Genomic DNA, 72089 nt, shown 5'->3' on the forward strand with positions numbered 1-72089 from the left:
CTATATGGACCTTAATTCGCCTCCTATATTAGTCAAATCAACTCTTCTCACAATTTATTACATGTTTTGATTATATTTTGTTTAATGAGATGAGTCAAAGTGAGATATTATGCCTAGTGGACTAATGTGCATTAAATGCGGGTTTATGAGAGAAAATTAGGGAATTTTGGCAAGATTTTAGAATCAAACTAGAATGGGACAAGGAAGAGAGATTGTAGGAGGTAAATCATCCTCATTTACTCCTCCCTCATTTGAATATTCTTCCATCAATCACACTAGCTTGGAGTACAAGCAACCAAGTCATGAAGATCAAAAGGCAGTCGAGAAAGTGATAGTCAAAGAGTTAGTTCATCTCAATTTTGGGAGCCGAGCCTCCCTAGATTTAAGGAAGTCATTGGAGACTTCAGTTGTATAAATAAAGAGTCCTAGAGCCTCATTAGTATTCAAATCCGTGTTGTAAAAAAGCACTAGTTATTTTGGAGCTCCAGACTTGTGGAAGACATTGCTATATAATTTTCTGTTTTGATAATGATAATGAGCTTTTTCATGATCTAGTACTGAGTTAACTTAGAGGATTGAAGCTCTTGGGTTAGGGCCCAACCCTAGCATCAAAGGCTCCTCTTCTTGTATCGATATGCTTAGATTAGTTTCATAGATTTATGGTTAAATTGTCCTTAGAAGTATTTCATTGCAAGTAGTGTAGATGTGATTAGTTTGTTTATTAGTTTGCTTCCATTTGTGATTTACTTCAGCATTAGGTTAGAAGGGATAAAAGGAGCATCACAAATATATGAGTGGGTGTCTTGGCCTCACCTCTTCCTTCAGGGATTGTGATTTGAGGAAAGAACCCCTTTGCAACCCCAAAAAGACAGATTTCTACTTTCTCATAGAATTTAGAGTTTACTGTCCTTGAACCAGCATTTGATCAGTTTACAAGTGTAGAATTTAATTATCATTTCTTCCATTTTAAGTCTTACAGTAGATCTCATCAATGAATTCATCTTATTTTGCAAATTTTCCTCACGCAGGAAGTTGACAACTAGCTCATTAAACTATGTTTTTCTAGCTCATTGAAATTCTTCTTGTTTACATGATTTTTGGGCAAATATAATTGTTTGATGCAGTGCAAGTGTTTCAGAAGTAGAGAAATATTTCATACCAAGCAACCTCCCTCCAACTTCATCCATCCATAACCATTCCTTTCTTTCACTAAGACCTTCACCAATTTCATCATTTTACATGGAAACTTCTCCAAGCATGTTGAGCAAATCCAACCATCTCCCAACATTGGTTTTGAGTTCTGAGTGGTCCTAGGCATTTTCTCACTCGAATCCATCCACCAAAAACCTTCCCTAGGCCTTCCATCACCTCCAGCACCCATCATTTTGCTCTCGCCTATATCTTGTAGAAATACAGGGAATCCTGTAGGTTTTCCTGTAGTGGTCTCTTTTGAGGCCGAATTGAGGGAAAACCTCTAGGAAGCCACAAAAGATCACCTAAGGGTCTACCAAACCTTCCAACCATCCACCAACATCCCTAAGACACCTGCCACATCACCAAAAGACATTAGCTTTCACACTTGTTTTTCCATAAAAGGAATAAAAAGAAAAAACAGATTTATTTCAGTCCTTTACATGCATGGTAGTGATGTTTGATGTTTTGAACATTCATGCTTAGGACAATAGCAGTTCATACATGTTAGCTTGACATTATTGTAAAGCATGGTTTCTCAACAATTAGTTAGGAAATTGTGTGTTTTTAGCATTGGATTTCAATCCTTTTCCTTATTGCAATAGAAAAGTTTTCTCCTAGAGTAGATTTCTCTTTCTTTCATCAATAATCAAGATTCTTCTGAATCCATAGAAGTCTGGCTTGACAACCCTAGTGGTCTCTCGCCACCTGAACAGTGAAAAAAGGTAGAACCATCACTTTTACTTGTGTATACAACACTGTCACCTCCAAGTTTGTACGAACCACGGGTTGATAAAGTAAAGATGGTAGCCCCAGGAGTTACATCATTCTTGCTGCAATACTGGTACTCATCAATAACCCCTAGAAATAATTTTTTAGTTTGATTAGTCATTTGCATCTATCTGCTACTTTTCCGAAAGTGGTTGTCGTGCTTTGAAAATTGGAGATTAAAGATGGAAGGACAGGTCCAGTCTAATTTGTTTTGGAGAAATTCCCATATTCTCTAAAAAAAACCCATTTCTTTCACAAACCCCATTTTAATATTTGTTTTTAAAACTATAGCCGCAGTGACCCATTTTTGACTCTAGCCGAAATCCATTTGTATTTCCAACTCTAGCTGTGTTTCCCCATTCCGCTTTGAAATATCTTAAAAAATATCCATAAAACGTACCGAAGGCCTTTTAAAAGGCTAGGACCCACAAAAATTTATCGCAATCGGCCCATTTTCCTTTGCAATACATATCCCCTCATCTCCCTTTTCCTTTTGCGATTTTGATAGCTTATATTGCAAAGTTTCCCGCCTACCACAATAAACTTATTCCCCTGTCGATTGCAATATCACAAATTCTCCCCTCATATCGCATATCGTAAATTCCCGTCGATTGCAATATCAAAAATTCTCCCCTCATATCACATATCACAAATTCCTCGTTGATTGTCATATCTAAGTCCCTTATCTTCTTGTCGATTGCAATAAGGTCCTCCCCACTGATCGCGATATTTCCACCTTCCTATGGTGACGTAAAATTATAAGTGTGGACACGAACGAATTCCTCTAGCTTGATGATGGGTCTAGCCACAATAGATACATTCTATGGAAGATTTCCTTAGGTTAGGATCAATCAAGAGGGACTACCTCTTGGTCCGCTTATCCTGCTTGATGATGTCCTTGCTTGCTTGCTCCAGCTATCTCTCGCTTCCTTCTTCAAGCTTTTGAAACTAGTAAACAACAACAGACAACAAACATGATAATAGACAAATTGAAATTCAACCTACTTAACAAGTCAAGAAAAATTAAGCCATGAATATATAATATTACAAAACATGTAGGAAATCAATTGATAGTTGCATATATTAATATCAAAGAGAGATTACAACCATTTGTCTTGATGTTGCAGTCCTCCTCTGACAAGACCAGGTTCCCACACACTTATGCTAGCATTCCATGATGGCCTTAATCAACAATATTTTTAAGGATCTTCCCTTTAGGCTTCACTCCAAACCAAATCACACTTTTCCCTCACACAACTAGATAGCTACAACTACTAATAGCTTGTTGTCTACTCCAAACCAAAATAGTATCAACACTCAACCAAAAACTAGCTTGTGCTTGGGAAGAAGGGAGGTTTATATAGGAAATATGGATGGGAGACGGATCCTCTTCTCATGGGAGAAGTACTTATCCCTTGAGGTAGTTCCATCATTATAGGGGAAAGGAGCCCAAACTTGCATCCTCCACCCCATCCAGCCAAACCATTTACTAGACTTCTGTTACAAAGCTTCGAGAGCTGGAATCTTTGGCTCTAATTTAAAAAACTTTCCATAACATGATCGGCGTGACTGAAACACAACTCAATCGCTCCAGTCGGCGTGAGGAGTAGTGCTAATCTCTGCACATTGGCGTGGGGGGAGACAAAGGCCATTAGCATCAGTCTTGTAAACTCGTCAAAAAAACGTTTCAATGGAAATGGTGCAAAAGGGAATTTATTTACTCATGAAGAGGGACACAATGGGAGTTCCTTCATCAAGGCAAAGCATGCGAGGTTCACTGTAGAGGTCCTTCAGGATCAAGGAAAGTGGAGTACAGGTACAGTGAAAAAATGTTGTGTAACACTTCCCGCCGATCACGATAAGGTCCTCCCTGTAGATCGCGATAAATCCTCCCCTCACTGATTGCGATATCGCAATCGGGGATCACACAAAACATAAATCCCTCCTCTCATGAATTCCCTTCCAACTTGCGAATGCGGTGGACATGAAAGGTTATGTATTAAGGTTTTGAGAAATTTTAGGTCTGACATATTCGAAAATCACCATAAAATCAGTGTTAAAGACCCTTTTCTCTTTCCGATGGTGATATACGAGTCTTGGTTCTAGATGCGATATTTTATGTGTCTCATGCTTTATTCAAGTTTTTGCATCTGGACAATCAGCAAGCACTATGAAACATGGTAAAAATTCCCTTTCATGTATTGTGATTGCGATAACAATAGGCTTGGATCAACGGCCTAGATTGAATCAACCTAGAACAATGGCCCAGATCAACGAACATTAAAATATCCATTTCGCTTCTGCTCAGTGGGACAACGAGGGTGTTTTTTGGCATATATCCAGCAGCATGGTCATCAAACAGAATGCAAAGAAAAGAGGATAGTGAAGGCACTTTCAAACATGTTTTAATCAAAAAACAACATGCCTACTAGTAGGACAAACAACATTGCTCATTTAAAGGCTCAGAAACAACACCGCAGGATTTGAAAGGTCGGATGTTCTGAATTTCCACAAATATAGTGCCAACATTACAAACAATTGCAATTTTTTCCTAAATTATTGTAACAGTTAGATAAATTATGTTTAGATGTGACTCCTATTTGTATTCAAACTCTGTTAAAACATAAAATCCCTATGAAAACTCTATTAGTTAGAATAAAAGCAGGAACAGGTCTCTAGAACAATGAATCGAATTTGTCCGAGGTGGCAAGATATGTAACGAGATATTTTCTCTATAAATAAGTAGATTTTCAACTCTGAGAAGGATGGATAGAGAATGTGGAGAACTAACCTTCTGTAATAATTTGATATTTTAATAGAAAATCTGCAACAACTCTTTTTTTGTACCTGCGATTCATGTCATGGATTTTATGAGTTTTTATCATATTGTTTCAAGTTTTACATAGTATCTCGATTACTTGGAAATATGTCGAACTTCTCCAGTTTCCTTCATTTACTGTGTATGACTGTGGGTGTTCATTTGTATAATTTTCAAAGCCATAGATGCCTTAGCTTCCATTAAATACTATTTTTGATCATAATTTGTTTTAATTTGACTCCATGCCCAATGGTGGTAGTCATCACATTTTTCTTCACCTACAAAATCACAAAAAGAGATCAGAGTTAGTCATCTGAATTTTGAGTTTATCACAATCATTTATAAATATTTTGAGAGAGCCCTCTCAGATTGGAAGGACTAACTTCCAGTCAAAAGTTGGTTTGAAATAGTTACACTTGGTTGAAGGTTGATACAACCCAACCCTTTCCAGCCCAGTGATAACATTTTGGTGCGTCTGTTGGGAGTCCGAAAGTTATATCATCATGGATGTTTCATTTAAAAAGTTGAGCTCTTGAAGGTAGCAAGAGATCAGATTGTTCGAGGCTGCATTTCTACCTTGGTGACTTCACTGGTACTCTCAACTTAAAGGTGGCTTCCAAAAAGATTCATACGAGGAGAAAATCATACCCCAATCCACCAAAAATAGTTGATGATCCAAAAAAAATTCTCAGAAAAGATGCTAGCTCATCAAAAACAGGTATGCCATTTCTCTTAAGATCTACTTCATTACCCTCTGGAGATATTCAAGATATTTAAGTTATTAGATTTGATGAAGAGTATAAGCCTATATTACTCAGATCTAAATCAAAAAATGATTTACCAAAACTAGAGTTAGATTCTATTTTCAAGTTTCCTAAAGAAGTTAAAGATAGGTTTTGGGACATTGCTACATCAGAATTGTCACTTGAACAAGAGTCTTTAGAAAAATTAAAAGAATTTGATCCTTTTGAACTTTTGTCAAGAAAATAAATTAGTTTCCCTTTACCTGAAAGAAGTAACTTTACTACGAAAACAAAATTCTTTGTCACTCAAGCCCCTTCGAGTACATATTCTTTCATCACTACCCCTACTAGTTTCATTTTTACCCCTCCTGTTGGAATTTCTGCTAGTACTTCTATTATGGCATACCCTACTAGATATGCTTATCTTCTTTTACCAGTTGTACTTCATGACTTACCTCAAGGGTACTCCACTATAATAAAATATTTTGGAATTGAAGAGGGAATAACTGAAGAACAACATGTTGATCAATTCAATGACTTTATAGACTTGGAAGAGGTAGATTATGAAGATGTTAAAATAAGGTTGTTAGAGTTTCATTGGTGAGGTGAAAAAATGGTTCAAATATTTAACCTCTGGAAGTTTACATGATTGGAATGAATTAGAAGAAAATTTCCTAAGGAAATGGGGAAGTAAAGTTAATCATGTACAAGCTTTTAATGAATATAACAATTTGAAGAAAACAAGCCATGAATCAGTACAGGTTTTTTCAAAAATATTCAAGAAAGTCTATAATTCCATTCCTTCTCACATTAAGCCTACCCTAGGAGATGCACAGTTAAATTATGTTGAGGCCTTTGATTATGAGTTTTCCATCCTATTAAGAGAGAAGGAGTCTGCTACCTTAGCTAACATGCAAAATGATGCTGTGAAAGTGGAAGTTAATATGGCTACAACAAAGAGGTCTAAAATTGGTAAAGGAAAAGTAAGAGAGGAATAACATCCTTCTACATCTTTTGATGTTAAATTTGATACCATCATGAAAAAAATGGAAAGGCTCGTGGATAGACTGACCCTTAGGAATAATCCTCCTACTGCATAACCCAAAACACAAGTTAGAAATCCAAATTTCATAAGGGTTCAAATTCAATAGAAGAAAAGAGAATAGATAAATCACCCTGACCAACAAGTTAGGCCTCCTTTCCATCAAAACATGGTAGATGATGAGGAAATGAAACCAGAGATCCGAGAAGATACCATTCATTGTTTAGATGAAGATGAAAAAGAAATGTATTTAACAAAAGAAGAACACGATGAGTCTAATAATGAATTGGGTGCTGATGAAATTGAGACACAATCAAAATACTTTGAAGGCTATCAACATGCTATTCTAGAGATGCAAAAGAAGTATAATCTGAGAAACATAAGTGTTCCTATAGTTGAAAATAAAAATCAACCTAAGAAATATGCTGCAAAGGTTACAGAACAAAAGAAAGAAACCCCTGGAAAGGAAGTTGAGAAGACACAACCAGTTTTCAACTTAGAGAATGAAATATCAATGATAAAGATTGTTGTCCCCTTTGGAGAAATAATAAGGGTTACATAATATAGAAAGAAAATTGTTAAAATGCTTAACACTGAAGTTGGATCATCTAATATTTTGAATTTGCAAGAAGATCATCCTACTGTATTCCTAGGGCCAAGAGAAGAAGATGAGAAAAATGAAGAGGTACCACCTTTCTATGTGAGTTTAAACATCCATGACATGACACTACATAATGCTATGTTAGATTCAGGGGCATCACACAATCTTATGCCTAAGGTCATCATGGAGAGATTGGGTTTAGATATAACCAGGCCATACAAAGACTTATTTTCTTTTGATTCAAAAAGGGTAAAATGTATAGGTCTAATCAAAGATGTGGTTGTTGGTTTGAGTCAAATTCCTGCTAAGACTATACTAATGGATATTATTGTGGCTGATATTCCACCAAAGTTTGGCATGTTGCTATCTAGATCATGGCTACCAAAGTCAAAGGAAACATTCAAATGGATATGACTTATGCTACTATCTTGGTTTTGGTGAACAAAGGAGATTATACAGAGAGTCTAGGATGGCATATATGGTTAGCAGCAAGGAAAAACCTCAAAAATTTCCAGTATATTCTGTGGAGACTGAATTGGGCTCATCTATACTTTTTAATAAAATCACCAACAACACAGAAAATCAACATGCGAAAAAGGAGTAGCAAGTTAAAGAAATTGATAGGAAAGGGTGGTGGCACATGAGCCTTGTTGGTGCTGTAGGAAGAGATGGATTTGGTGCAGGAATATGGATAATTAGGCCAGGAGATGAAAGTAATTTTTTCTCTTATAAACTCAATTTCGTTTTCACAAATAATATGGCATAGTATGAAGCATTGGTTTTGGGCTTAGAAGTCTTCAAGAATTTAGGTGCTAAGAAAATATTTGTTTTTGGTGATTCTGAATTGGTCATCAAACAATTTAACAACACCTATCAAACCAAGGATGTTAGAATGAGAGAATATAGAAATATGATTATTGAATTACTGGAAAATTTTGAAGAATATAATTTTACTATCAAGCCTAGAGAATAGAACAATGTTGCAGATTCTTTGGTTGTTTCTGTTGGACACCTAATCCTCAATGGGTTAGTGTGGAAGCTGAATGGACAAAAGGAGTCCAAGAGACCTTGGGATGTGAAACCCAATGGTCACATATTGTACTATAAATGTAAATCATTTGTTAATAAAAATTGTACTGTCATGTTTTATCTTTCCTATTTGTTGTTGTCCATGTGTGTTTAACATGGTATCAGAGCAGGCGAATTCTGGCCCTGCTAATATTTGAGTCACTATTTGCTTGTGGCCTTTTGTTGTGTTTCTCTCACCAGACCTATGCATTGACCATTAATGTTATGTGGGTCGTGAACTCTCGGTGATATTGTTGGTTGATTAATTCATGTGCTGGTGTTGAATTCGTTGTATATATTTGTGCTGGCATATGTATAATTTTTGGTGCATTGAATGAATACCACAATGTGTGCGTTAAAAGTCCTGGCACGTTGGCTCTGCCATCCCCGACATTCCTGACTCCGCAGGTCTCTATTTTTGGTCTCTGGCTGACCCGTCTGTCCATAAACGTTTGTTGTTCATAAACGTCTGCCAGAAGGCGACTGAGACCACCAAATGATTGACCAATCTTCCGGTTCTTCTCTTGTTGTTTCCATTTTCTGTGGATGTTCTCTTTCTGTTTCGATTTTCTGGGAATGTTCTCTTTCTGTTTCCATTTTCTGCGGACGTTCTCTCTCTTGGTTAAATGAAATGTCAGTCTGAATAGGCAATTACGTAAAAACGTATGCTGTCTGTAATCCTCTTACAAGGGCATCATTGCAACTTCCCAGAGTCAATGATAATGTTATCTGGAACATTAACATTGTGGCAGGGGAGGGCCACAGTGGAGAGACCTATAAAGTGATAGCTATAGTCTTGACGAGGAACGGTCAAAGAATAGAAATTTACGATTCGAGTTTGAAGTCATGGAGTACAGCGGGATAGTTGCCACATAACTTCCATTGGGTGGCTTTCCATTTTGAAATGCCTATTGTTTCTAAGGATACCTTGTTGCATTGATTCGAGCTAGCTCCTGAAATTAGTCTTTTATGCGTTTCTCTGACAAGTCTGCACCTTCTGTCTAGACTGCGCCCTCTGTCAGATGCATTTTTAAGTAAATGTTGAACGTTGTGGTATGAATGCTGAACGTTATGAACACTGTGCTGGAGTAGCTACAGGCGCAGCGTAGCAAAAGGAACAGCTTGGACATCGCTGGCATAAACAGATTTTGGAAATGATAACGGGTGGTATAGTCTGCCTGCGGTTCGAATCCTTGGACGGGTTCTTTTCAAAAACGCTGGTCTGAACGATATCATAACTGATGAATGAGGGATCAAGTGCTTCTGTGTGGTGATGTTTTGTTAATGGGTCTGATATGCGTGCCTGACTGTTCAGTATCATACCATTGTTTCCCTGCGACATCACGCCTCTCCACATAAGTTTACGTTGCTTTTTTAATACATTCCCTGCAGGTCATACCGTTGTTTGGTGATATGCTGCCATCCCACTCTCTGTTTAATTTCGCAGTCGCAATTACATTTTAGCCTGTATTATTTCTTCCAAGAAGAGCGGAATACCTCAGCGCATGATAGTTCGGGACTGTGGCATGAACATTTGCTTCGGGTGATGGAGAAATTTGATTGATGAGGCCAACGTTTGAAGTATTGAACCGTCACTGAAACAACACTGAAAATTCATTGAATCGGTGGCCCGTTGAATCAACTCAGAAGCATGGAGGGCGCTGCTGGACCTTACCATGGCCGATGGAGATAGTGTTACTAAAATCGTTTTCTGTTATATCTTGGTTCTCTCGATGGCTGTGTGGGATTGTTCCTCCTTGATGTCCCTCATATAACTAAAGCGAAAAAATGATTGTGATGTTGTGAATGGTACTGCTGTGAGAGGTTAAGATGTCTATCCGCCACTTGTGATTATTGTGAGAAGCGAATTTGTAGGAGCCACCATTTCCAAAGTCGTGTTTATTACGTGAGTGCTCCAGTTTGGTATTAAATTCAAAAAGACCGATTTGTTATTACATTAATAGTGGACCAAATTTCTTGTGTATGAAACTCCTGCCGATTTGCTGGGCAAGTTCGTCAATCCCGCAACATTTTTCTCTAGGCCGAGTCACCTAAACCCCGTGCCAAGTCTGAGACAAATTTGGGTGTGTGGACAGAGTTATCACCAGTTGGGAAGTAACGTGGGTGTTTGGGCCGAAGTGCCAGTGGCTTATAGGCTGTTTGTGGATGGACCAATGCCTCATATTGTTGGCTGTGTGTATCAGTTTGGAAGGCACCAGAAATCCTCATACACCAAGAATACCTCTGTGACTAATTGTTACGCTATCCACTGAGGCCGAGTATCCCATTTATTTGCTAAACAGGTTCACATAATAAATTAAGCTATCTGTCTTTAGAAGGGAAAGTCGAGCACTAGTTTGGGTCATCATAGTTCAAAGGAGTGGGCATTCGCTGATTCCATATCTGACATATTCTCTGTGGTAGACTATTTCGAGATCCGAGTTCAATTATAGTATGTGGTAGTCTCAAGGCCGAGTTAATTTTACTCAAAGGTTGAATTGTTGTCACAACAGTGGTTTTCAAGACTGAATTATTGCATAATATTAGAGGGCAGAATGTTTGTATCCGATTTATAAAATCAGTCTCACAATTATTATCTTCCTGGGCACAGATTGTCATTTTGTTGACTATATTCCTTGTTGTTGGAGCAGCATTCTGGGTCTGAAAGTCCTTGGTGGAATTTACTTTCATTTCTTCTCTTCATTGCTAGAAAGTGGCAAGATCAGAGAATATTAATTTGTACCCCAGTCAAAGCATATGAGTATTCAAGTCCTGCCCATGACATGGTGTTATAATTATTGAAGTTTTGATAGTCATCATTTCTGATTTGAAAGTGAAGGAGTACTTGAAGGATCCAAGCAAGTTTACAGTTGCTATTGCCCCAGTTGTGGTATTAAAACTCATTATAGTCTCTGTCTACATATATATGCATTGATTCCTTGATTCATTTGCTGCACATTTACAAAGGATTTTTCTGTGTCTTTGTACTGTGAGTGGGTGTTACTTTTACTCATTGGGTCATAGTTGTGATCAGTTTAAAAAAAAAAAAAAAAGGTGTAATTTTGACAATGGAAAATATGGCTCGAATTACTGAAATATTAGAGTTCTTAAAAACTCTGATACATTCCTCTAATCATGATACATTAAAAGTCAGCAAAGTTTCTCTCACAGACATTCAGGTCTGTCTACAAAATGCACAAGAGAAAATTGATTTTTTGCAGCTTGAAACTCAGCTACAGTAGGAAGAATTACAGCATTAGAGTCATCATTCTGAACCTGTTTCTGTTTAGAAGATTGAAATAGACTCCCATAAACAACAAGACAATAATGTTACAGTTCATTTAGATTTAGTACCCCATAAAGTAGCAGTTGTACATGCAGATGCAGAAACTCAGTCTGCGATTCCCAAGCCCATTATCAAACCTTGGGAACAGCTTGTCCACAACAAGCACAAAACTGGTCTTGGATATGACAAGGACTTGTCCTTTCATATTCTAGACTACGCCAAGCCCATTCAATTTCAGAGTGCTGGATTCATTCATGACAGTTCACCTCCAGCTGTTCCAGACTCTGCCTCTCTTCCACAGCAACAACAACAACAACAACAATAGATTGTGAAATGCCAACATTTTGATCGAGTTGGCCATTTGAAAGATCATTGTTTTGATCTTCATCCATGTAAGCACTGTCATAAAACCAACCATTCTTCACACAGATGCTTCAGAAATAAACATCCTGCAAGAACAAAGATTCATCTTGGATGGATCGCTTCTTGGCAATGGGCATCAACAATGAAGAAGATATTCCAAACACATGTCAGAACTTCTTCCAGGAATTGCATTAAGCATTCCAGAGTTGTTGGTCATCCTTAAACCATCACAAGTTCAATATATTCGATCGAAATTGAGAACACTTCCTCTAGAAGAAGACTCCAGCTTCTTGACAGTTTTGGAAGCGTTCCAGAAATTGCATTAAGCTTTCCAGAGTTGGTGGTCATCCTTAAACCACTGCCCTTTATACCAACATTTCAGAGAGCACATTCAGCCTTGTGCTGCCATGAATTTTTGCATATTTTGTATTGTAGCTCTCTTCTTGGACTCATACATAACCCTTCGGATTAAGGGGGGGAATGTTGGATACCTAATCCTCAATGGGTTAGTTTGGAATTCGAATGGACAAAAGGAGTCCAAGAGACCTTGGGATGTGAAACCCAACGGTCACATATTGTACTATAAATGTAAATCATTTGTTAATAAAAATTGTACTGTCATGTTTTATCCTTCCTATTTGTTGTTGTCCATGTGTGTTTAACAGTTTCAGTGAGTCTATTTACAATTCCAATTCATTCCAGTAATAGATATGAAGTTCAAATTAGGCATAGGCCTTATATACCTGGTAACATAACAAATTCGAAATTGTTTGATAATGATCAGCAAGTCAGAAATTTTATTGAATTGAAAGAAGAATCTGAATCTATTCAAGTCGACCAGCAAAACATCTTTGCTAAAAAAAAAAGCCAATACCGAAGTTGGTCTTCTAAAAAAAAATTGTATTCCAAAGTTTCTGATTCCTCTTGAGAAGTTATTTGACCAGAATGATGTGGCCAAAAACCCGAAGATAAAATCTGATGATGAGGAGGTTGAAATTTATAATCTTGGTACTCCAGAAAATCTAAATATTGTCAAGTTTTCCAAATTTCTTTCTCTTGAGGAAGAACAAAAATATCTAGATTTGATGAAGAAATATGTAGATATTTTTGCATGGATTTATTCTGATTTAAAAAGCTATGATCCAAATGTTATTCAACATACAATACTAATAAAAGAAAATGAAAAACCTTTCAAGCAAAAATTGAGAAGGATAAATCCATTTCTTTTGCCACTGATTGAAAAGGAGATAAAAAAATTTTTTAAAGAAAAGATCATAGTAGATTTGAGGTTTTCCAATTAGTTGTATAACCTGGTGCCTATGAGAAAGAAGAATGGGGAAATTAGGATATGCATTGATTTCAGGAACTTGAATAAAGATTCATTAAAATATAATTATTCACTTCCCAGAATGGATCATACTTTGCAAAACATTGTAGGATCACAAAGGATGTCAATGCTAGTTTCTCTCTTAGGCTATAATAAGATATTGGTACATCATGATGATCAAGAGAAGACAACTTTTACCACACCCTGGGAAACCTTTATGTATGCAAAGATGCCTTTTGGATTTATGAATACAGGGGAAAATTTTCAGAGAGCTATGGACATTGCATTTGAAGATGAGATAAATAGGTTTGTAGTGGTATATTTGGATTATATCACTGTGTTTTGTAAAAAAGAAGAAGAACATCTCAAGAACTTGGAGATAGTCTTTCAAAAATGCTGAAAATTCGGTATTTAAACCCAACTAAGAGTATTTTTGCTTTGACAAAGGGAAAGTTGTTAGGTCATATTATATCAAAGGAAGGAATTAAGATTGATCCAAGGGGATTCTGCTATCCATAAAATTGGTCTGCCTAGAAATAGAAAAGAAATCCAATATTTTTTAGGCAAAGTGAATTTTGTGAGAAGATTTGTTCCTAACTTTGCAAAAATTCTGAAACACATCACAAATATGATTAGGAAATATTGTGATATTAAATGGAGAGCAGATGCTAAACATTCATTTGAATAAATAAAAGAGGCTCTTACTTAGGCTCTAGTCCTCATAAATCCTAATTTTTCAAAGCATTTTATGGTTTTTACGTTTGCTTCAGAACACACAATTGCTGTATTATTGTTGCAGAAAATACATCAAGGTTATGAACAACCTATTTCATTTTTTAGTAGAACACTCAGAAATTCTGAATTGAAATATAGCATCATGGAGAAGCAAGCTTATTCTTTGGTGAAAAATCTTAAATATTTCAGGTTGTATGTCATTCATTCACACATCATTGCCTTCAAACCTAATGTTGTAGTAAAGGACATATTAACTCAAGTTGATCCAGATGGTAAAAGGAGTAAATGGATTGCTACCCTACTAGAGTATGATTTGGAAATCAGGCCTACAAAATTGGTAAAAGGAAAAGGATTGGCAAAGTTGATGACTCAATCAAATTTTGACTACCTAGATATTAATTTTGTAGCAGAAAATTCAAATACAATTGAAGATGAAGAGTTGATCCCTGTTGAAGAAAAGTTTACAATGTCAGATTGGTATAAAGATGTTATCTTTGTACTGCAAAATCATAGAGCTCCTCCTGAACTAAAAAAGTCAAAATCCATATTTGTTAAGTTGAAATCAGTGAGATATTGCATTTTGAATAAATGTTTGTATTGGAAAGATTCAAGTGGAATACTTCTTAACTGTCTATTGGAAGATGAAGCTGAAAAAGTGATTGAAGAGTTTCATAAAGGTGATTTTGGAGGACATCATTACTGGAGAGAAACAATGAATAAAATACTCAGAGTGGGATTTTATTGGCCTTCAATGTTCAAAGATGTATACAAAAAGGTTTTTTCTTGTCATGAATGTGAAATATTTGAAGGAATAAGGAAATTACTCTCATTTCCTTTGAAACCTGTTTTTGTGGAAGCCCCTTTCGAGTAGTGGGGGTTACATTTTAGTGGAGAAATACATACTACATCTTCAGGCCAATATTGGTGGATCTTAACAGCCACTAATTACTTCACAAAATGGATTGAAGAAATTCCCACACGAAAAGCTACAAATGCAATCATTATTCAATTTCTGGAAAATAACATCATGTCAGGATTTGGCTGCCCCATGAAGATCATCACTAACAATGCTCAGGATTTCAAATAAAAAAGGATGGTAAGTTTTTGTGACTAGTATAATATCACTCTTGGTCATTCTACAACTTATTACCCCCAATGTAATGGCTTAGCTAAATCTTCAAACAAAATCCTAGTTAGAATCATCAAAAACATATTGCAGGAAAATAAAAGATCATGGCATTTAAAGCTTAAATTTGTTCTATGGGCTTACATAATTTGTACTAAATGGTATATAGGGGTTTCTCCTTAAGAGTTAGTTTATGGAACTAAAGTTTTTTTTCCTAGTTCTCTTGTAGTTCTAGTCATGAAACTGTTGCAGGGACTAGAAGACGAACCAAATGATATCTAAAGGAGGATCAACCAACTATTTGCTCTGCAGGAAAAAAGGGAAGAAGTTTACAACAATCATCAACAATCTCAGAACATAATCAAAAATACTTTTGACAAAAATATCAAAGAAGAAAATTTTAGTCCTCAAGATGTACTTTTGAAGCAAGAAGCTAAGATTGAAGATAAAGGAAAACACGACAAGTTTGAGAATCTCTAGAAGGGGCCGTATAAGATTTCAACCTATCATGGGAATAATACATTTATATTGCAAGAGATGGATGGTCAACTATATGCGGGAGGACCTATTAATGACAGGTTTCTCAAACATTATATCTCTTGATCTAGTTGAAATAAATACCATTGTATATATTCCATTTTTCTGTTTTTCTCATTTGCAGGTGTGGATGATATATTTGACAAGTTTGAGCCCGAAGTGAAGGCCATAAAAACTTGGAAATTATGTCGTCAATTTTCAGTTTTCAATAAGGAAACTGGTCTTCTGGTTCTTTACTGCACCATAGGGGCGCAACATCCCCATTGGAGCCATTGTTATCCATGATAACCCCTAGAAATAATTTGTTAGTTTGATTAATCATTTGCATCTATCTGTTGCTTTTCCGAAAGAGGTTGTTGTGCTTTGCAAATTGGAGATTAAAGAAGGAAGGATAGGTCTAGTCTAATTTGTTTTGGAGAAATTCCCATATTCTCTAAAAAACCCCATTTCTTTCACAAACCCCATTTTACCCTTTGTTTTTTAAACTCTAGCCATGGTGACCCATTTTTAACTCTAGCCGAAATCCCTTTGTATTTCCAACTCTAGCTGTGTTTCCCCATTCCCCTTTGAAATATCTTAAAAACATTCATAAAACATACCGAAGGCCTTTTAAAAGGCTGGGACCTGCAAAAATTTATCGCTATCGGCCCATTTTCCTTTGCAATACATATCCTCTCATCTCCCTTTTCCTTTTGCAATTGCGATATCGCATATCGCAAAGTTTCCCACCCACCGAAATAAAGCTATTCCCTCGCCGATTGCAATATAGTAAATTTTCCACTGATATTGCATATCGCGAATTCCATACCGATTGTCATATCTAAGTCCCTTCTCTACCTATTGATTGCGATAAGGTCCTCCCTGCCAATCACGCTATTTCCACCTTCCTACCGATTACGATAAGGTCCTCCCCACCAATCGTGATAAATCCTCTACCCGCCGATTGCGATATCGCAATCAGGGATCACACAAAACATAACTCTATTCTCCGCTGAACTCCCTTCCGACTTGTGATTGTGATGGACCTGAAAGGTTATGTATTATGGTTTTGAGAAATTTCAGGTCTAGAATATTGGGAAATCACCATAAAATCAGTGTTAAATCCCCTTTTCTCTTTCCGATGGTGATATACGAGTCTTGGTTCCAGATGCAATATTTTATGTGTGTCATGCTTTATTGAAGTTTCGCGTCTGGAAAATTGGCAAGCACTATGAAACATGGTAAAAAGGCCCCCTCCTGTACTATGATTGTGATAACAACATGCCCAAATCAATGAAACAAATTGAATCAGCCCGGAACAATGACCCAAATCAATGAACATTAAAATATCCATTTCGCTTCTGCTCAATGGGACAATGCGGGTGTTTTTTGCCATATATCTAGCAGCATGGCCATCAAACAGAGTGCAGAGAAAAAAGGATAGCGAGACACATAGGGCAATGAAGGAACTTTCACACATGTTTCAATCAATGAATAACATGCCTACCATCGTGACAAACAACATTTCTCATTTAAAGGCCCAGAAACAGCACCGCAGGATTTGAAAGGCCAGATGTTCTGAATTTCCACAAATACAGTGCCAACATTACAAATAGTTGCAATTTTTTCCTAAATTATTGTAACAGTTAGATAAATTGTATTTAGATGTGACTCCTATTTGTATTCAAACTCTATTAAAATAGAAAAACCCTATGAAAAATCTATTAGTTAGAATAAAAGTAGGAACAGGTCTCTAGAACAATGAATCGAATTTGGCCCAGGTGGCAAGATATGTAAAGAGATATTTTCTCTATAAATAAGTAGATGTTTTACTCTGAGAAGGATGGATGGAGAATGTGAAGAGCTAGCCTTCTATAATATTTTGATCTTTTAATATAAAATCTACAGAAACTCTATTTTTGTACCTGAGATTCATGTCATGGCTTTTATGTGTTTTTATCATATTGTTTCAAGTTTTACATAGTATCTTGATTACTTGAAAATCTGTCATACTACTCCAATTTCCTTCATTTACTGTGTATGAATGTGGGCATTCATTTGTATCATTTTCAAAGCCATAGATGCCTCAACTTCCATTAAACATTGTTGTTGATCATAATTTGTTTTAATTTGACTCCATGCCCAATGTTGGCAGTCATCACACTTTTCTTCACCTACAAAATCACAAAAAGAGATCAGAGTTAGTCATCTGAATTTTGAGTTTATCACAGTCATTTATAAATATTTTGAGAGAGCCCTCCGTTATAGCACCATTTACCACCCTTGGTAGATTAGATGCTCTAAGATATGGCCTAGGGAAAACCTTCCCTTCCACACTTGGCCCAATTCTAAAAAACAATGTTTTAAATCCCATACGCTATTTTTCTCTGTATAAAAAGTGTGTATACGTGGGTCAGTCTATACTCAACCAATGTATATGTGTTAAAACATTAAAAAATATATAATCTCCTTAAATTTAGGTTGATTTTATGGGTTTTACCTGTTACTCACCTACTATAGCCCGTGACCCAACTGTTTCCCAACTAAAAAAGCTAATTTGGAGAAGTATAAATAAACCTCCATGGGAAGGCCTAAAGTATGAGAAAATATTAGATATTGATGTATAGTTGATTAGATCCCTAATCAAGTCTGAAGAAATCCCTATGCCTTCTGCACTTAGAATTCATAGGAAACCTCTGTTTCCTTCTTGAGATGTCCTTCATCCTTTCATGACATCCTTGTGTATACCTATGGAGGAGGATTACTGAGTCCTGGGTAGGACGGATCCAGAGGAAACTCATATTGTTACCCGTTTTGTAGAGATAGCAAAAAGTGACCCAATTTTGAAAAGGGGTGATGCAGAACACACGTGTTTTTTAGAGCATAGTTTTTGGCACTATAAATTTTTTTATGTACATTGCATTTTAGAATGGTAGTGTTTTTTATGCTGATTTAAAAACGTGGTAATTCTACACCAGGCCCTTTTTTAAAAGGATTTTTTATTTTTATTTTTATTTTCTAATGTATGAAATGTAAATAATTATTTTGTAAATTTAATAATTTTTGAAGTGGTCTTTTTCTTCATATTTTCTTGTTTTTATTTTAATTTTAATTTTTTTGTGGTGAGGTTTTTATTGTTTTGCATATTTAAAGAAGAAGGTCGATATTTTGAATTTTCGATATTCTACATATTTATACATCGTTAATTAATTTTTCAATCCACAAGAAATAATTGTTTCTAAAAAACAATATTTTTTAACAATGGACATAAAAATAGCCATTTTTAACATAAATATAACTAAAAAACTACACGTTTTGATAATTTTTTGCTACAATTGACATGCGAAAATCACAATTTTTATACGAAAATTTTAACTAAAAATGGTTAAATAATAGCTTTTTTTATGAATTTCATGTCAAAAAATAATAATAATCAATTTTTTTTCAAAAAATAATGATTAACTTAAAAATTAATGCGAAAATCACATATTACAAATATTGAACACATAACAACCTTAATTGAGTGTATATTCTTCTCATAAAATGTCAAAGTCAAAACATTACAAGTATAACTACTTAATAGTTACAAAAAATGAGCTTGATTTCCAAGCATAACTTAAATTTAATCAACAATGTCACGTAATCCAAACTCTTTGTCCTCTAGAGTTTCATTATTGTCTTCTTCCACAATATTTTCTGCTTCCTTTTGCTCATTTTGTTTTCTAATGGATCTTTGATGTCTGCAAATCCCCCAATGTATGTCTTTCCAAACATCCCATGTAATGGTGGTTGGGGTTCCTTTGCCTTTTTTGCCACACATGATTCACTAAAGTCCCCTTTCTTCAACCCAATTTCTTGCATTGCATCTAGAAGAAATTGAAGAGCATTAATTCTTTGCTGAATGAAATTTCACTGTAATGGATCTTTTTCAATTGCAATGCAATTTCTTCATTTTTGAAGGCAGTATGCTAGTGTTGTACCTAATTATCAAGCACAAAAAAATAATGAAGTAAATTAGTACAATGACATATTAATTAAAAAATAACATATTGAAATTCAATTCCATATAATAAAACTTACCTGAGCTAGAAAATAAATCCAGAAACCAATCTCCTTCATTTGAACATATGTCTACAATATAGTTAATCAATAATTGTGGTTTTTGATAAATGTTAACTATCTCTCCTTTTGCTTCTTTGTCTTCATATGTTAGTTTTCTCACAACAGCATCATAAGTCAGTATTTGGCTATGACTCTTTCCATCTACCCGATTAAAAATCATAGACATATAGCTATCATCTTTTGCCCAACTATAAATATGAATGAACTCACAATCATTTAGAAATAGTTGATCTTCACGGTTAAGAAGATTTGACTTTTCCCTATAACATGAAATAGTAAAAGTTCAATCAACTTGTACATAAATGAATTTTTCAACATTAATCAAATATACATTTTAAATGTCTTACCATGTAAGCTGCATCCTTGAATTTGTTTTCCCCTTGAAGCTTGACAATATCATTGCCAATTGTGTGTCTAAATGAAATGTCACAAATCTCCATAATGGTGACAATGTGACTTCTACAAATCCCGCAACCACTTTACTAAGAGCTTGATAAGTATAAGGGTCACTATCATAGTCAATGTTTGGAATATTGAAACCATGGGAAATATCTGCAAATAACTAGAGCATAATCCCTTTTAGGTATGAGTTTAGCAATGTCTTCACAGTTGCCTTGTATTACTTGATATTGAATAGTGTCTAGCCCATTCCAAATGAAATGAACAAATATATGTGTAAGTTATAAATTAAAAATAGTACACAGATGAATAAAAATGAATGTGTAAGTCAAGATACCTTTTTAAATGCAAGATAAAAAGCTTTTAATGTTGATGTAGAACTTGAATCTAGATAGTTGCGTACAACATCATCCCAACTATCTTCATTCAACAATTTAACCATTTGTTCTTGAATTTTCATGTAAACTTTGTGACTGCATAGATAAAGTAACAAAAAGTTAATATAATGATATGTATAACAAATACTACCAAGAACAACATGTTTTATTTAAAAGAAAATTATAATCTAGAAATAAATAAAAATAATTCAACAAACTTACTTTTGAAATTCCTCAGACATTTCCTCTAATGATAATTCCCCTGACCTCACACGAGATAATATTGTTTTGACAATTTTTTCATCTTTCACTCCTTGCATTTCTCTCCAAGGTGTGATAGTCATATCTTCTGGAAGCTGCTTCATTTCAGGAGCTGATTTACTGCTGCTACATATCAATGGCTTAGACTTTTTGACCTTCTGGTTTTTAATGCCAATGTTTTCCCATATGCTAAAAATCTCATCAATCAACTTCCAAACATCTCCAGTTCTAAATGCCAATTGGAAAATGTTATCAACACCTCTGAATAAATCACTAATAGTTTTGCTTTTTCCACCTTTTGAATTGCTTTTCTCTTCAATTTGATAGCCTATTTCCATACAACATTCCCTTCGGAAATCTGCAGTAACATTTATCCTATCCCCACCACATTTTTCTTGAAATTCACTATGAATAAATCTAACCCTTTGGATGAAAGTCATAGACATCCTATATTCATTATCTGAATTATGATCCCATGCCACTAACTTTGCTTCTGTATCTGATAAACCAGCATAAATAATACATTTCATTGTTTCAAAACATGGGTTATTAGGATATTCCTCCATCAATTATCTTTGAACTTCTACAAAATGGTTCCCCCCAAGCACATAGTAATTGTATTCAAAACATTTTGACTTATCAAATGCTTCTTTGTTGGGAACTTGAACTGGATCAACAAGAAGCACATAATTAACCACATGAGCATATGGATTGTACCTCATCAATGTCTTCAAGTTGTGAACATGCAGATGGTGTGGCTTTCTGACTTGATATTGACATTGTCCTTCACTTGCCTTATAGGTTTGTCTAACATTTAGTTGAAATGTACGACCACCATCAATTAAGTTTCTCTTTGTCAAATTCTGTCGAATGGCATTTTATTTTTCTTTAATAATGCCATCCTCTAAATCAGCTCCCAGTGTAACGATTTCTCTGCTTTCTTTTGAAGTTTCACTAGGTTCTTGACTGCTGGTAATGACTACTTCAAAATCTTCAACTTTAATTTTCTTCGTCATAACATTCTCAACATATTTATTCTTGGGCATTGTTACTTTTGGTCTTTTATGGCTCTTCTCAGTTCCGATGTCATCTTCAGTAATGGCAACATATGCTTCGTTGTCAGTTTCAACTTCATTGTCCTCAAAAGTAACTTGTCTACCCTTGCTAGATTTATCCACTAGAGGCCTTTTATTCTGATCCTTTGGATGTAGTTTTGTAGCATCATAAATTACTACATTTTTCTTGTTTTCCATATCTTCTTCTGACACTGAGTAAAAACTGCTGACAACTTTCATGATATCATGCTCTATGAAATGAATGCCTCCCAACCTAATTCAACAACTTTCAACAAAATTCTGCCATACAAAATATCATATGTCAATAAAAACAAAGTTAAAAAAATATAGCGAGACACTTTCAAGAACGCCAAATATAAATATAAATGACAATACTTACGATGTTTTGTTTCATCTCATTTACGACTTGTTTACACAACTTTGTAGATACCTCTCTCGTGTCATACAATGAATATGATAGTCGATATTTAATCCTTTCATGTGACTTGGGAGCTTTTGTAAGTATGTAAACAACTTCGGTGTTCAGTACCGAACACATATCTATCACTCTTCCCATCACCTCATAAATTCCATTATCATTCAGTATATCAATATATAGATATATATTCACATTTTGGCTTTCTCTTTCTTTCACATACCAGATTCTTGATGGAAATTTCACCTCTTTTGAATTCTTCCAGTATGAAATCATCTTCTTATCATTTGAGGAACTTGAAAGATTTGTATCCATGAGCTCAGGTGGAGTTCATTCATCAATGTTTTTTGAAGATGCACCTTTAAGAGTCTTTGGTGTAGAAAGATTCACAAAAATCTTCTTTGATGCCATTTTCCTGAAAATAGAAACACATAAATCACTAAATAATGAAAACATATTAACTTAAATCCACAATGAAAATATATCATAAATTTTTAATTTGTATAATCAGATAATTGAAATTAAAAAAATATCAACACTAAGAAATGGTAGAAGCCCACCGACACCACCCTGTCCATCCGCAGAGTGGCGGGCGATTCTGAGAATCAAGCAACCTCTGTAGGCAGACGGGGGAGCCACCATGGTGGCGCAGGATGGGGTTGCGGTAGCTCCTCACCGCACCACCCAGGCGGCCGCCTGCCCCTTCCGTCCCCACACCCCCTCCCGGCCTACTCACCCCCACATCCTCACCCCCACCCCTCTCGACCCATCCCCTCCCCCCACCTCGGCCCTCCCACCTGCCCCCCCCCTCCAGCCCACCCGCCCTGCAATCGGTCGGCCACACGCTCCCTCTCCCTACCTACCCACCCCCTCCCCACACTCCCCTACCCTACCCCATACCCCCCTTCCTGCCTCCCCACCCCTCACCCCACACGCCCCCTCCCCCCACCCCTCCACCCCCTCATGCCCCCTCACGCACCCCTCCCCGTCCCCCTCTCCCGCCCACCCCGCAATCAGCTGGCGACCTGCCCCTCGCCCCACCCTCCTCCCTACTCACCCCCTCCCCACACTCCCCTACCCTATCCCCAACCCCCCACCCCCTCCCCCCTCTTCACACTCCCCTACCCTACCTGCCCGCTCCCCCATCCCCACCCCCTCCCCCCTCCCACCCGCCCCTTCGCCCCTCCCCCCGCACCCCTCACCGCACCCCCTCATGCCCCTTCCACCCGCCCCCTCCCCCTCCCCCCACCCCGCAATCGGCCAGCCACGCACCCCCTCCCCCCACTCCCCACCCTACCTGCCCCCTCCGCACACCCCCCACCACCCGCCCTCCCCGCGCCAACCCTGCGGCCCGCCCTCCCACCCGGGGTGGCCGGCCGATTCCTGGCGCCACCACCCATCCCGTGCCACCCCGGCAGCTTGCCCGCCCGCCCGGGATGGCCGGCCGATTCCGAGAATCGGCGAGCCGCCAGGATGGCACAGGGTGGAGCGCTGCCACCCACTCCACGCCACCCCGGGCGGGCAAGCGAGCCGCCAAGGTGGCGTAGGGTGGGGGAATCGGCTGGCCACCCCAGGCGGACCAGCGGGCCGTCGGGGTGGCGCTGGGTGGGCGAAGGCACCCCACCTCGCGCCACTCCAGCGGCCCACCCGCCTGCCTAGGGTGGCTGGCCGATTCCGAATCGGCCGGCCACCCCAGGCGGACCAGTGGGCCGCCGGGGTGGCGTTGGGTGGGCGACGGCACCCCACCCCGCGCCACCCCAGCGGCTCGCCTGCCTGCCCAGGGTGGCTGGCCGATTTTGAGAATCGGCCAACCACCCTGGGCAGGCGGGCGGGCTGCCGAGGTGGCGCGGGGAGGGGGTGGATGGGAGGGGCATGAGGGGTGGGGGCAAGTGGGAGGGGCGTGAGGGGTGGGGGCGGTTGGGAGGGGCATGAGGGGGTGGGATGAAGGGTGGGGGGGGGGGGGGGGGGGGGTGGGTAGGGTAGGGGAGTGTGGGGAGGGGGCGGTCAGGGAGGGGGGTGGGGGTAGGGGGCGGGTAGGGAGGGGGTGGGGGGAAGGGCTAGCTGGCCGGCCGATTGCTGGGTGGGTGGGGAGAGCGGGGGGCGCGTGGGGTGGGGTCGGGTGCGGGGAGGGGGCGCGTGGGGTGAGGGGTGGTGGGGGGGAATGGGGGTAGTAAGTGGGGTGTGGGGGGAGGGGGTGGGTGGGAGGGGCGTGAGGGGGTGGGGGGGTGGGTGGGGGGGCGCGTGGGGTGAGGGGTGGTTGGGGGGGAAGGGGGGTAGGGGAGTGTGGGGAGGGGTCAGGTAGGGTGTGGGGAGGCGGCCGGTGGCCGGCCGATTGTGGGGTGGGTGGGGAAAGGGGGGGCAGGGGGGGGGCGAAAGGGGGGGGGGTACGGTGCGGGGTGGGGGGAGGGGGTGCGTGGGGTGAGGGGTGTGGGGCAGAGGGAAGGGGCGGTCGGGAGGGGTGTGAGGGGGTGGGGAAGGGGGGAGGGTAGGGAGGCTGGAGGTGACGGGTGGGGGGAGAGGTGGGTGGTGTGGCGTGGGGGGGCAGGGAATGAGGTTGTGGGGTGGAAGGTGTGGGGGAGGGTCCACGTGGTGTGGGGGAGAGGCCATGTGGGCTGAGGGGGTAGGGAGTGAGGCAGTGGGGTGGGGTACCGGGTGGAGTGGGCAGACGGTCAGGCCGCTGGGGTGGCATGGGGTGGGGGTGCCTAGCTTTGTTGGGCCCACCATGCTCACGATGGAAGTATTGGTTAATTTGGCTAAAAAAAAGTATTAATCTTAAAAAAAAAATCTACTTCATTAAACTAATTTAATATGAAAATTTTCAAGGAAAAAAATTTAACTGACCTTTCAATTGCAAGAATTCTTCGTTGAATATGTTGTTGATAGTAATGTAGCTGCTCCACAAATTCGCTCCAAGTCTTTCAACGAACCTCAGAAAACCTTGATGTAATGTGAGTAATAGTGATAATGGAATTTAGTATATAGGTGAAATTCGGAGATGTTTTACTGCACAGTGAATGCGGGATTAATTAGCTTTAAAAAATTTTAACATGTTAATTTTTTTATGGCGATGAAGGAAAATATGGTAAGGCGAATATTATGGAATTGTTTTACAGTGGGGTGAATGTGGGATTAATTTGTTTCATAATGTATTAGAAAAATTAAAAAAAACATTCAATTGTTTAGTAAATATTATATACTTTGACTATTAAATAATTTAGGTAGAAGTTGTAGTTTACAATTTTAACTTTAATGATTTATTTCATAAAAAAATTTAGTTTACATTTTTCATTAAATTGTAAAATAAAATACTGAAGAGAAATAAATCTCACAAACTTTTAGGAGGGAAATATTTTTGTGAAACTTTTTGGGGGGGAATTTTTGGAGGGAAAATTTCATTCTCTAAGCTATATAATATCTTTAGGAGACTCTCCATTTGTATCATTCAACATCTTCTATTTGAAAGGGATGGATTGTACTGATAGTGAAGTTTCGATTTATACAACATCAACATCTTCATCGTGTAAAAACTCTATTCATATGGATGAATATAGCGGGAATTCTTCCACTATGAATAGAAAGTCGATTCTTCCACTTAGTCTTGATCCTAAGGACTATGAGAGTAGCACTGATGAAAGAGGGGATGGAGAATTTCAAATAAATAAAGAGTCACAGATTCCACTTAGTCCAAATTCGAAAGACTATGAAAGAAGTAGTGATGATGAGCTTGATGACAAATTTCAAAAGAATGGAGTGTCACGGTGTCCACTTAGTCCTAATTCTAAGGACTATGAGAGAAACAGCGATGAAGAGCATGATGGTGAAGTTCAAAAGAATGGAGTGTCACGGTGTCCACTTAGTCCTAATTCTAAGCACTATGAGAGCAACAGTGTTGAAGAGCATGATGACGAATTTCAAAAGAATGGAGTGTCACGGTGTCCACTTAGTCCTAATTCTAAGGACTATGAGAGCAGCAGTGATGAACAATGTGATAACAAATTTCAAAAGAATGCAGTGTCAAAGTGTCCACTTAGTCCTAATTCTAAGGACTATGAGAGCAGCAGCGATGAAGAGCATGATGATGAATTTCAAAAGTATGGAGTGTCACGATGTCTAGTTAGTCCTAATCGTAAGGACTATGAGAACAGCAGTGATGAAGAGCGGGATGATGAATTTCAAAAGTGTGGAGTATCACGGTGTCCAGTTAGTCCTAATTCTAAGGACTATGACAGAAGTAGTGATGAAGAGCAGGATGATGAATTTCAAAAGAATGGAGTGTCACGGTGTCCACTTAGTCCTAATTCTAAGGACTATGAAAGCAACAGTGATGAAGAGCGTGATGATGAATTTCAAAAGAATGGAGTGTCACAATGTCCTCTTAGTCCTAATTCTAAGGACTATGAGAGCAGCAGTGATGAAGGACGGGATGATGCACTTAGTCCTAATTCTAATGAGTATAAAGGTAGCAGTGATGAAGGATAGGATGATGCACTTAGTCCTAATTATATGGACTATGAGAGCAGCACTGAAAATGCACATGAGGAAGAATATCCAATAAACATCGAGTCAAACTTTCCATTGAGTCCGAATTCTAAGGACTATGACAGTAGCACTGAAGAAGGGGAAGATGAAGAATATCCTCCAAGTCAGTATTTGAAAAGCATAGCTATTCATAGTGTGGATAACATTCCTCTTAATGATGATGAAAATCCTTATACAAATGATGATCCAATGATGGAGATGTTGCAAAGAAATATTGTATCGAGTAGGAGCAGACCTTTTCGTATCAATGCAAGATTTTCTACTTATACAAGGGGTAGAGTAGAATATCTGACGAGAAGAAGTTCTATCAGCACACTCATTTCAAGTGAATGTTGTCAAAAATATTGCTTGAAACATATGGATCTCAAATTTGCATTAGAGAGCAGGAAGAGATATTTGTCAAGGAATAAAAGCATGAAAAATTCATATTTAGTTGGGTGCATGCAATCTACATTGTCAGGTTATGATTATCATATTAGGACTTTTTTTATCTATAGAAAAGCTTTCAAAATGTTTCATTCGATTGGGAATTTTCTTCTCTCGAGAATTCAAGAAAATTTGGAAAAGGATCCCACATTTTATTCTGAAGTACGTCATAAAAGACAGTTTGGGCCATTATCAAATATTGCAATGTCATGGATGAAAGATTTCTTTTCAAAGCATGGAGAGTGTATGCCAAATAGAGAGACAATACATATTCCAGATAATTTTTCAAGATGAAAAATCTACAACTTATACAAAGAATATGCAGAAGATGCTGAGGGACATGGCCAGTTTATTACATATCAATATTTTGTGAAGGTATGGAAGAAAGAATTCAATAATGTCTGTATTCCTAAGAAGACAATGATGGGGTTTGCAATACATGTGCTTCTCTTAAATAAAAAAGGGACAAATGTGAAGGGTCAGAAAGAGGAAAGCAGTCATAACTTTAACTTTTAAAATTGTATATTCATTAAGTATGAAAACATGTTTCTTAATGGCTTTCTTTTATGTTGTGTAGATTCAATTGTCAAAGAACTTCAGGAGCATCGTGAACAACAAACAAATGAAAGGAAAAAGTTGTACAAGCATCGAAAGAATTGTTATGATAATCCAAATAAATATTTGGGTTTGATAATTGATGGTATGGACCAAAAGAAAACACTTTTACCACATTTTGTTCGCACACCAAAAAATTTACAGGAGGAAAATTTATTCAGTATCACTTGGTCAGTTGTATGGTCTTCAATGGGAAAATGTTGCCAAGGGTGTACTTCACAGCTCCAAATATTCATAATGATGCAAATCTGACCATAACCATAATTCATGATGTGCTTTCTCATTGGTCTGGTAATCTTCCTAAAGTTTTGTATCTACAATTGGACAACACTTGCCGTGAAAACAAAAATCAGGTTGTTTTTGGATATCTAAACATGCTTGTTGAATTGAGAATTTTTCATAAGGTAAAGGTTGGTTTCCTTCTTGTTGGGCACACTCATGACCATATTGATCAGATGTTCAGTCGTTTTTCAGTCACATTGAGGAGGAAGGAAGTTGGGAGCTTGCCATCATTAATTGAATGTATTAAGAAATCATACATGCCAGAGCCTACTTTTGATGTGTTGGAAGAAACTGTTGACATGCGAAGGTTTATTATGGGATCATATGGTGAGGGGAAATAAATTGAACAACTTAATGACATTAGCTTCCAACATCAATTTCGTATCAAAAAAATTGATGGGAAAACACTAATATGGGGCAAGAAGTATTCAACTACTGCAGAATGGGCACTGTCATTAGGTTTGCAATTTTTGAAGTTCATTCTAGATCATCCAATATTTGCATCAAAAATATTGTTATTACAATCAGTTGGTGAAGTTCATAATGCACGCAGACAAAATAGAGATATAAATTATTCTGATTGCCTAGAAGAAATTAAAAAATGTATTAGATATACATATGAGTACTTTGACATTGCTGATTCAGTTTGGTGGGAGTCATTTTTCAATAATCAAAGTGATATCATTTCAACAACAACAAATGAAGATATACCTTTGAAAAATCCATTTATTTGGCCACAAAATGTGTCGAATGCACATGAGGAAATAAACATTGTTGAACAACAACAATCTCAAGGTATTATTAATTCTTCACAGGCAGAGGAAAGAGAGATGTATATTGGTTCCAGAAGATCTCGTGCACAACGTGAAGCCATGGAAGACCTTTACAGGGGTTCAGTACAGGATATTAAGGAGGGTTGCATGATCGCAGTGCTAGCAAATGGAGATCCCAATGGCTATCCATTCTGGGTTGCTAAAGTTATAAATTTATTTACAGAAAATGAGGATGTTACAAGTGTTGAAGTACTATGGTATGCCACAAATACACACCCATTCAATGGTGTGTATAAGCCAGAGATGGTAGTTGACAAAAAAAATGGCGGAAAGAGAAAAAGAAAGGGTATGAATATAAATCGTTGTCGCACAAACATACTAAAATTGGAGGATGTTGAAATTCTTGTTTATAACTTCAATTTAACAAAGAGAGGAACTCTTCGCTTCAAGACGATAGAGATCCTAAAAAGGTTGTTACCAGAAGGAACAATGTTGAGATGGGAGTCTGCTGAAACTAGTCGTAGATCTAGAAGAATTTTGAAACCTGAAATGATGGGCATGCATGTGGACTCAGATGGGGCACTAGTTGATGAAAGAGAAGAATATGGAACATCTTCGTCAGCATCCAGTCACTCATCTGAAGATGTGAATTCTGATGGTGTGCAAGAAAATATGAGTGATTTTGAATAATTGTTTAAGACAGTTTATCTAACTGATGTATGCATCGTATCTTGAAATAAAATTTTTGATTTCCATATGGTGTTAAATGAGAAGTTATGAGTCATTTTTATGTTGTTGGATCATTTTACTAGCATTTTTTTTTAATTTTGAAGATTGACCCTAAAAAAAAATCATCGTTCCAGTATAATCACTTTTTCATTTTCAAGCTGTATTTTGCATGAAAATTTCATTTTCACTGCCATTTTTAAAACATGTTCAAAATTGTCCCTAAAAAAAAAAACCATCATTCCAGTATACACACTTTTCATTTTTAGCATTGTTTTTGATGTTTTTATGGCGTTTTTTGGCCAGAGTTCCCGTTTTGAGTGTATAGTTCCTCTTTCAAAGTTTACATTGTTTTCGCTTGGAGCAAGCAGATGACTTAGGTTGTGGTTCTTCCGTATTTTCTTTAGTTTACATCAATAGAGAGGAATTGTCTTGTTCCTGATGTTTATGTTCTTTATGCATTAATGTATCTTATGATTTGCTTATCAAAATTATATTAATGCTTATTTTCTTACATGCTTATATGACCTAACACTTATATCATGAACATGTTTTCTATTACTATTGTTGTATATGGTTTGCTTGAATGAATTTTAGGTTCTAAGGCACTGGAAGAAGCAGAGGGTTTGGACCCTACGGGAATGACCTCAAACGTAGGACCTCCGGGTAATACCTCTTCTTCCTATTTCTGTAGTTTAAGTATTAGGACTATCTATTTACATCTCTCTTTATGTTGTATGGTGTCCGCTCTGTTGGGATTCTCAACCCAAGACCCTAGGGTGATTCTACCCGTAACAAAATTGGCAACTCCACTAGGGAAAACATTCTTGTTTTTCCTATATTAGGTTGTTTATCCTTGATTAGGGCCTGTTTGATTGATTTCTTGCTTTTACAGTGTCTGTGGCCTATTTTCTTCCTGGGCATCAAGTCTACTCTTTTGGATCATGGCTAGATTTTTTTTTTTTTCTTGATTACGCATTTCTCAAAGGATACAATGGCGTATGTACACTATTTTCTTCAAATAGACTAGTGTATACATGAGTTTCCTCTGTTTTAGTCATGTATACACGCTTCTGTGTCTTTACATAGTCGCGTATACCTTATTTTGAATTAATTTTTCAAAATATTTGGCCTAGTTAAGATTGTTGCCTGGTGGTTTTTGCTATTTTCTGGTCATTCACTGTCAGTGAAGCTCTGCTTTCTTGCAAGTTTTCAATTTCTAATATTCCTCTTGTTGAAAAACCTAGTTAACCTAGGGTTTTCTTTTTGAGTAAGGTTTTAGTTTGGGCTTTGGGTTCAAGGCTTCTTGTGGAAGTTCTTGGTTGTTCTGACTTTGTGGAACAAGAAACTGGTTGCAGTTTTGTTTATAACCCAATTTTTAGATTTCTTTACTTTGCTTTCCCTTTTTGGTTGACCTATTTTGTTTTTCATGGTTTTTGAGTCTCTCTTTGGCAATATTGGAAGTCTTTCATGACGTTATTTTAGTTTGCTAAATCCCTTCATACTGTTGTTCAAATCAATCTATGCAATTCTGTAGTCCTTTATTGTTTCAAGTTTCATTATATTAATGATGTGCATAACTTGCGAATTTTGGGACTCTTTATGCTTGTTTTTGGTCTTTGAAGTTTAGTAGTCTTTTGTGGTCTCAAAAACTTCTTTGGATTCTTTAAAAAAGAAAAAGACAAAAACATAGTTCTTGCCTTTCTTTTTCTTTCCAGTTTTGTTTTTGATTTCTTCGTTGTTTTTTAGCAATTGTGAACTTTTTTTGGTTGGTTTTGCCTAGTTTCAAGGGAATCTTTTCATTGAATTTATGCCCTCCTTGTAATCAAGTTGGCTTATTGATATTGTGAAGAAACAAATTTGCTTATTATATCAGCATTCATAGAATCTTACATCATCATTACTGTTTTAATCATCATCACCTTCTCGAAGAGAGTTCTTTAGAACTCATTATTTTTTGGACCCTTGGCCCTTACCCTCTTCTACCACCACAGTAGATGAGGGGAAAGTGGGTGGAATGGAATTTCCTATGTCTGTAGCTGAAATTTCTTATCAATCTATAGTTAACACTGCAGACTCCAATCCTACTCCTTTTTCACCAGAGGAGTTGTATGGGGATGTGGCTCTGGCTTGGACTCTTGACTCAACTTATGCTATGGATTGCATAGATACTGCTTTTCTATCCGAAGAAGAAATCCTAGAAGAAATGATGGGTGTTGAGAGACCGTGGGATGATTTGCATCATCGGTCATATTTCCTCCCTGATTTACAAAAAGTAGAATGAAGCTTCTCCAGTCCTTCATCTACAAGTGATGTTCACATAGTTTTAAATCCTTTGGCTCTAGCACAGTTTTCGGCCAAAGGTAATATGTTTGTCATTTCACAAACTATTCCAGTGAAGATCTCTAGGAATTCCAACATTATCGAAAATGTCTTCGTTGGAGCTGATTGTTCCCCCGAAGAAATTCAAACTTATACCGATCTCTTTAAAGAGTTTCGAGACGTGTTCGCTTGGTCTTATGGGGAAATTCCGGTGATAGATCCATCTATAGTCCAGCATGAGATCAAGACATACGAAAATGAAAAACCTATTCGCCAGAAGCTTCGACTGGTAAACCCTAGAAAAACAACAGCTATCAAAGCTAAGGTTGAAAATTTGCGTAAGGCACGTTTCATATACCCTGTTCCTTTAACTGAGTTGGTCTTGAATCCAGTCTCCATTGACAAGAAGCAAGGAACGATCTGTATATGCATTGACTTTAGGGATTTGAATAAGGCTTGTCCTAAAGATAATTACCCCACACCCTTTATTGACCAAATTATCGATGAGTGTGAGGGTAATGAGATTTTATCTTTTATGGACAGATTTCTGGTTATAATCAAATCACTATTTGTCCAGAAGATCAACATAAGACAACTTTTATTTTCCCTTGAGGTACATTTTCATATAAGAAAATTCCTTTTGGGCTTAAAAATGTTGGAGCTACCTTTCACTGGGCCATGTCATATGCTTTTCATGATATCAAACATGTCATCAAAGCTTACCTGGATGATTTAGCTGCTTGCTCTTGAAAGAGAACTGATCATCCCAAGCATCTTCGATTAATTTTTGAACGATGTCATTTCTATAAAATTGGGTTGAATCCGAATAAGTGTGTTTTCGCTGTCATGTCCGGTCGGTTTTTTGGATTCATTATTTCTAATGAAGGGATTTGGGTAGATCCCTTCAAGGTAGAGGCAATACTTCAGTTGCCTCCCCCATCCTATATTCTTCAACTTCAGAGTATTCAAGGAAAAACCAATTTCTTAAGGATATTTATAGTTAATTATGTCGACATTACTAAAGGATTTATGAGATTTCTTAAGAAAGGGGTCCCATTTCTATGGGATGATTTCATGCAATGCTCATTGATTCTTTGAAAAAGGCATTAACCTCTGATCCTTTGTTGAGTCCACTTAATTATAGCAAATAATTCCTTTTATATCTCGCTGCAGCATAATCAACTATTGGTATGGTTCTAGTTAAAGAATATGATGCTTTTAGTGGGCACGTAATCTATTATCTGAGCCGAAACTTAGTGGGGCCTCAACTGCATTGTTCTCCCATTGAGAAATTAGCTTTGGAAGTTTTCCATTCTACCCAGCGACTTAGACATTATATTCTCCTTCGAAAAACTTTCGTCTTAGCAGCAGTCAATCCATTTCAATTTGTTCTCCGTAAGCGAGTGATTGGGGTAAAATACAATAGATGGATTGTCATTTTACAAGAATTTGATCTCGAATTCATGTCAGCTAAGTCTAAAAATTCCTTAGTATTTGCAGAATTGATCTCAGAGTTGCCTTATGAGGAAGAAATAGTTTATGAGTAATATTTTCCTAATGAACAAATTTTCCTTATTTCCTCGCAAGATCCTTGGTTTGAAGATATCATTATATATCTCTAGACTTCGAAGTTTCGCTCGCTTTTTCGAAGAATGAATGTAGAAAGTTACGTCACCTAGTTAAAAACTATATTATTATAGGTGAAACTTTATATCATCGTGGGGTTGATTCAATCCTTAGACGTTGTTTAACCTTAGAAGAAGTCAAGTTTGTTGTAAATGATTGCCACAGTGGAGCTTGTGGTGGTCATCTATCTAGGCTTGCAATAGCCCATTTTTTTTTTTTTTGCAAGATTCTTTTGGCCTTTGATATTCAAGGATTGTATTGAAGTGGTCAAAATATTCCACCATTATCAATTTTTTACTTGGAAAATGTGCATGCATCTAGCTCCGCTCTTCCCTGTGATCACTGGCGGTCCATTCACAAAGTGGGCTATTGATTTTACTACTTGCAATCTGCCTTTGGTGGGAAATCACAAGTATATCATCGTAGTTTTCGACTACTTTACTAAGTGGGCCAAGGCTATGCCTACTTTCAAGAATGATGGTGAAACAATAGATGTGTTTCTCTTCAATCAAGTCATTTCCCAATTTGGTATTCCTAAAGAGATTGTCACTGACCATGGTAGTCATTTCCAGAATCAGATGATGTTTCAATTGGCTCTTAAGTTGGGTCTCCGGTAGGAGAATTCGTCTCCTTATTATCCTCAAGCCAATGGGCAAGTTGAAGCCATGAATAAATCCCTAAAAATCATCCTGCAAAGGATGATTAACAAAGCTTGATCCAATTGGCACATTATGTTATATCTGACACTTTGGGCATACCGAATGTCAGTCAAGACTGCTACTGGTTTTACTCCTTTTCAACTAGTTTATGGGTTGGAATCAACTTTTCTTGTGAAATGTGAAATTCCTTCCCTTAAATTAGATGTTGAACTTCTTCCAGGTACTTCTAGTATCAACGAACAACTCGTTCATTTGGAGCATCTCGATGAGTAGTGTCGAGATGCAACCATAATCAACAAAGCTCATAAAAAGAGAGTGAAAACTCAATATGTTAAGGTTGTCTGTGCTAGGGTTTTCTCTGAAGGAGACCTTGTCCTGGTCTATGACCAAGACAAAGATGCCCTAGGGGCAGGCAAGTTTAAATCTATGTGGTATGGTCCCTTCATTGTCAAAAAGGTTTTGAAAAAGGGATCTTATGAGTTGTTTTATTTTGAGGGAAACAAGTTGGTAGAGCCCAAAAATGGGCTCTATCTTAAAAAGTATTTTTCTTAGGCTTTGGCCTAGCATTTCCTTGATTGTAAATATTTTATATTTGTGCATATCTATCTATTGGTTTCATAGTGATGTCGATATTTTTGATCTTCTTTGGAAGGTACTTATTGATGATTTGATATATATAGGGTTTGTCGATGGTGCTAGTATACATAGCCGGAACCCTGATGTCGCAGCTTGGGTGATTTATTGTCCATCTTTCCAGTTGATTGTTTCAAGAGGCATATGTATCGGTCCTTCTTCAAATAATGTTGTTGAATATACTGTTGTCGTTAATTTACTATCTGAGGTAATCTCTCTTGGTATTGATTCATTAGTAGTTTACTTGGATTCACAATTGGTGGTATCTCAATTAAATAACATCTATCGTGTGAGAGATCCTTATTTATATCGCCAATTTCTAAGAGTGCGTTTATTACAGAGATCATTTATTTATATCACATTTATTCATATTCCACGATCAGAAAATTCATTTGCAGATTCTATCACTAATCAAGCATTATATTGGCACATAAATCATTCATCACATTAAAAATAAAAAATAATTGAAGAGTCATATATATATATATGATCATCACGGTAAACCGTTGGTACATAGATAGGGTTTTATGTTCAAAATAATATAAAAAATTGGGACACAAACATCCTACAAAATTAAGTCATGTTCCCATAATCATGTCTAATAAAAAAGATATGGTCATCCATCTATGGGTCCTACTTAGGGTGAGCAGCACGAAAGAAGATGATGGAAATTGCCACCCATCGGAATAGCCACACCCAATCGCGCGGCACTCCTACAACGCATCTTTTCATCTCCTCTAGAAGATCTTCTATAGCTACCATAGGTACCTGGTGATTCAACCTCACCAAGTTTATTTGGACATCATGGAGGGTCCTCTCAGTCTCTACTGTGGCTCCCTCTGCATCTCTTCCATGATGTCTGTGTGGAGGTAGAGCCTCAGGTCTTACTGGTCTAACATCTGTGTCATGATCAAAATAATTTTGTAAGTATTTGTATCATCAAAAATATTTTCAGTTCATTTATACTTAAAATCCAAAAAGAATCTAAAAATCTAAAAAATTAAAAACATTTTGTACCTATGGCTCCCCATGCTGCATCCAGTGGCAACACCAGATCTGGATCTCCTCTAAAGTCCATGCCAGCATAGGGGTAGTCCTCGACTGCTATGACTTGTTTTTCCCACCAAGAGAAGAACTCGTCATCAAAAGTGTTTCTAGGGACCTCACTGCCCCCTAGTCTCTTCATTAGATCAGCCCATCTACCCATTCGTGGATCCCTTGGGCTACTGATGGTGGACAATACTTTGGGTCGAAGCCCTGGTACTCTCTCAAAGAAAAAGGAGCACAAGATGGTTCCATATCCAAAGTTCTTTTTCTGACCTTTTTGGATAGATGTAAGTTGTTTTTTCATATTGGCTAAGAGGGGTGTGCACCAATCAAAAACTGTTGTGAGACACTCCACTGCTAGACTCATCAAAACTCGAGAAGCCTAATGTAGAGAAGTTGAACCATTTACTCTGGAAATGGTAAAGAGAAGGATTCTCAGGGCTAAGCTCTCTACATGTTTAATTGGAATATGGGTTCCAATCTTCTTGGTGTTTCCTGGACAGTAGATGCGTACGTAGTCCTCCACACTGAGGCTACCTCTTTTTCTTCCTATTGAGTTGACCCTCTCTCCTCTTCGGGAAAGACCAGTGATGAAATAGATATCCTCTATTTCTATCCTCAGAGGAATTTGGTCAATAACAAAAGCATCTTGCCTTCATATTTGGAATTTTGAAAAATTCAATAATCTGCATCCTCCTAATGCATCTAATGCAATTGGATCTTCCATCACTTCGTTATCAATGACAATATGCTCCCTTTCTCATCAAGTAATCGACATTCTGCAAAAAAAAAGTGTTTCATATCATTAAAAACAATGTTTCAAATTTTAAAACCGTGCACATGCGGGTTTGGTATTTACATAGTCGCGTGTAGGGATATTCTATTCATGGTGCAGCTGTGTCCAACCCGCATATACGCAAAGCATAATTTTTAAATTAAATTCCCACGGTGAAATTTTCAACAAAAACATTTAAAAATCAGTATAACTTATCAAAAAAACAGTTAAAAGGTTACCTGGAGGATTGAAGACTAAATGAACAGATGAATTTGATGGATTAAGCTTGCTTGGGTTTTTGCTCTAGAGCCCCTTCACTCACTTTCTCATAACACAAATGAAGAATTGTGAGTCAAAAAGTCTTTATATAAGTTGACATATGAAAATCACTTTTTCTAAAGTTCATTTTTTCTTTTTAAAACTTTATGAGCTTTATGACCTTTTTGGCTTGGAGTGTTGGGATGGGTCATTTTTTCAGGATACTTTGGAGATTTTGAGAGACTACTTCATTCCATGACTACAGACCCGTCATGGAAGGTATCATTTTTTCACTGGCATATAGGTTAGGGAATATCATTTTCTGCTGCATTTTGCATACTAGCCTCCATACTACGATATTTTTGGCCATAGGGTCGACCCCATCATGTCTTGGTTCTTAAACCATTTTCACTCGCCGACTTATAAAATCATGACATGATGGTAGAGCCAACCTTTACATGGGCATCTTAGTTAGATCCTCGCTAGCATATGTTTCCCATGCTACTATATTGTGTAGGCTCGGGAGTCCTCTTTAGTCCCGCCATGACTTGTGCGTTGAAGATTCATTCTCTTACTTCTTCGCTATTTTTCTGGCTTTATACCCTAGAGGCTCCTTTGTGTTGAGTTGTACTGTTGCATTGCATGTTGACCATTTGTACCTTTTGGCCTTAAGCCGACTTCACTTGGACTCGTGTTTAAGCCACCTTTTGACCATTTATTTTGCGAAATCAACCTTGCAATCACTTAGCCTTTGCAACTTGACACCTTTTTACCCGTGGAAAGAATGTTCCTTTGAGTGTCATTGACCAGTTTCGTCACCTTGCATTGAGCATAGGAATGTTCCCCTCCTAGGAACTAGTGCATCTGTATTTGGAAACTCATTATTTCCACTATACCATAGGCATTATTTTATCATTTTTCAGGCTTTCTAAATATGAAAAAGACAAAAAAAAATATTCCAAAAAGAGCAGGAATGGGACATTACTTCCATGATTGATGGCAACTAGAGTCAGTTGTGTCACCCTTGAACAAAGCACTCAAAATTAAGTCTTTCCTCCATTGGGATGGGCTTTAGTTTGACTTAGGAGAGCCTTAACCTTATTACTGAGTCAATACTACTCTAGTTGGTTATCTCTTCCAATCATATGGAGAGTTTGTTTGTGCCGCTTGCATGAAAAACCTATACAAATTTATCATATGTTGCCATATTGTCACATTTCAGTCATGATTTTGTTTAAGGGAAGTAAACCTGAGTCGACCTTTCCGTGTCGACCATCCCTAGTTGTCAGAATCATGTTCATTATCACATCAACTATTTAGTCCTTTGCTCATGCTGGTTTGAGAAGGTCTCCATTGACTTCTTGGTGGCGAGTCTTGCTCTTATCGACTACGACAAATTTCTCTAAGAGTAGACCTATAGCCACACCCTGGCCCTATTTTCATTATTGATAGGTCACCTTGTGCTTAGCATCATGAGCATTTGACTGAGTGGTTTCCCTTATGTTCGACGTCAAATTTCATTATCACACATTGGGATTCGTGCAATACCTTCGTTTCCATTTGACCCTATTGGTGCTTTCCTCGCCTCTCTATCATCTTTCATTATTGGTTGGTTCATAGGGTTTCTACTGTGTGCTAGCCACATCTTGTGTACACTGGAAACATGCTTCAGTTTGGTTACTACATCTTTCTTCGTCTGATTCCTTCCACATTATTGGCTTATAGGTTACAATCACACTAGATTTATGAAGGATGCCTTAATTCCTTCCTTCGAACAGATATTTTCCCATCGACTTCAACTCATTGCTTTGGGAACAAGGTCTAGAGTCCATTTGGCAGTAAGTTAGGGTTTGCAGACATTAGTGGCAGACTCCCTCACTATCAACAATGGGAAAAAACCATTGTCTCATGATTGATAGATTCTTCCAAGTGTTCGACTTTAGCATATTTATTCGCACTTGTTAGATTATACTGGGTACCTTGGCTCTCATCATCATTATCAGTGAGTAGTCTCGCATTTGTTAATGGTATACATCAATGATCGATAATCAAATGATTTCTCACATCGTCGACTTTAGATCATTTATTCCCATTGTGTGGAAATGTACCATGGTAGTCAGTGAAGACCTCGAGTTTGCGTCAACATTTGTTAGCTCACTTGCCAATCCCTCTTATTTCTACCAGTGATACTATCTACCTTATATGTTGCAATTCATTACATTGAAATCTTATATGTTGGAACCCGAGTTGCGTGTAGTACCATTTGTTCCACTATTTGACTTGTTACTTTTTGGATCATTTTTATGACTTCAGTGATCAGCTTTCTACTTCAGCAACATTGATCAGTTATTTTTATGCGATATTGTGACATGTACTTCTACGGATATGATCATATTATCCACTATGCATTTTCAGTCCTTTTATACGTGTATACATATTGGATCTTCTTTTGTATTTGATATGAGGAGTCCATGCTTTATTATATCTGAGAATGAGTATGCCTACCTTAGACAACAACTTTCTTTTTGATCTCTTCCACTAGCTTGGCAGGCTGAAATCTGGTGAACTCCTCTCAGGTCTTGGCATGATTCCTTCTATACACTTAATACATTTCAACCATCATGTACCCCTTCTAACCTCATATATTAGGGGGCATCTATTATATAACCATTTACCACCCTGGGTATATGAGATAGTCTATGATATGGCCTAGGGAAACCCTTCCCTTCCACACTTGGTCCAAATTATAAAAAACAATGTTTGAAATCCCATATGCTATTTTTATTTGTATAAAATGTGTGTACACGTGGGTCAGTCTATATTAAACCCACGTATATGTTTTAAAACATTAAAAAATATATATTCTCCTTAAATTCGAGTAGAGTTTATGTGTTTTACCTATTACTCGCCTACTATAGCCCATGACCCAATTGTTTGCCAACTGAAAAAACTAATTTGGAGAAGTATAAATACACCTCCATGGGAAGGCCTAAAGGAGGAGAAAATATTAGATATTGATATTATATTTGATTACATCCCTGATCAAGTCTAAAGAAATCCATGTGCCTTCTGTACTCCCAAGTCATAGGAAACCACTGTTTCCTTCTTGAGATGTCCTTCATCCCTTCATGACATCCTTGTCCATACCTATGGATGAGGATTGTTGAGCCCTGGTCAGGATGGATCCGGAGGACGATTACCCTTGGAGCCAGCAGATGACTCAGGTTGTAGTTCTTCCATATTTTCTTTAGTTTACATCAATAAAGAGGCGTTGTCTTATTCCTGATGTTTATGGTCTTTGTGAATTAATATATGTTATGACTTGCTTATAAAATCTTATATTAATGCTTATTTGATTACATGCTTATATGACCTAACACCTATATCATGAACATGTTTTCTACTAATGTTGTTGTATATGCTTTGATTGAATAAGTTGCAGGTTCTAAGGCTTTGGAAGAAGCAGAGGGTTTGGACCCTACAAGAACGACCTCAAATGTAGGACCTCTGGGTAATACCTCTTCTTCCTATTTCAATAATTTAAGTATTAGGATTGCTTGTTTGCATGTCTCTTTATGGTGTATGCACTCCAATTTGTTGGGGTACTCAACCCAAGACTCTAGGGTGATTCTACCCATAACACCCTCTTAGATTAGAAGGACTAACTTACAGTCAAAAGTTGGTTTTAAATAGTTACACTTGGTTGAAGGTTGATATATCCCAACCCTTTCTAGCCCAGTGATAATAGTTGTATAGGGTAAAAATCCTTTGACTTGTCAGAATTTCATGTCTATGCAAACCATTTCTCTGTGAGAGAAAAATAGATTTTCTCCTCTCATTAAGAGTGTAGGATGAGGTCTTCACCATCACACCATGGATCCTTTTATTTCTTTTATGTGTCTTATGAAAAATTGTTTGGAGCAAGGAAGTTGTTTGGGCTCCAAGCAAGTTGTTTGGAAAAATTCCTTGAATTGAGGCTTCTTGGAGTTCAAGTTGTAATACCTTTGAATAGTCATAGAGAAGTTGAAGGCCATGACCTTACTCTAGTACATTTTATTAATATAGAGTCTAAAATTCAATCTTAGGGAGAAGTGTTAATAAATATAGTTGTCTTCTTTCACATTCTTGCATTAAACAAAAATTTTGTGATGTTGTGTTTGGTGTCCTGGTATCTAAGTCATGAACCCCAATTTTTGGCATGAAACAACAAATTTATGATAATATTTGGTCAATAATATTCTATACTTTCACAAGATTACATATTCACAAGTCAATTTATTGAACATTGATTCCAACTAGCATTACGAATAGGGAGGTAACTTGTTGACAATTACGAATAGGGACGCATCTTTTGTATATTATTGTCAATTTAGATGATCATTGTTTTCCCTAAGGTAGACACAATGTTAACTACATAGTAAACCTTCTTGGTTGGTATATGTAGATTCATCAATATTCTGAGGGTGATCTTGGTGGGAACCCTCTTATACTTGTTTGGGGGAGTAACATTAATGTTCAAGATGTTAATCAAGTAGTTCAACATTTTCTTAAATATTACATAGTATGATCCTTCAGATCCTGAGGGAAAATACATGTGGATTTTAGAGCATGTCATGTTTGTTTGTTCTTTTATTTTTAATCATTCTCCACTTATTAACATGTTTTACATGTAGTATATTCTTTGGTTGGATACCTTATATTTTATGTTGACTGCAGTTAGATGATGAGCCTTGCAGACAATGGAAGTAGAAGGTGATTCTTTAGACGTTGATGAAATGAACATCTTGTATTATGATGACGACATTTATGGGAAGATGATTAAATACCCCCTAGAAGTTATTGCTAGTTTTTAGATAGCTTTGATACATGTTTCTATTCGCCTTAAACGTTTGTGGGAGAAGCACATATAGGTAGGCAGACTGTAATCCTCTCAAGATTCATGTGTCAACTATATCTCATTTTCAACTTATGGTTTCATTTGCATGGTCCTTTCAAATTGACCACCCCATAAAATTGTATAAAAAATTTATATTTATTTACATAACTTATTTTGTGTTTAGGAAAGAATATTTAATCTCAAATATACAGTTAACATGCAAGATTTGAATCCCTCAGGTAGGATTTGGTGATCAGTTCATTTTTTCTCTATGTTATCTAATCTCTTTAGACATTTGTTTCAATGCCCCTTTTTGGTAGAAACTAAGAATAACCTGTGTTTCCATTGAAATATAGATATTCAGAAAATGGTTTCAATGATAGGGATGATTATATGATGCAACTCAATAATTCCTAAAATCAAAGAGGCATTTTTTAGGAGCCTTGTTTGTGGTTATGCTCCACCACTAGTGCCCATTGATAGAGGTATTTGTCTGCTTTAAAACAACTATAATTTTGTTTCGTAGTTATATCTTTTGACTGTAGCCTGAATTTCTTCATTATTATACAGTTTCTTACATAAAATAGAGTTTATACTAAAGGGAAAATAATTTGATTTTGGAGTGATGTGTCAATGTTCATGATTTATTCATGCCATTGGAAATAGTTCTCAACCTCTCTTAGTGAATGCTACTTGTTGTCTATGAAAATGGTTGTGTCTCAAAAGAGTTTCAAAAATGTATTTGGAAACCTATGTTTTTACTCATAACCTGACTACCAGGTCGAATTGACGAACCTACTCGATGTGGAAGGTTGGAATGTGCTGCTATGAACTCCATGACTTTGGTTCATAATAGATGCAGGTAATTGTCAATATAGTTGAGTTAAATAGTAATCTAGTTATTGAATACAACATTCTCCTTTTCATTTATTTTGGGGTCATGTTTGTTGACAAGTAAATCATAAGGTTGCAGGAAACCCCTAATGCCATTCTAGAGGGGGAACCCCACATACAGTCAACTTGTTAATGCATGAAAATATAGTGGATGTTGCCAAACTTGGTAATAGAGTTGAGGTAGACAATGATTTATAGAAATGGTTTTTTGTAGAAAAAATATTTTTGTGAAAGGTGTTTTGATCATGACTTGTTAATCTTTTTCAAGTAACTGGAATCTTTGGGGCCATGAGTGTTAGAGTAGGACAAAACTAGAGGATAGTAAAATCCCCTTTTAAGGTATAATCATGCCCCAAAGTTGCTTTGCATGTGCTTGAATATTTTTTGTTCTTACTATGCATTGTAAATGAAAGCTTTAAATGGTTTTTGTTTGTATACTTACATGAACTCCCTTCACTTAAAGAAGGAAGACAAGACACAACTGCAAGATGAAGATCCAATGGAGCATGATGCCACTAGTGATTGCTTTGCTTCTTTTCAAGAAGGTGATATTTAAGCTTCTTAGTATGAAGCCAAGGTATAAATTTACTCTTATCCTCACCTTTTCGCTGAACTAATGGATTTACCGAATTCACTAACATGCATTTCTTATTTTTAGGTTGAGAAGTTGAAAGAGATATCATGACATCTTGTATATCCGATTTGTAGGTTGATAAGTTCAAAGAGCTATCATGGTAGCCTAATATCTATGAGAATTTAACCAAGTCATAGGCGCCAAGTATCTCAGAGATGAAAGATGTGAAAAAAGGTTTATGTTAGGTAATACTATCTGAAACCTTTGTCTCTTTCATTTCTAGTAATTTATTACACCTGTACTGTGATCCAAACCTTGAAGTGGCTATTATTGTTGGAAACAACTTTTTGGGGGAAAGTCACTATAGTTAGCCGTAGTTTTTGCTTTCCATGGTGGCATCCACATTTTCCTTGTTGGGGACCTAGGTAAGAGTAAGTCTCAACTACTTCAGTGTGTGCATAAGTGGTTGAGGAAGCTCTGTAGTTGGTTTGACTATTTATGTGTCAAAGGATTGTGAAACTAGTGAAATGTTTAACGACTTTGATGTTGCATAATTGAATCTTTTAATAAGAAGGAATGGAACTATCACATCCATTGAAATTATGGATTATTGATTAGTTTTCAAATTTAATAGGCATTGGAAAGTGGAGCACTAGTACTGAGTGAGAGTAATTTGTTGCATATATGAGTTTAACAAGATATTAGATAATGCTTGAAGCATGCTACATGAGGTTCGATTTCCCTCTTCAAATCACTTGACTAAATATTGTGCATTCGGTGGTTTTCACTTGATCAAGCTTACCCACATTCTATTGTATTTTATACACGTTTTTATCACTTCTTAATGTGTTATGTTATTTGAGGTAGGTGATGGAACAACATATCGTGTAATTTTCCAAGGTTGGGATCATAACATCCCTTAATTCCAGAAAATCTGTGTTAGCTTATGCAACCCTAGTGGTTCATGCTACAATCTGAGACTTTCAGTCATTGACAATATCCAACTTCCTCCAACCTTTCTCTCCATGTAAAGTTTAGTGAGTGTTGTGGATATGGTATGATTCCTTATGGGGTTTGCTCACTTTTCAAATCCACAAAATTAAGGGTTTACACCTAAAAGTTTGATTTGATTTACTTGGCTCTTGACAAAGTCTATGAGAAAACGCATTGGTGCCTTGCAAGACATTTTGCTGCATTGCATTATGAAGAGCCTGAGGTATGGAATTATGTCTATTGCTTGGGATGGATTCATATGGTACTTGAAGAACATTATTCCAGTTTACATGACTGCAACTATATCATTTATCATTACATGACCTAAGAGTATACACATTGGATGCATCAACCCTAACTTTATATATAAGTTATCCAAGATCACACATACATCCCAAGATATCTGATGAGGCTACAGAGGATCTTACCCATGTTTATGTTGAAATGCTCTGGAGGGGGAACTTTCTTAGCAACAGTAAAAAGGTTAGTTGCACATGTGTCCAAAATATTTACTGAAAATAGAGTCAAACATAATGGTTTATCTCTCTCTCTCTCTCTCTCTCTCTCTCTCTCTCTCTCTCTCTCTCTCTCTCTCTCTCTCTCTCTCTCTCTCTTCCACATCATATTTAGACACATAAAATTCTACATGTTCTCTCTCTCTCTCTCTCTCTCTCTCTCTCTCTCTCTCTCTCTTCCACATCATATTTAGACACATAAAATTCTACATGTTGTGCTAATTCAATTTTGGTCCCTTGATAAAATTTGCAGGTTATCACAACAACACCTAGACAAATTACGAGCCTAATATGAATTAGTGAATCACATGCTCGTATTTGATACTCTGAGTGGATAAGAAACCAACCTCATCTAGAATAGAAGTTGTGCATATAACTATCTTCCCAAGTAAATAAAACTACAAAAGGGACTATAAAATCACACACACACACATATATATATAGATATCTACACACACACACACACACACACACACAAATATATATATATATATATATCTACATATATATATACACATATGTATATATATATCTATATATATATATATATATATATATATATATATATATATATATATATATATATATATATGGCCATGAAAATTGGAATTAGACAAATAATGCTTAATAGCGGTGGCCTGTGCATATTGAAAGGTGTGATGTGGGTGAAGCATTCAAACTTCTTGAAGTTTCCTTTAAACAATCTATCGTCGATCATGCTACTAGTAAATTCTACAACTTTATTGATAAAAGGTGGTCAATTTTCCTGGGTTTAGAAGTCTCTTATTATATAGTCTTGAAACATGCCAGTCTCACTCGTATGGATGGAACTATGCCTTTGTTTTTTTTATATCCATTTAATCTAGGTCTAAGGTATATATTATACAACAATAATTTCAATGAATGCAGTGTGTCATGGTGATAGGGGCTATTGACATGGATCTCATTACAACAGGAGTTTCTTCCAATGAAAGAATAAGGCAGGCTAATCTAGTTACAACACTCAAAAATATTTTCATGGAAAAGGCTCAAGTTGGAGGACCATCTACTCGAACATCAGAGGTGACATATTCTTGACTCCTCTAGATAAGTTAGAAGTGTACTGATTTTTGTTTGCATTAAAATCCTGACCTATGATATATGGATGAACCGCCAACTTTTGGAGGGGATGCGCAATTAGGGATTAGTCAAAGTTCGTCTTCATGATCTAAGGATTCCCTTTGTGTATTTTCAATTCAATCATCGCTGCATATACAGATTGACATAATTGATTGTTTGTATGTTGTGGTTGAAATGATTGTCTTTATTGGTTGGCTACACTGGTATGCTCACATGGTTAATTGGTTTCCTTTGGGATTCTTTCAGATTCGCAATGCTCTTGGAATCCTCATCACCAAGGGATTTGTAGTTATTCATGGAGGCAATGTTAAGAGAATATAAGACACAAATTAATGTCCCTAGAAAATATCAAGGTTGTATTTCACAAACCCATTTCATCTCTTACACTGATGCCTTCTGTGTGATCCTCTTTTGAAGTCAATTTGTAATATTTCTAGGCAGTGTATTTGACATAATTGTCATCCACCCTGAAACTATTGTAGCCCTTCATGGAAGGTTCCCTTACCAACTCAAACAGGTACCAGATCGGATGAAAGATTCAAGTTAAGAAAAGAAGTCCTGAGAATGGTTGTGACAAGCAAATGTAACATAGAAATATTTACACCTTGTGAAGCCTTTATTTATTAGCTTTGACTAGAATATGAAAATGGGTATATCAGTAGTCAAAGGTGTAAACTCTTATATTATTCCTTCTTATGTAACCAATTATACAACATTTTTCTCTTTCAATTGATTTTTGAGTCCTCAATTCCTTGCATTATTCAATTGTCAAGTTAAAATTTTATGAAGTAATTGTTTGATTTTGGGGGACATAACCATTAAAGTTGTAAAACGTGTCATTATAATATAGTATGATATTTCAAATTGCATCAATTTATGTGACCAATTGTCTATTGATAATTTAGTTACTGATATATCCATTCATACATGCATTTCTTTCCCCTGTTAGTCTAATTTATGAGGATGGTTTGTATTACTTAAGATAAATGATATTCCAGTTAATTACAAGTGAGGTTGCTAGAGCATCTTATATAATTTATTCATCTCTAACATCAAATTCACTTCATAAATAAATCAATAACAGTAAGGAGAAAACAAAGATAACAAATCATAATAAGAGATATAGATGTTTAGATCAAAGACTAGGGAAAAACCCCACAAGGGGGAAAACCCAAAACAAGCATTCCTTTCTTAGATAGATCTTCAATAATACTTCAAGACAATGGCTATAATGACCTAAGAGTGTGTCCACAAGTGCATAGGTTTCCTTTGTAATCATCTTGATAATGTTCAGCAATAGATGACCTTTTGCATCATATGAAGAAGATATGACTACACTAGATGAAGGGCTATGATGGAAACATATACCTCGATCATGTTACAAGACCTTAGATCTCATCCACCTTCCCATAGTGCAATGCAACATCTTTTCCATACATGGGGAGGAGCATTTCATTATGTACCTATCTGGATAATCGAGGAAGACCTCCAGATTCCTCCTGATAGTCCATCCTCTGGGACTACATCTCCAAGACAACCTAAGTCTCAGACCCAACGGCTGAGCTACAACATCCATGTAAATCCAAAGTACTTGGAAGCTAGGAAATAGTTTGAACAATCAAGCATGGTAAGAGGTTTTCCCCTTAAGATGCATCGAAGAACATCATTTATAAGAATTTCAAAATTGAGTTTATGGTTGGAACACTTGGACTATTGATGTTTTCTATGCTCTCTAGTACATTTTTATGCAAAAAAGTCCCATATTTGATTTCTTTAAGGTGTAGAAAATTAACTTTCCTGTTAAATGTGTACATGGTCCACATGGTAGGTAGAGGGGTCAAATTCAGAAATAAATGAGGATTCATCAAGTCCAAAACTAGAGAGATTTGGTAGATCTATACATGAAAGTCCAGAAAGGTGGCATGAAGATTCCCAAAGATTAGATGCATGTTATTCTTCTTTTTGAGATAAACAACACAGTGAAAATATGACTTTGTAGGTGACTTCTAGTTAACATATACTTTTAGTTTAAGAATGTACTTTATAATTTTCTCCAACAATTGTTAAATTTTATTTCAAGTATGTACAATATTCTTCTATGATATGTAGCCCAATTATTGAGATAGTGTATAGATTGAAGTTTACACCTAATGGTAACCAATCATGTAGATGTATGTAAGATTCTATTTGCTAGGTTAATACGATCATGAACATGTACATGTCCTATAGAAAATTACCTCTCTATATGTGACACATAAAAGTGTGTTTACATATTTTCACAGTTCTAACCTTGTTTAATCTGACCTAGCTTTTGCAACTGATGCTTACAAAAATTTGGAACAGTGTAGTTTGAGTTGGCTAGGGTTCGTGAGTCTTGCCTAAGAATTTCTCTTGAAACTCACCAGCTAGCTAAGATTCATGAGTCTTGCCTAAGACTTGCTCTTGATGCTTACCACTGGAAATAGTCTTTATTGAGTATTTCTCAAGTTATTGAGTGTTTCTTTGTTAAGTATGAGTTTGTGAGAACATTTATTTGGAAACCATTCATGTGTATGCATTTTTTTAGAAAACTCATTGGGAATTCTGTCTAGCTAGCTTCTTTTAATACAATGGACTTCATCATTCTTTTTAAATAAAAAAATTGATTATTGTTATTTGGATTATTGAACATTTTAGCTTTCTGTGTGGTTCTCATCACATTTAATTGGTTTTTTCACTGATGCTTGGTGTTGTATATTATTTTTTAAATCATAACTTCTTATAGTTGACTTGCTCCCCTAAATGTGTCCAGTTCCTTGAATGGAAAATCACAAAGTTCCATTTAGCCAACCTACAAAAATAAATGTCCTATTCTCATATTGTTCTGAATTGCATGCATGGCTATGTTACTACAACAGGGGGTTCATATTGTGTCAAAGTATTTCAGGTACTATTTCCTTTATATGTGGCTCCAACCTCTATAATCATGCTCTTGGATAGTCAAATCTTGTTTGGTGACCCCACATGCCCTATCCTCACCATCAAATCATGACCTCATGTGGGATGTTGTATGTTATGCATGTAGGACTGATTTTGGATTGTAGGTTTCATATCTTTCTACATTACCACTCACTATTATTTCTTATTACTAGAAGGCCAATCAACTAGAAAGTGCAGATGCTTTTCTTGAGCTTGGATATGGATAGAATCCTACTACAAGCTATAATGATTATGATTTCAATGTTTTTCAATCAAGCATTAGACTTGGAAGGCCTCTCTCTCCCTTGTCAAGGATGGGAGTTGGAAAACCTTCCCCTCTACTCTCCAGGTTAAGAGGTGGAAGGGTTTCCTCTTCACCAAGAGTTGGAATCGAAAGGTATCCTTCTCTATCAAGTGTTGTAGGCAAGAGTGATCCTCTCGCATCATCAAGAATTGGAGTTCGAAGGACTCCTTCTCCATCAAGGATTTTTAGAAGGATGAATGGCAGGAAAGAAGACAAGGATAATGGGTGGGAAAGGTGATGGATATTACCTCAGGAAACTTGACACTGATAATATGAGTGTAGCATATGGTTTAAGGAATGGCTATGATTGGAGGCATCATCCAATACATGGTACTCTAATTGATGCCTATGGAAATTATAGGGGAAAAATATATTCACATGGACTACTTTCACATGTACAACTACCTGAGGAAATTGATATAATAAGAAGTAGAATGGTGTCTAGAAACTGGTGAAATTTAGAGGAAGAAGAATAATTTGAGAGGATATGAGCCCAATATTGGAGAACAATGGTAGAGGAAGTGATAACTCAAGGAAATATGATTATTTTCCTGGTGACCTAAAGAAGTGCCCAAGCTTAGAGAGAGAGAAAAGAATGGATTTGGAACCTGCTCTTCTTGACAGTGATTAGCATATGCATGGATGCTTGTGTCATATGGATAGCCCTATGATGAGTGAGGAGAGACGACCTCCTAGAACGGTAGCCTTCCTTTCTCCTTGTTGTATTTTTTTATCTAATTAGTTTGATGAAAAAATATTCCTCATTTCCTTTTTCTCCTTCTTGGTCTTTTAATGATTTCCTTAGCATGTAAAGGTAAAGGATGTCTGATAGAATTATATTTTTCTTAATGTAGGATTCTAAAGAGCACAATCCATATTCTCTTCTACAATTATATATTGTGTCTAAAAATATCAAAGATATTTCTACTGAGACATCATCTTTGCCGCAAAGTAGTCAAGGTGCATTAGGACATTGACCTATAATGGATCGACCTCCTCACTAAAACATGAAAATGATAGCCCAACTTCACAATAAAGGCTGAGAACACTTCAAATTTATGTTCTTGGCCACAACAATTCAAGTTTTGGCTTGTCATCTTCATTCAATTTAACTCATTCTGCTAGTCACCCTGTCACTTAAGTGAATGACTCGAGGTCATCAGGTACAAAAATGCCAATGGGAATGGTACCAAAATATCATGCCAATGTGGGTTATTCCCTTGTCTCTAACCCCCTGAGATTTGACTTCATGTCACCTGACACCATCATCGAGAAACATTCCTTTCTCACAAAGGCAACAATCGCAAAGACTCTCTTCTATGCCTCCTATCACACAATCTGTACAAACTTCTATGGAAACTCTGCTACCTCCACCTCCATCTGCACCACCCCTTCAGCATCAACAATTTCAACGACTATACCATCAACATCTGACTAATTTCATGAAGCTTGGACAAACACAAGTTTAACTTACTTCTCTCCATTCCCAAGGTCATTCTTCATAGTCCTTTCAATAATATCTGCTTTAATTGCAACCCGTTCAATAAATTCTTCAACAATTACCACAATTACAATAATTATAATTTGTGGGAGCTTCATTTGCATATTATGAAGAGAATTAACAGGTAAGCAATTTTAAAGGACATAATTTTTATTTTCATTTCCTTTTTTATATTTACTATTTTTTATGTTTATTATAACATGTATTCAAAGTATATAAAAGTAGCATGCAATGTTGTTATAAATATATTCTGGGGAATGTGATCACATTAATTCTACCCTTTAAAGTATAATTATGTGCTTGAACTCTTGCTATCTTTAGTCTCCTTTATCCAAAATTCTTTGGGTTGTTTTTCTATGTCCTCTTATGCATTATCTTTGATCAACAAGGCTTGGTTTTGGTTTTGTGCTATGAGATGTTATTTTACCTATTCTAACCCTATACCTTTTAGTCACTTGTTGCATTTGAAAATAGTGTATTAATGATTCTTTTATCATTTCTTGATTTTTTGGCTTCGATCATGAAGTCTTGACACTAACAGGTATTCTATGATATTTTTCTTGTAAATTTTGATAATGTCTAGCAATACCGTATTTATGCTTTTTTTTTTTCTCATTTTCTTGTAAGTGTGCTTGGATAATGAAGAAACTAGTTGTTCATGGGAATGAAATTGTTTATGGGGATGAAGATTTCCAATCTAGAATCTTGTCTTTTGTGAACTATTTTGACTTTTACAAATATATTTCTTCTTAATTCATTTCTTTCTTTTAGTGTATTATGCCTTCAAATGTACTTGACATTACATAATATGTCTAACAACATATAACGATATTGGTAAGATTCATCATTAATATGGAGGATTCGAGGTGAGATTTTTTTTTTTTTTGGAATTATTCAACAGTCGATCCTTTTGCATAGTATCATGTCTTTAAGCTCCATTCTTCTTGAATCTTACATGGAATTACATGGAATTTTTTATGTGTGGATTTGATGATGAATACTCTAGCCATTTTTTTAAATTGTCCATTAACTATCAAAGCTTGGAGAATAGTTCTTGAGGATCCAGACATGCATGAGGTAAGGGAAACCACGGACTAGAGTACTTTCTTATGGGCCTGGCATTACTGTTGACTAGTTGTACTCAAAGGAAAACCTAACAAGCTAGAAATAAACTGATTTTTGATGACATGGAACCAACTCACAGAATCATAGCCCAAGTAGTTTCCCTTCTAAGAGAGTTGTTAAAATCTAATTTTAAAAGGAATAGATAGGTCTATATTCTCTAAAGACTTAAAATTCATGATTGGCTCCAAGGCCCTAGGGCTTTGGGTATTCCCTGTCCCTCCAGAGGAAGTTGTTAAAAAATATTTTTTAATGGGGAAAGACAAGTCTGTGGAATTTGGAGCATGCAAACGTGATATTAGCTCCAAAGCCCCATAAATTTGTATCTCCCATGTCCCTCCTAGAAGTAATTTTATCCATACCCTTCAGGAACTACTTTTTGATGGAATTTCTAAGGGAAAGATAGCACCTGCAGGTGGCAGGGCCACCAATTGCAACCTATTTGGAAATTCCAACCATAATTTATCTTAAGGATGATAGAGGACAACAAACAAAATTCTTGAACCTACTGCTATCTTCTAGGGGCTTGTCCTTTTCCAAAAGATTAACAAAAAGCATATTAATTGTGTGTGGATGATGAGGATTATGCTATTTTTATAATCCTTTGTGGGTTTAGCATGATGCAAGTTACAAAAAAAAATAAAAATTGGGAGGCTTATTTACTAGTGAATGAAGGAATTATATCTGGGTAAAGGATTTATAAGGACTAAATAGTGGTAGAGGCAAAAATTTATCCTTCCACTTCCATGAATTCATTCGCAAGTCTTAGTATATGGAAGAGACATAGTAGGTTTTTACACCCCTTACTAAGAACATTAAAGGGAGCACACAACCCTATGAGGATAAAATGTGAATTTTCCCATGATTACATCATGCCATGACCATGATAAGACATGGGAAAACTAAAGAAGAGACATCCATAACCAATTCTAGTCTCCCTATTTTTCCATCCATTAAGGTGTGTTAGATGACTTGCCCACATTGCGATGAACATTTCCCTCAAGTATAGTTAGTAGTACCTAAGTCTTCCCAGATGGAGGTCCAACACCATTTTGATGGAAGAAGGTTTCGTAGAGAACTGGTCCCCATGGATTTAGATTTTGAGGGTGACTATCCATTAAAGATTCCACACTAAAGGGTTGATGGAAAAATTTATATACAAATCACCACCTTATCCCTCCTCGAGCATTATTCTCACTGAATGTTCCTTTGCTCGAGGCTTTTATATATTATTCTGTTGGAGGAACCAATGGCTGTGAAGAGTTAACTAACATGCTTAGTTGGAAAATGTGAAAAGGGAATATAAAGGCCCTTTGGTATATACTCTTCAATATATTTTTTCATTAAGTGGGAAGAATACAACAGACTACGTCCATCATGCAAAATCATTTCAATTGTGTTACAGTTATCGACCGACAACAACCATTAGGAAGTGGCCTTTCGACAGATACACTCAAAAATATGGTTGGGGTAGAGATTCATGTGTGGTGGTTGGATCAACATTTCACTCCTATTCCTTCCCCACGTGTTATTCTTGTTGAATATTACTCTCTATGAGTTCATATTTATTACTCAATTGCAAAAACTAGTCCCTGAAACAAGTAACCTACTTGCCCATCCATATCCACTGATAAAAATGACATAGTGGAAATTCAACATAGACTCTTTATAGTGAAAGTTGAACATTGTTTCCTCAAGGGAAAATTACAGCAGACTGCAAACATCACCCAAGTTCCTTGCAATGGTATTAAGGTTTTCACATCAGGTGGAAGTGTTCTACCAAATCAACTTAGGGCTAGGTGGGTTGGGGGATGATGTGCAATAGTAGCTAGAACAATGGCTATGTGACGTCACCCACTATATCCTATGCTTTGAACATTTCCTAGATAGGAGGATAAGTGAATAAAAATATCATGTCTTCTTAATTTCAGACACATATTTTGCAAGGGATGAGTCTATTGTAACTAAAACCCCTAAGAGCATCAACTTTGATTAAGAATCTTCCCATGGAAGTAGCACTGTGAGACCACACTAGGAGATGAATAAGGTAATGGACCTGGAAGACCACATCAAGAGATGAACAAATAAGTAGACTTATGAATGTACGAGACTAATGGGAATACTTGGATGCTCTCTGTTATCAAATGTGTTCTGTTCTGACGCATTTGGAGTTCTTTAGGTACATAGGAATGTTGGTGGTCTAAATTTCTAAGTAAGATGGTGTTCAATCATCTATTTTTGCATTGTATATCATAATTTCTTGAAAACTAATAGAAGTCCTTATTTAAACTATGTGTGTGTGTGTGTGTGTGATCATAGGTTTAAATGAGATATGATAGGAAGGATGGAGGAGAAAGAGGCAAACTCCCTTGGAACAAATAGCCTATGGAGGATGATGAAACTCGAAGTGTTTGAGTAGTAAGTAATGCATACAAAATACCTTGTTTCTCTTTCCATAGAAGGTTGGATAAAATTTCCAATCAAACCTATGTAATGCTTCTATCATTTGGAAAGCACTAGTCTTGGCATTCCCCATTGCAGAGAATCGGTTATGTTGGAAAGTTGGAAATGGGAGAAGTATTTGATTTGAGTATAGAGCCTTGGGTGGGATGTAATGGCTAGAACAAATTGTCAAAATATTTGATTTAGTATCTGTGAAAAGTTGCAACAAGATATTATAATCTTAGCATATGTAGCTACTAATAGTTCTAGGTCGCAATTAATTATGGCAGCAATGTGGGAATAATGAGGGATTTCTAGATTTAGATGGACATAAAGCTGATAAATGGAATCTCTTCAGTCAATAATTTTAGAGTGGCTTTATGAGGTTGAGTTTGAAAAAACATACACTAATATGGTCCAAAATTCCTGCTAATGGAGACTGCATAACCAACACTATTGTTGACAGTGCTAGACCTGCCAACATGTCAGGGGATCTCCCCGGTAAGAAGTCCCAATTAGACCTCAGACCATTTGCTGTAGCAGACCCATAAGTGGGTCATACCGTATCTCCTTGACCATGGTTTCGCACAGAGGCAAGTAAGATGTCCCTGTTGGTAGCAAGGGTGTGACAGCTGCGGCGAGTCAAGGAAGGTGCATGAACGGTTCTAACACGCGGAAAGTGGGGTGACTGTGCCCCTTGGAAACCTGTGATAACACACGGATTGGAAGGGAACACATGAGTGAAGATGCATCATGGTGAGCACCAGTATTGCAGCAAGAATGTTGCAACTCCTGGGCTTCCAACTTTACTTTTATCAACCCGATAGTTCAAAACAAACTTGGAAGCGTCGGTGCTGTATGCACAAGTACTAGTTCTCACTGCAGGTTGTCACTTGGTCAGCCGACGCAAGATCACTAGGAGCTCAAGCCAACTTCTATAGATTTAAGAATAAGCTCTATGTATGATGAAAGGAAAGAAAGATTACTCTATAGATGCTATTCTAATTGCAGAAAGGAGAAAGACTGGAATGTAAAGAAAAACCTAGTAAACCCTAATTAACAAGCTAATTCTACTTTTGCCAAAAGCACTATGAAAACCATGAAAGAAATGCCATTACCTACTCAAGGAAGTAAACAACATCTCACCATGCTATTTTTGGAAGTAAATAAGCAAAAAACATATTTTTTTGATTTTTATGTTTTTTTATGTTAATTCAACATGCATCTAATTTATTGTGTGTAAGTTTGGCAGCGAACAGGTGGTGTTAGAGGGCGGTTTTGGAGCTTGGGAGGATGTAGGATGGTTTGGATGGGTCCTCAAAGTTCTTAGGTGGCCTTCTAGCAGATTTTCCCACACTCGGACTTCAAAATAAAGCCTACAGAAAAAACTACAGGAGGACACAGGAAAACTACAGGAGGAAAATAGGGAAACTACACGAGCCCTACAGGAGGAGGCTGAGAGAAATTTTCACTGTTCTGAGGGTGCGAGAGTGGGTGGAAAAGGTGGATGAAGGTTGGAATGAGGTGTTATGGTGCCTAAGGTCTACCATGAATCACCAGGAGAGAGAAAGATGATCGGGTTTGCTCAAGGAGGGAGGAAGAAGTTCTATGAAAAATTCAGGAAACTAAGGAAGAATTGAGGTGAGGTTTGGGAGACCTGTAGGGCATGGATCAGATGGAGGGTGTGATTTCTGGTGAGATGGCCTAATACTGGCAGATATCTTCTGCATAGAAACTAACAGTCAACCAAGGAAATCAAGCAACCAATGAAATGAGTGCATCTAGGAAAAACAAAGTCTTGCATTAAAATGGCTTAACCTATGATATGTGTGAAAGGAAATGCTGAGAAATGATGTAGGAAAGGAAAGCATGAAAAAGTAATATTGCAAATTAGGAATTGGACATGATAAAGAAGATCTAAAGCAAAACAAAATTGGACTATCAACCTACTAAAGAGTTGCAAACACTAAAAGTCCTAGGAATGAGGAAAATCTGTGTTTTTGGGGCAGCAAGAAGGTCTTTGCCTCAAATCATGGTTCCAGAGGGAGGAAGAGAGGCCAAGGCACTGTTCCTAGCCTTTTTGAATCTTCTCTGATCGCTGCTTAACCTACTACAGAAAGCACAAATGGAAGCAAACTACAAAATCATCAAAAGCAACCTATTCTTAACCATAAGAGAAATACATCTAACAACAAATTAATCTGCAAACTGAAATAAAGCATACAAATACAAAGAGAATCTTGGCTTCTTGGATTGGGCCCTAACCCAAGAGCTTCACCCCTCTGAGGTAATTCAATGCTAGCTCAAAAAGGATTCCATCTTCATTATCAAAACAATAGCAAGATTACATGAAGCTGTCACAAAATAATAAGCTCAAAATTTGAGCAGAGTTTACATAAGAAAAAAATCCGACCCTAGTGAGGCCCTAGGCCTCTCTACTTATACATCTGAAGCTACCAACATCTTCCTTAAAATTAGGGAGGCTTGGCTCCCAAAACTCGAGATAACTATCAGTCATCCTCCACTTGCTTGGCTGCCTTCTAGTGCATGATTCGACTGCTTGTACTCCGAGCTGAATGAAGGGGAATTCAAAGTGAGGAGTAATAAATGAGGGGGATTCCCTCCTATAAGTCCTCTCCTCTGTCTACTTCGAGTTATTGTTGCAATTTGACCACTGGATAATTGACTTTGACCTCGAAATCCATCAATATTCTGCATTAAATACATGTTAGACCATATGGCATCATAACTAACTCAACTCACCTTATACGCATAAATATAATCAGAAAATCATACAATAAGCTAAGAGAATGGTTGATTTGACTAGGTTAGGAGGTAAAATGAGCCCATATAATTACCCATTTATGAGGCTCATCATCACCCCCTACTGAAGGTGTTGCTCATCCTCTAAGTAACCTAGTCAATCTCTTCAGCTTTTATGGCCGTGGTGGCCTCCCTAGCATCTTAGGCTTCTGTTGTGGTTTGCTAATGTTCCCCATAAAATCCTACCTTTCTGTCTATGTCCTTCCACTGCTCCTCCTCTTCTTCTTCTCTTCTGCCTTCCAGCATGCCTAATATGAGTGGAGTACTCAGTTTGAGGCCAATCCAGTTGACCTTTAGCCTTTGCATGGAGCGCTTGTACATTGGTATTGGAGTCAATGATGGACTAAAGGAGAAAGTAAGGTTACTGAACTTTTGAGGTGCTGGGGCATCCATGCCATATCTCAAGTCATCGAGCATTCTGAAATGATATCCATAAACAATGTTGTGCCTCCCCTCACAAGAAATGTATTTGATCACTTGGTAGCTAACCTCAGCCCAGGGATATGGTATACTAGCCCTCCTAATTCCATTCTTGTCTTCAACAGGGGTTTCATTATATTGGAAAAATTTCTTCTTGGCAGCCTGGCCAATTGGTTTCTCATCTTTACTCCAAGGCAGCCCAAGAGGAAGGGTAGTGACCCTACTGATGAATTCAAGGGTTATTTCAATGGAGAGGCCTCTAATGGTTACAGTAGCATGAGTTCTTGTGTGAGGGACTAGAGAGAGAGAAAATTCTTGGGCAATTTCATCATCAAACCCTCTAAACTTCTCAAAGAAATTCATCCAGTTTTCCCTTGTAAATATGTCCACCACTTGAGGATGTGCATGGAGTCTAGTGGAGTTAGTGGGCTCTTTTCTCATAAACCCCCCTATCATACTGCCTGTACTTCTTTTGAAAAACCAAATATGGAGGTGGAGACAAAGAATTTTGAGTGAAATAGAAAAACAAAGGAGACTGTGTTTTTTTTTTTTTTTAAACAGAAAATTTTCTATGTATTTCTACCCTCTTAAAGACTTGTTTTACTTCCAATTTGAGACCACTCTTTCACATTTTGATATATAATCAGAGGGAATTCATGAACCCTACCTCTTTAGACTAAGATTCGTGCCAAGAATCACATTTTCTCCCTTCAAAATGACTCACTGCCCCTCCTGTAGAAGCCCGTTGTCCCTCTTGTAGATTTCTTGTAGGTGCTCCTGTAGAAAATGGAATATGGAGGAAATCGATGGACGGTGATCATTACGAGGCTGTGGGGGCACAAGAAGAGTATTTTGTGGTTGAGTTATGAGGAGGAAATGAAAAAAAGGTGGTGAGAATGCGCAGGGAGGAGTGCTCATTACCCTTTATGGATATTTTCGGTTATGAGTGTTGAGCTGGCAAGTTGTACGTTGCCCAAATTAGGACTATTGGTCCCCACCTGCTTGGCCATCATGGCCCCACCTCGTAATCATCCCTCATTATTACATCGGAGTTAACTCTTCCTCCCACTACCTGTCCTTGGCATCTTTTGCTTGAGTTGACTATGCGCACGTGTGGGTGACATCTCAGTTAAGTGGAGTCAACTAAATGAAGGTGGCCAAGTTAACTGGCCACCTTTTCCTCTTTTGATTTCAACAATCTCATTGCCTTCATATGATTTCTAATTACACGGATGCAAATAGAGGAGTGACTTAGTTACTTACTTGTGATTCGAGTGTATTTGCTGCCATCGACTATGAGGTGTTGCTGCATCCCTTCATTTTCCTTCATGCATGACGTGTCTACTTGCTAAGGTGTTGTTGTGTTTTTGCAAGTTCTTATTTTGTTAGAGCTGAGCTGCATGTGCCTTTTCAACCTACAGATGTGCACTCTCTTGTTGTTGGTGTTGGACTTCTATGGGATCAGCTGCTACAGGAATTCGTACAGGAGCTCATGTAGTTGCTTCTCCCTTTGAAACTTCAACTATTTCCCTTTCTTGGAGCTCGAGAATGATGCCAGAGGTGGAGATAAAGATGGAGGGATAGCAGGTAAGCTTTAGGTGAAGTTGATGGTGCTTTCTCCTATTTTCATTTTTTTTTTTTTTTCAAAACTGAAAAATTGTTTTTCTGTGTTTTTTTTTGGAAAGGAAAAAAATAATAATGATGCTTGGAGTGTGATGCAGGCTTGGAAATGATGGCAAGGATATTTGAAGATGGTAAGAGGGATTATAGGTTCCTCATGAAGTTTTTCTTGTCCCTCAGCCTGCCTCCTATAAACACTTTTGGCTCTTTGTAATTCCTACAGGAGCCTCCTGTAGAAAACATAGAGCCTCCTGTAGAAAACACAGTTTTGGGAAAAGAGGTACAGTGGGGTGAAAGAGATGCCAAAAATGATGGAGGAAGGTGTGCAGAAGATGAGATGGATGCTAGTATGAATGTCAGGGTCCCCTTTGCACCTTCTTCTGCTCACTATAGTCCTCCTGCAAACCTGCAATGCAATAAAAATTCATTTTTTCTTTCTCTTTTTTTTTTGGAAAACAACTAGGGTGCCTCAGAGAGGTTTTCACCTTAATTGCCTACCCTGGGTGCCTCCAAGAGTTTTTTTCACCCAGGGATCTTATTATTTTCCTTTTTCATTTTTTTTTCTTTTTTTTACATCACTGGGCCACCTTAGAAGAGGTTTTCAACCCAATGATGGGACTCAAGCGCCTCATGGAGGTTTTCACTTTGAGTCCTTATTTTTTCTTTTTTCCTTTAGTCAGTGGGTGAAGTGGAAGCTAAGACATGCTCCACTACCATCAATTTTTTATTCAAATCTTCAATAAACTCTCGCTTGGAGAGGGGTTTCTTGTAGACTTTCAACTGATGTCCATTGACAAGCATGGGGATGGCTTCATCATCAATGGTTCTGATCAGAACTGAACCATTGTCATTGCATTTCTCCATAGTGTAGGGTCCCAACCATCTTGTCCTCAGCTTGCCTTTGAAATCCTTGTATCTTGAATCATAGAGTAGTGCCCAATCTCCCTCTTGGAATTGCTTCTCCCTGATATTTCTGTCATGCCATATCTTTCTCTGAAGCTGAACTACCTTTGTATGGAGAAGGGCTTGCAATCTGTATTCATCCAATCCATTGAGCTAAAGTAATCTCTCCTTCTGTGCATGGCTGAGGTCTAGGTCCAGCTGAGCTACCATCCTTAGGGTATTGAATTCAAACTCTATTAACAGCAAAGCCTTCTTCCCATAGACCAGTTCATAGGGTGTGAACCCGGTGGTGGTCTTCCATGTTGTGTTGTAGGCCCAAGTGGCCTCAACTAATCTGTCCACCTAGTCTTTTCTGATGCTGCTCAATACCTTAACTAGGATCCCTTCCAATGCTCTGTTAGTGACCTCCACTTTCCCATTTGCTTGTGGATGGTAAGGGGTGGAAGTCATGTGCTTGATCTTATGATGTGTGAGTAGGTCTTCAATTAGGTTAGAAGTGAACTGGCTGCCATGGTCTGTGACCAACTCTCTCAGATACCCGAGCTTGTAGAATATATTTTCCCTCAAAAACTCGGCTACTTTTTCTGTTGTCGTTGTTTTGATTGCTTTTGTCTCTGCCCACTTTGTCAGGTAGTTGGTGCACATAATGATGTATTGCTTCTGCTTTGAAGGGGGGTTTATAGGCCCCACAAAGTCCATGCCCCACTTCTCAAATGGCTTAAAGGTCACTTGAGGTTGCATGTGCATTTCATCCTTTGGAGTGGATTTCCCCATCCTCTGACACCGATCACAATGGCTCGTGTATCTCCTCACATCCTGATGAAGAGTGGGCCAGTAGTAGCCTACTTGCAATATCTTGAAGGTGGTTCTTTTTGCTGCAAAATGACCTCCACAAGGCCCATCATGACAGGTCAGGAGGATGTCAAAGACTTCCTCCTCCCTGACACATCTTCTCAAGATCTGATCTAGGCCAAGTTTGAAGAGATTTCCTCCAATCCAAGTGAAAGGGGCACTTTTCCTTACTATCTTGCTCTTCTCTTTTGAGGATAGGTGTGGTGGGAACTGTGCTGAAACCAAGTAGTTTGCTATATCAGCGAACCATGGAGAGAGTACTGATATAGAAAATAGGTGTTCATATGGCATTTGGTCATCCACCATGTTATCACTCAGGTTTTCCCCAAAGTTGTAAGTAAAGGGAAGGATGCCGAGGTAACCACAGACCAATTTTTTAGATACAGAATCTAGCCAATCTGTAATTAGAGAGGGCTCTCTCTTTATGATTTAGCTTTGTTTTTAAAGGTATTAGGCTAGTTATGAAGTTCAAGGGTTTTGTTTTGGCTTTAGGTGGTGAGATTCGATAGAACAGAGAGGTAAAACATAATAGTTCAGTCCATTAGGCATGATGGAGTCAAAGAATAAGGCTCTCTAGATTTGGTTTCTTAACAGAGGATGGCTTCATAGAGCAAGGTAGTTAAACAGGGAACAAATAGAGACTGGAAAACAGATGGAATGGGCTCAACTGGGTGAAGGGCAGTTAAGAATCCTTCAGCATATTGAAAGAGGGAAAATGGATGATTACTGATAAGGAGCAGTTAAGAATTCTTTAGCAAATAATCAACATGAAAGAATCAGGAAACAGGAGCAATTAAGAGTTCACTGTTTATTCTAATTCTGAAGAAAACACAGAGAATAATAAAGACTGAAAACAGAGTGCAATCAAACAAATTCTGAAATTAATCCTTTTCTTTATCATTCAGATTATGAAACACAGGTTATATAATAAACAAGAAAACTGTAAACACAAGATATAGAGGACTTATTGTTGGCATTTTGGCACAGGTGTGGTGCTACGTACAGGTGTTGTCCTTGATGGAAACTCTCTTTGATGACAGATCTCAGTCCAGATTACAAGAATGAAGAGAAATTTCATATACGCAAGTTCAGTCAGCTCAAGTTGCGTATACACGCGGGTACACTATATACTAAGTCGCGGATACACAGTCTCTCTATATACGAAGTCGCGTATACACACAGTTTCATGAACAGAAAAGAGCGTACATGTCGAGAAGCTTCCCTTTGGTCCATGGTAGTTAGTCCTCGGTACTTGAGCCTATGTCTTTGGACCAAGGTATCTCGACAGACGTGTTGATCTCTAGTTTTGAAGTTGATGGTATTGGATTTCTATGGTTTTGGCCCGTGGTATTGAGCAAGGCCTAAGGCTATATAAGGAGAAGAAGATCATTAGGAAATGGTATTGAAAAGGTCTTGAATATCTGTTAAAGAAAGAAATCTAGTATGCAAGTTCTGGGTTTCTTGATCTAAGCTAAGGAGAGATCACACCGGTTGATGGAAGACTAGATCTAAGGATAGATCGGGATCAAATGGTCTGAAATGAACTATCGTTATATGGTTGATTATGCGTATTTTTTCTGAGTATGACTGATGTCTGGTACAGCTGCAAGGTATGAGAAATTATTTTCAGATCTGTACGCAGGTTGTCTTCGGTAAAAGCGCGTGTATACGCGGGTTGATTTCATTGAAGTAGCGTGTATCTCTTGAAACTTAATTTTTGGGGTTGCAGTTGGGTCTGACTAGTATTGCAGAGTTCTGTAGTCTGCTCTGTGTTCTGGTGACTGGGTGTTGACAGGTTTTCAGTGGTTCAGTGATTCAAAGATTGATGATGCTAGTATTGGTTGTTTTGTGCTTCAATGATCTGTTATGAAAAGTGGATGAATTGTGGTCTTTAGATTGTAATGTTGTGCTTCAGGAATATCCAGTCTGAAAATGTATGAAAAGTGGTACCTGAAGGAAAGAAGATTGTAGGCCAGCACCTACGTACTAGTATCTTAGCTAGTACAAGAGCAAAGGGTGTTGGATCTCCCTTCCAGGAGAGTCTAGAGAACGAGAGAAGGTTGAAGCCTTCTGCAGGTTGTAGCCTGCGTACTGGTATAAGGCTGCACCAGTACAAAAGATTGTAAACTAAAGTTTCTTATTAAAGAAAGATAGAGACGACTTGCAGCAGGTGGTTTTCACCCACATTGGGTTTCCACCTTATATCATGGTGTTCATGTGTGTGGTTTTTGTGTGATGATTTGTTCTGCTATACTGCACCTGTTTTACTATTAATATGGTTAATAATGTCCTGATGCATTTACTGAAGATAAGCTAACTGAATCATAAGATTTCTGGTTATACGCTGGTTGCTTTAGACACAGTAGCGTGTACACACTGTTTCACTTAACTGAAGTAGCGTATATGTTTCTGAGCATGAAACTAAAAAAGTTTTTCCGATAATACTGATTCACCCCCCCTCTCAGTATTATTTCCAACAATTGGTACCAGAGCAGGTCCTTTAGAGAAGCTTGATCGCTTGAAGGTGGATCGTTCATCATGAGCAACTACGAGAGAGAAGCATCAATCAGACCACCGGTTTTTGATGGGACAAACTTCAGTTATTGGAAGGTAAGAGTTACTGCCTATCTTCAATCTCTTGGTACAGAAGTTTGGGACATCGTAGAGACAAGCTACACTTTTCCTTCAGCTACTCCTACAGATTCAGACGAGAAAAAGAAATATGAAACAAATGCAAAAGCAGTCAGTACTCTATTGGGATGTATATCCCAATCAAAATTCATGAAAGTAATGCACTATAAATTTGCAAAAGAAATATGGGACAAAATTGTCACGAGCTATGAAGGAGACGAACAGGTAAAGCGTGCTAAACTTCAAACTCTCAGGACTAAGTATGAGACTCTCAGAATGTATAATGATGAAAGTGTGGCTAACTATTTTCTTAGGGTAGATGAGATTGTTAATTGCATGAAAAACTTGGGTGAAGAAATAAAAGAGGCTATTGTGGTTGAAAAGGTTCTAAGATCATTGTCCCCCAAATTTGAATCTAAAGTGTCTGCAATAGAAGAAAAGGAAAATCTACGAATTCTTACTATGTCTCAGCTTCATGGAATTCTAACTGCTTATGAAATGAGAAAGGGAGGTCCATCAGACAGAAGAGAAGCTACTTTCAAGGCTTCAGGCAAAGAAGATTATTATGAAGCAAGTCACGTGCTAGAATATGAAGAAGAAGAATCAAATTTTGTCAGAAATCTTCAAAGGGGTTCTGGAAGGTTCAGAGGTAAGTTACCTTTTAAATGCTTTGCTTGTGGAAGAGTAGGTCATTATGCTGCCAGATGTCCTCACAAAGATAAGAATGTCAAGGGAAAGGAACCTGTTAAATGGAACAAGAAACAGAATGAAAAGAAGAAAAGCTATTACACTCATGAAGATAGTGATGGTCTTTCAAATAGTGACGAAGATGAACAAGGTAATAGATATAAAATTTTAATGGCTTTTGAAGATGATGACTACATGGATGCTATAGATGTAGAAGGCTTTTATGAAGAAATGAACAATCTCAAAGTTTGCTTAGAAGAGAAAAGTGTTATTATTGATTCTCTACAACGTCATCTGGCTGAAAAGGAAAAACATCTTGAAAAATTGGAATGTGAGATTGTTTGTCTTAGAAAAGAGATTGAGAAAACAAAAGCAATTAATCTTAAATTTGTTAAATGATCTGAAACCTTGGATGAGATTATCAATGTGCAGCGATCTCCTCTGATCAAGACAGGTCTGGGATATAATGGAGAAACATCTCAAGCCTCTACCTCTAAAAGTTATCTTGATGCAGCAAGGAGAAGCGAGCAAAGGCCAAATAAAAGTCATCAGGTGAATTAGGGACAATTTACCTCAAGAAAAAATAAAGACTATCAAGAAATTCGGGGACAAGCTGCCTTAAGGACAAACAGAAGCTACAATCAGCCACAGGTAAAATCTTCCCAATTTGCCCAAAGAATGAATGCGAATAGAAGCTACAATTGGTTGGATGATAGATCTGATTATCGCAGAAGTTTCTTTAATGGCCAATGTTTTTCTTGCCATAACTTCGGTCACAAAGCAGCTCAATGTGTTGCCTACAAGACAATCATGACTAGAGAAGCTCAAAAGCAAAGGAGTATGACTGGAACCATGAAAAGGACTTATAACAACTTTTCGGTTCTTGAAAATGAAGTTGAATGCTCTATTTGTAATAACTTTGGTCATGAAGACTCTGAATGCAGGAGCAGGTTCTGGAAGACAACTCAGAAGGAACAAACCTCAAATGTCAGAACATGGAGAATAAAGGAACCGCAACCAGAAAGATGTGGGATAGCCTTTTATGCAGAAGGTCAAGAGAGTCTATGGTACATTGACAGCGGATGTTCGAAGCATATGACAGGGGACAAAGAAAAACTTGAATCATATACCGCATTAGAAAAGGGAAAGAAAGTTTCTTTTGGAAACGATATCTCTGCAGCCATAAAAGGAAAAGGCGTGGCTCTGTTGAAAGAGAAGGTCAAAGCAGGAAATGTTTTGTATGTTGATGGATTGAAGCATAATCTTCTGAGTGTCAGTCAGATGTGAGATCAAGGAACAGAGGTAATATTTAGATCAAATGGATGTTGTGTTCGTGATCTTGATACAGGTAAAATAGTGATCAAAGGAAGAAGAACTCCAAATAATCTATACATATTTGAAGAAAGACAACAACAATGCTATTTGAGCAAGGATGATGAACACTGGCTATGGCATCGGAGGTTAGGGCATCTAAGCTTTCCACAAATAAGGAAAGCATGCAAATATCAGGCAGTTCGTGATCTTCCAGATATCAAAATTCCAGACAACACCATATGCAAATCATGTCAGTTTGGAAAGCAAACCAGAACTAATTTTCCTGAGAAGGAAGGATCAGCTAGCATGCCTCTTGAGCTAGTACATACAGATACATGTGGTCCATTCAGAAAAAGAACACCTCGAGGAGAAGAATATTTGATATTATTCATTGACGATTTCTCCAGGTTTGTCTGGTTAGGACTTATGAAGCACAAAGATGAAGCATTCGAAAAATTCAAATCCTTCAAAGCATTGGCTGAAAATGAATCAGGACACAAAATTAAGTGCCTCAGATCTGACAGAGGTGGGGAGTTTACCTCGAATGAATTTTTGGATTTTTGTGAAGAACATGGGATAAGAAGAGAATTCTCTACAGCTAGAACTCCTCAGCAAAATGGAGTTGTGGAAAGAATGAACAGAACAATCCAACAAATGGCTCGTGCTATGCTTGATGAATCTGGTACTCCCGCAACTTTCTGGGGTGAATCTGCACATGCTGCGGTCATTATTCTCAACAAAACAAATGTCTGAGTAAACAGCACTCAAACCCCTCATGAGCTATGGTGTGGTAAGACTCCTTCGGTGAAACACTTCAAAATCTTTGGGAGCAAATGTTATATTAAGAATACTGATGAGCAACTTGGCAAACTTGAACCAAGAGCAGATGAAGGCATTCTTCTTGGTTATTCTCCACATAGCAAAGCATACAAGTGCTACAATAAAAGACTTGGCAGAATTGTTGACAGCATTGATGTAGTGGTTGATGAGAAGGGATACATTCCTAGGCAAGTTCATCATGAAGACATTGAAGAAGATGAAGGCTACCCTCAAAGACAGAATGATGAAGAAGAAGAACCTCAAGAAGAACCAGAAGAGCAGACAAGAATAGAAGAGAAGACTCCATCCAGATATGTTCAAAAGAATCATCCAGAATCTCAGATTGTGGGGCAGAAAGAAGCAGGAGTACAAACAAGAAGAACAATTGCAGAAGCTTCAAGCTATTTGGCATTACTCTCTTCCACTGAACCACAAAATGTGAAAGAGGCATGCAAAGATGAATGTTGGATCAAAGCAATGGATGAAGAACTTGAGCAGATCGAAAAGAACAACACTTGGGAATTGGTTCCTAGACCAAAAGATAAGAATGTCATAGGGACAAAATGGGTCTTCAAAAATAAATTGAATGAAAATGGAGAAGTAATTAGAAACAAGACCAGACTTGTTTGTAAAGGGTATGCGCAGCAAGAAGGGATAGATTTTGAAGAGACCTTTGCTCCTGTTGCAAGACTTGAGGCCATCTGAATGTTCCTTGCTCTCTCAAGTTTTCAAAACTTCAAAGTATTTCAAATGGACGTGAAATCAGCCTTTCTGAATGGAGATTTAGAAGAAGAAGTATATATTGAGCAGCCAGATGGTTTCATTCTTGGGAATGATCCAAACCTTGTATGCAGATTGAAAAATGCTCTCTATGGTCTCAAACAAGCTCCAAGGGCTTGGTACTATCGTTTGGACAAATATCTTCACCAACAAGGTTTTTCAAAAGGATCAGCAGATAGCAATCTCTATATAAAAGTTGAAAATAAAAAATTGCTAATACTTGTTGTGTATGTAGATGATATTATCTTTGGCAGCAATGAAGAGACTATGAGTCAAAAATTTGCCTTGGTTGTGCAGAAAGAATTCGAAATGTCATTACTTGGAGAATTGACATACTTTCTTGGATTGCAAATCCAACAAAATGAAGGAGGTATCTTCTTGTCTCAAACCAAGTTCCTCAAGTAGATCTTGAAGAAGTATGGCATGGAAGATTCAAAACCAGTATGTACCCCCATGGTTACAGGATGCAGCCTCAGTGCAAATGATGAATCAGCAGCAGTTCATCAACCAACTTATAGATCCATGATTGGGAGTTTGCTTTATTTGACAGGTACCCGACCAGATATTATGCATGCAGTAGGAATTGTTGGAAGATTTCAAGCCAACCCAAAGGAAACTCATCTTCAGGCAGTCAAAAGAATCTTCAAGTATCTTCAAGGGACTAAAAACTATGGCTTATGGTATCCTAGAGATACGGATCTCACTCTTCATGCTTACACTGATGCAGATTGGGCCGGAAGTGTGGATGACAGGAAAAGCACAAGTGGTGGTGCTTTCTTCATGGGTTCCAGATTAGTATCTTGGTTCAGCAAGAAACAGAGTTTGATTGCCTTATCTACAGCTGAAGCAGAATATGTGGCTGCGGCATCTTGTTGCACACAACTTCTTTGGATGATGCAGACCTTGCAGGATTTTCAAATCACTTGCACTCCACCAGTCTCTATCTTATGTGATAATACAAGTGCAATCAGCATTTCAAAGAATCCAGTCTTGCATTCAAAGACCAAGCACATACCAATCAAGTATCACTTCCTCCGGGAACAAGTGCTTGAACAAAAGATCAAGTTGGAGTATGTTTCTTCTAAAGAACAAATTGCTGATATTCTCACAAAACCACTGCCCAGGGAAACTTTTGAATATCTCAGACAAAAGCTGGGAGTAGTTGATGCTTCATCCTACTATTGAAGCTTGTCTGTTCTACAGAAAAGTTGGTATACGCGAGTTGCGTAAGGGATATCCGCATATATACGCTGATTTATGCAGGTGAAGTCGCGTATATGGAGTTCTGAACAGCAAGGGCAGACTCTGGTTGGAGAAGGTCTGAGATGGGTATGCCAGAATCCTTCAGGCACAGTTTCAGGGGGTGCAGCAGGCACAGTTTCAGGGGGAGCAGCTTAAAGTCTAATAAAGCATTGTTGGCATTTAGATGCTTTTGGTTCTAGTTCACAATTGTTGTTGGTTTCAGGAGCACAGAAGGAAATCTTGGTTGCTGATCTAAAAGATGATTATCAGATGTTGTTGGTGACTTTCATAAGTCTTGGTCTAGATTTTTCGTCTCTATGTCATGTATCTCTTTTGTGATATCTCTTTTATGGTGTCAAGGTCATGTAACGGCCTATGTTGGTTTCCCCACTATGCTTGGGATGAATGATGTAATGTAATTGGTTGTTATATGTAAATTTCTTGTGTATCCCCTCTTGGTTGGGAGTATGGATGTATGTATTGAGTCTTTTGGTGATAGGAAGGTCCTTTATGATATATAAGTCTTGGTTCTTTTTGAAGAACATCTTTTGCAGATCTTGCCTACAGTCAGGGGGAGAATGTTCAGCACAGCAGAGCAGAGATATCAGCATGTACTCAGGGGGAGCACAGCCCTTTGCCCTTGATGACAAAGGGGGAGAATGATTCTAAGGATCTTGGGGTTTCCATCAAGTCCAAAGGGGGAGATTGTTGGCATTTTGGCACAGGTGTGGCGCTACGTACAGGTGTTGTCCTTGATGGCAACTCTCTTTGATGACAGATCTCAGTCCAGATTACAAGAATGAAGAGAAATTTCATATACGCAAGTTCAGTCAGCTCAAGTTGCATATACACGCGGGCACACTATATACTAAGTCGTGGATACGTTGTCTCTCTATATAAGAAGTCGCGTATACACGCAGTTTCATGAACAGAAAAGAGCGTACATGTCGAGAAGCTTCCCTTTGGTCCGTGATAGTTAGTCCTCGGTACTTGAGCCTATGTCTTTGGACCAAGGTATCTCGACAGACGTGTTGATCCCTAGTTTCGAAGTTGATGGTATTGGATTTCTATGGTTTTGGCCCGTGGTATTGAGCAAGGCCTAAGGCTATATAAGGAGGAGAAGATCATTAGTCAATGGTATTGAAAAGGTCTTGAATATCTGTTAAAGAAAGAAATCTAGTATGCAGGTTCTGGGTTGCTTGATCTAAGCTAAGGAGAGATCACACCGGTTGATGGAAGACTAGATCTAAGGATAGATCGGGATCAAATGGTTTGAAATGAACTATCGTTATATGGTTGATTATGCGTATTTTTTCTGAGTATGACTGATGTCTGGTACAGCTGCAAGGTATGAGAAATCATTTTTAGATCTGTACGCAGGTTGTCTTCAGTAAAAGCGCATGTATACGCGGGTTGATTTCATTGAAGTAGCGTGTATCTCTTGAAACTTAATTTTTGGGGTTGCAGTTGGGTCTGACTGGTATTGCAGAGTTCTGTAGTCTGCTCTGTGTTCTGGTGACTGGGTGTTGACAGGGTTTCAGTGGTTCAGTGATTCAAAGATTGATGATGCTAGTATTGGTTGTTTTGTGCTTCAATGATCTGTTATGAAAAGTGGATGAATTGTGGTCTTCAGATTGTAATGTTGTGCTTCAGGAATATCCAGTCTGAAAATGTATGAAAAGTGGTACCTGAAGGAAAGAAGATTGTAGGCCATCACCTACGTACTAGTATCTTAGCTAGTACAAGAGCAAAGGGGGTTGGAGCTCCCTTCCAGGAGAGTCTGGAGAACGAGAGAAGGTTGAAGACTTCTGCAGGTTGTAGCCTGCGTACTGGTATAAGGCTTCACCAGTACAAAAGATTGTAAACTGAAGTTTCTTATTAAAAAAAGATAGAGATGACTTGCAGCAGGTGGTTTTCACCCACATTGGGTTTCCACCTTATATCATGGTGTTCATGTGTGTGGTTTTTGTGTGATGATTTGTTCTGTTATACTACACCTGTTTTACTATTAATATGGTTAATAATGTCCTGATGCATTTACTGAAGATAAGCTAACTGAATCATAAGATTTCTGGTTATACGCTGGTTGCTTTAGACACAGTAGCGTGTACACGCTGTTTCACTTAACTGAAGTAGCGTATATGTTTCTGAGCATGAAATTGAAAAAGTTTTTCTGATAATACTGATTCACCCCCCCTCTCAGTATTATTTCCAACACTTATCGATCCAGTGGTTGATTCAAGAATTCTGTGACAAGTCCGCTGGTTCAATTCTTCATCCAGTAGGCCATGCAACAGTTTGATTCCAACAGCTCTTTATTCCAAAAGTACAATATTACAGCAGAGTCTAGGAAATCCACACACCACAGACCACACCCAATACTCTCATGGATGGGGTATATATACAACAAAATATGTACAACATATATCTCATAACAGCTGTGAGACAATATCTAGTTTTAACCTAAAATAGTTTACAAGTGAAGATAGAAACAACTAGGAAAAGATATCTGATGTTGTGCTAGAGGCAGGCCTTTAGGGTTTGGCTTGCATCTGTCTTCTGTAGTAGCTTTGCACCAACTCCCTGTCTTAACTGTGATCTTTAATTCTGATCTGCCACTTTTAATTCTGCTCTGACACTCTTTATTACTGATCTGATACACTTTAATGTTGAACTGATACTCTTTGACTTGTCTTGAACCCTGTTCATCGTTGTCTGATATTTGGCCCAAAATTTCCCCTTTTCCAATGGTAACAGCGCAACTATGGATAAAACACATGTTGGTGGGATGTTAAGGTTGTTCTGCGCCTTGCAATTCCTTTCCTTTAAACTTTCTGTGGCTAGTATGCTAAGTTCCTGCGGAGATTGCCAAGAAGACCTGGTATTTGATGCACTAATAGCCGATTGTTGGAGATAGCTGAAAAAGGCACCTATAATTTTGAGGAGGAACACCATACACTAGAGGGTTGGTTGACAGGCGGAGGAGCTCATTGATGGAGTCTTTCTGCTTGGGCGGCAGTTGAAAACTGGGCTTGGGCCTGAAAGTTTATTATTATGCCTGGAGCGCTGTATGCAACGAATAACACTGAAAAACACATTTTTTCCCTTTTAATTGACAAAATGAGGTTTTGGCAGGATTTTTGGTTTGAAGGGCGGATGACGTTAGCAGGAGTACGAGGCAGATGACGTGGTGGTGACATGGCAGGTGATGTCAGCAAAGGACATCTGACGTCAGCGGAGGGCAGTGGTAAGCCGTTTTTCCCGCACCGCTTTTGGGGCTGGGAAGTTTCGGGCCGGAGGCGAGTGATCATAGTGGGAGTGCGACGCGTGTCCTTGGTACGGCTGCAAAACCACCAACCTCCTGCGAGTTAACATTTGGCGATGGAGGGGGTCGCGATATGATCGTCGACCGTCGGATGTGAGGGCAAGGATCGAATGGTGAACGCTCATGGAATATGGCAGAGGTTTAATGTGTGGGGCCGATATATAATAAAACAATGTTTTCAATGCATCGGGGCTGTTTTTATTGGTTGGAGGGGTGGTTTGGTTATTAATTAACCAGAGGTTAATTAATCCCTTTGAGCGCGAGGGGAGGTTCTTAACAAGCTCCAGATGAACTTATTAACCCTCATTAGTATAGTGACTATGGTTATATTTTAACCGGGGCGAGAAATTAATATTTGGGGATTTTTATTATATATACATATTACGGGATTGGGAATAAGTGTATGGGAATTATATAATAGTGTTAAAGTTAATATGAAAAAATGAATTGAAAACAA

General features: G+C 37.7%; 1 pseudogene; it reads left to right on the top strand.

The window, feature by feature from the left end:
- Nucleotides 1-14087: 14087 nt before the first annotated feature.
- Nucleotides 14088-46210, top strand: LOC149147285 (DNA replication licensing factor MCM4-like; annotated as a pseudogene).
- Nucleotides 46211-72089: the final 25879 nt, after the last annotated feature.

Source organism: Pinus tabuliformis, chromosome 9 (assembly GCF_031772625.1).
Source record: "Pinus tabuliformis cultivar Carrire ecotype Pingquan chromosome 9, CPIR1, whole genome shotgun sequence".
Taxonomy (NCBI): Eukaryota; Viridiplantae; Streptophyta; class Pinopsida; order Pinales; family Pinaceae; genus Pinus; species Pinus tabuliformis.